The 72,089-nt window shown below is 40.8% G+C and overlaps 2 protein-coding genes and 1 non-coding gene across 4 annotated transcripts; 1 reads left to right on the forward strand and 2 right to left on the reverse strand.

The window, feature by feature from the left end:
• Nucleotides 1-3,612: 3,612 nt before the first annotated feature.
• Nucleotides 3,613-38,635, reverse strand: LOC131237268 (E3 ubiquitin-protein ligase UPL3-like). Of its 2 annotated transcripts, XM_058234958.1 has the most exons (17): nt 37,355-38,634; nt 36,937-37,047; nt 36,723-36,839; nt 36,424-36,591; nt 36,182-36,343; nt 20,421-20,669; nt 20,196-20,317; nt 18,667-20,083; nt 10,279-10,377; nt 8,347-9,930; nt 8,010-8,240; nt 7,809-7,913; nt 4,942-5,022; nt 4,775-4,843; nt 4,509-4,637; nt 4,257-4,379; nt 3,613-4,178 (listed from the first exon to the last, which is right to left on the reverse strand). In XM_058234958.1, exons 1-17 carry the CDS (start codon nt 38,225-38,227, stop codon nt 4,113-4,115), a joined length of 5,706 nt encoding a protein of 1,901 aa, XP_058090941.1. In that variant the 5' UTR covers nt 38,228-38,634; the 3' UTR covers nt 3,613-4,112. The 2 variants fall into 2 exon arrangements, with proteins under 2 accessions (XP_058090941.1, XP_058090942.1); XM_058234959.1 differs by lacking the exon at nt 10,279-10,377 and having other exon boundaries at nt 37,355-38,635.
• Nucleotides 38,636-66,072: 27,437 nt separating this feature from the next.
• Nucleotides 66,073-69,794, forward strand: LOC131237269 (cytochrome f). Its single transcript, XM_058234960.1, has one exon. The coding sequence runs from the start codon at nt 67,224-67,226 to the stop codon at nt 68,184-68,186; it is 963 nt and encodes a 320-aa protein (XP_058090943.1). The 5' UTR covers nt 66,073-67,223; the 3' UTR covers nt 68,187-69,794.
• Nucleotides 69,795-71,824: 2,030 nt separating this feature from the next.
• Nucleotides 71,825-71,898, reverse strand: TRNAW-CCA (transfer RNA tryptophan (anticodon CCA)). Its single transcript has one exon. It is a non-coding gene; the product is annotated as a tRNA-Trp (tRNA).
• Between the last annotated feature and the right edge of the window lie 191 nt (nt 71,899-72,089).

Consider the following 72,089-nt stretch of genomic DNA (forward strand, 5'->3'; position numbering starts at 1 on the left):
CGTTAAAACGAATAGTGTAGTCTTTCAGTAGCTCGTCCACCCTTTAGGTAATAGTGAGGAGGTGGGTCCCTGGCTTCCTTCTATCTTTCCCTCCGATAAACTGCGTGATGAAGGTTTTACTGAGATGGGCGAAGGAGATAATTGACTTTGGTTTCAGCTGTTTACCACTTTCACACTGCTCCTAACAAGGTTAGGGAGAATGCCTGACACATCACTGAGCTAGAGGCTCCGTGTAACTCCATTCATACCCTGAAGGATTCCAGGTGCTCAGCCAGATCTCCGGCTCTAGAGTAAGGAATGATTTGAGGCAGGAATCTCGGCAGAAGTTGAGATCTCATGATGTCGTCGATAAATAGTGATTTCGTTTCCTCCAACATGGCCTCAACTAAGGTCGAGCGCAGTACACTTATTGAATGTCGTCAAGTTGTCCTCAGATCTCCTTAAGCTCAGCCTCCCACGGGACCTCGTTCTCTGTTATCACCTTGGGAGCTTTCCCACGCTTTCTTTTTTCCAGCGTATGGCGTAGGTCGGAATCAACGAGCGTGGTGGTTACCACAGTGTGTGTGGGTGCATGGCTATGTTACCTAGGTCACTGCTTGATTATGCGTGAGTCGTTAGGTACTTAAGGGGATCGAGATAGCTTGGTTGTTGCATCCGCTTCTGCTCCATGATCAAGAGGTGGATTCTACCTTTTTAGTACTCTCATTATGCGGTTTATATTGCCGGTTAAGACCTCGACCTGATTTTCCAAGGAGGGGAGTCAACTTCCCCGGCTACAAGGCCTCCGTGCAGGCACTAACATGCTGCTCTTCTTGTGCGGGGGCTTGTGCGGCAATAGCGGCCAAGGCTCTCTTCCTTCCTTTCACTATTATAGAGTAAATGGAGATACAAGAAGTGAATTCAAGGTGTCTTGGTTGTCGATTCTAACAAATGACGTCAAACTATTGATGTTGAAATCTGGTCGTCCTTGCTAGACCATCGTGTACCTACAAAACCAAACAAAAATGGGGGCTCTGATTATAGCCAGGGACCCTCCGATGCCTAAGTTAGAATAAGCACTCTGAGTCTAGTCGTATTAGGGTTATTGTGCATACCTTCTACCGTAGGTGAGGTTCTTATTTATTGTCTCTTGATACATTTAATGTATATGGCAATGCCTCTGTTAAGCATATACGTATTTGAAGAGGGATCATCTTCCGGATATGTAATGATTATCAAGGCGGGATCTTCGGCGAAAATCACGAGAAGGTAATCCTCCTGTACACAGAGGAGTATCTCCCAATGATCGACATCCGAGGAGGTTGAGGTCAACAGCTGATGCTGACCTCTAAGTCGGGTTGGCCGAGATCCTGTAAACCGAGTTTAACTGTTGATCGTGGTCAAGGCCTATCTTTAAGATTGGGTCGGTTCTTATAGTTGTTCCTTGGTCACGATAGTAAAATGTTAAATAACTGACTGAGGCCATCGGTCATGATCGGTGCTCGAACTGATTGCGGAGGTCGTGCTCAGCTTTTCGAGGTCGAGCTCTTATTTGATCCCTCATCCGAGCCATTTGCCTTGTTGTCTTTTATTGGATCTTCGTTACTCGGTCGGTCCAATTTTACCCATAACAATTATCATTCCTCATGAGAGCCAATCAAGGTAAATTACGTATGATAAGTATAAATACGTATGGTGTATTTGAATATTTGAAAGGAATTCTTCGCAAACAATAGCTGGGACATATCAAACAGTGTCGCGTCAATATTTAGAGCGACCGATGGAGGAGCAATTGTTAAGGAGCTACAAGACAAATTGCAAAAGAAGAAACAGAGGAAGTAATGGTAAGCGGTTATGGCAACCGTCGAAATGTGGGAAGAATCCAGAAAGCCTGATTAAGGTTATAAATAACAAAAGAATTCAATAAAAAGATTCCGTCTCATACCAACCAAATCAAACCAAACATTATCTTTCAATTATCAATCAATTTACATTCCATAGTATAATTATTTACTTTTCATGTCAAGAAAATTACATTTTTTAGTGTAATTCTTTACTTTCCATCTGTTTTTTACATTCCATCATGAAACCCACCTCTGAATGAAGCTGCCTCATCCAGTTTACACATTGAACAAGTGGCTAAATAAACGACCAATTTCATCAAATCTCGATCATAAACATTACATGTCTTGGTACTTGGGGTCATAGCTGTTCAATTTGAATTGCTTGGGGTCATGACTGTTTGGTTGGAATTGAGCCGCAATTTCAATTCTAGTTTCTCGCACACATACAGCCAAAAACTAAGCGCCAATAAAGGGAATATTGTTTACTTCAGTTATTAACGGCTAAGGAAGATTACACGGTATTTTCTTGAAAATGGCTTATTTACAGAGGTAATAAATGAAAGGTAAAAAAGACTAATTGGTCCGAAATTTCCCTCCGTGGCAAACACATGGTGTTCATAATGATTGCGGACGCCCCATTAAATCCGCAAAATGTGGACTAAAACAAGCATGCCCTTACGCAAGTTTTGCACCATTGCATAGAGTGGTGATTCATCCTCTTTCATGTAGCACGAGCGTTGCATATATATCTAAAACCTCCATCATGGGTCCCACTGATGTAGCATATATCTAGAGTAGCTCTCATCAATCAATTCTAACCATTTATTTACGCCCACCAAAGGGATTGTTAAAAAGTAAAATAGCAAATTCTCCAAATTTAAAGAGAGAAATCTGACAGTTGGTCTTCTCAATACATTTTTTCTGTTATGCTCTTAACGATTTGGGCATCAGTTGAGGTTACTCTATAATCATGCCTAGCATGCGACTGAAGACTCGCACGCACCACTTTTTTCTTTAACAAAAAATTTATAAAAAAATAATTAAAAAAAAAAAAAATGATGCAAAAATAACAGGGCAGACTTACTGGAAGGTACGCCCACCACCAAACCTACAACTTAGGGTAGCATTTTCATTTTTAATGAGGCCACCATATTTGATGGCCCAGATCGATGGACAAGTCAACATAGTTCCCAAGAACGTTGACATGGGTGAACAACCAATCAGTGCTTTGATGTCCCCACCACATGGGTGATGTATAGTGTCCCAAATATTTTAGACGATATGCAGGACGGCGAATTGTTATTTCCTGATACTCCATTTGTTCGAAATGACAGTGATCAGACGGTCAACATCTTGATGAATTTAAAATGAAAATGGGGCAGTCAAGATACATCAATGAAAAAACAAATGTCAAATCATCATCAAAGATCTATCAAATAGGCTCCACCCTGGATAGCTTATGATTTTAATGCATTTGGTCAGATTCTACGCACTGCAGTAATAGCTTCTAAAAGGCTTGCAGTTGTGACAAAATAACCAACATTCAATGCGCAGCCCCAATTGATGGTTGAGAAGAAGAATTGCCTATGACCGAAAAAATAAATAAATATCACAAAGTAGTTTCGAAATTCAGTGAGCTGTGGTGAGTGTGTTCGTTCTTTCAATTTTGTTTTCAATGTTGGCTGTGCGCATTACCACCCACAACCACATCATCAAAGTCAGAAAAATAATTACATGTTCTAAAGGTTCTGTAGAGTTATAACAAAAGAAATGTTGCACAATTCCAAAATTCATGTCAAAAACCTATTCTTCTTCCATCCTGATCAGTCCATACAGTATAAGCTATTGCAAAAGTCAGAAAATGAAAAACAAGAAGGGAAGTTTTGCTTATTTACAATCATTAGCAGAAACAAGCTCTGCATCCTCCTCTTTGAGGCATCTTGTGACATGTAACCGGTCGAAACTGAACCGACAGTGAGAAAATATTTATTGAAGAATAAAAAAGGAAAGTAAACAAAAAGATGAGGAATATGTGATGAACCGTTGTGCTAGATGAATGAGAATTTACAGGAAGGCAATAAATCAGAGGGCGGCATGAGACCCCCAAAATCCAAGAAGATAAGCATCAGATATGGCCTCGAAAAGAAACAAACTGACCTCCATCTGATGGTTTGGGGGAATTCAAGGAACTGTTCAATCAGCAAAATAGGGCATACAACATCAAAACCAGTAGGTGAGAAATTTCCGACCTAAAACACCAGAATGGGTACTGAACAGGTAGCCTCATCCTTACGACAGGTCAAATGATCCTTGTCCTTCACTGATGGCGTAAAGTAGTTTCTTGTACATAAGTTCCTGAAAAGGGAGAATAGGAATCAGTAAATAGCAGGAAGAAAGAAATTAAAAATATACAATGTGTAGATGAAATAGGACCTTGGTTGAATAGGGGGGAAGCTTGAGGTAATTCGCACAAGTCATAACACTGGGCAAATCATCATCAGCTGTTTCAGAAGGCCCGGTTCCATTTGCCATTGTGTTTGTTGTAGTTGAAGAATGCTGTAATTAGACAGACATACAAGTATTAACACAGAAATACATAACCACAACATGGAAACTAGTATCTAGTAGTGAAGGAAACAAAGGAAAAAAAAATGGAGCGTTAGATACACCCATTGGTTTCAATACCTTTCTCACAATGGTCAGCTTTGGATTTAACACAGCCAGACCACCTGGTGGAAGCCTAGGAGCACCAGTAACAAATTGGCAGAATGCACGCTGCTGCTCTGGGGTGAATTCTCCCATGATCTCAAGTAACTAAAACAAAACAAAAACAAATAAATTATAAATATATAAATAACAAAAAAGCAAGCCATTTGAGTCGCAAATTGGTGAGAAGTGAGTAAAATTACATTGAAATCAGCTTCCCTAAATCTGGAAAGAAGGGAGCTTACATTAACAATTGGAGGGCTCTTAGCAGTGTATCCATGATCAAATTTTATATGATCCGCCAGCGTCTCAGCCTGAAATAATAGGGATTATTTCTTAAATACACCAAGCTGTGCAATCTTCAAAAATTGCAAACATTTATAAAGATCTGAAAAGAGAATGAGCAAATTACCGCCCACAATTCTCTACGGCCACAGAGTAAGTAATCTAGTTCGTGTGGAGAAAAGATTTGAAGAGATGTCATGTCAAAGACCTGAAATGATAGAAATAATCTCAACACAGAGCCAAGAAATAGAACCCTACGAAAATATCATATCTGCATCCACAAGAGAACTGACAAACCGCAGAAAGACCACACATATTTCTATCCATTGACTATATTTATTTGATCCATTTATAACCATCAATCACCATGCTGATGAAGTCAAAATACCAAAAGAGAACAAACCAGATACAAGAGTCAAATCCATGATGTGGATCCTCATATCCCAATTGAGTACCCATGTCGAATAAGTCAAAACCGGTCCGATATTTGATCCGTGTAGAATATGGATCAGCCATACCTGAATACTTTAACAATTGTGGAAGTATGAGAGGAAAAAATTGTAAACAAAATACTAATATAAAATAAATAAATTACTTAGATTTGGAGGTCAAGTAAGATAGACAGCTAGATACATAATGACACCCAACACCTGGACAATCTTCAACACCAAGAGAATGGAGGGAAGTACGAGGGCGAGGATCCTTTGGCTTGACATAAGAAATTTATATATAGCAAAAAAATTAAACAGACCAAATGGCCAACCCAGTGTGTAGTCTATTGGTAGGCTTTAGATCCAAGTGAATTAACGGAAAGATGTGCAATTGTTTCCTTTCAAATTCCGACTATTGCCCCAAACCATGAATTTTCCATTGAAATGCCAAATCAAGCCTAAGTTCATGGTCCAACCTGAACAAACCTTTCAGTTTGGTTCAAACCTACAAATTCTGAGATTTAAAGGATCTCCTTATACTGACAGTATCCACTAAATTTCCAAAACAGTTACTAAATCAGCGGAGACTTCTGAGTGGGGTTCTTAGATAATTTCTGTAATCAGGGATTTTACCTTGTGTTCTTCTCAATGTTTGAAAACTTTTTCTCTCACTAGTTACCTCCTCGCAGTTTTAGTTATCATAATCATTCATCCAATCTACAATAAAATTGAAGTTCTAACTTGGGAAATCTACATATTTTAGAAAACCTGTCAAGCTTTTTTCTTTTTTACTATTTTCTCCACTACGTTTTAAATGTGGAAGATTGTTATTTGGCTAAAACTTGGAAGAACAGAACACCAGCCAAACCAGATCATCAAAATTATCTTCAGCTCCTGCCAAAAATTTGAGGTTGGCTTTTAAAAGGTAGATCAGCAAAAGTTTCATGATTGGCAACCCATAGGGCATCAATCTTCATCTTTTAACTGATGTCAAAGACAGACCAGAAATTTCAAGGAGGCTATTCCACGAAACTAGGCATTTTATACGTGTGTAGAAAATTCTGGAGTGGTAGAAGAATGTATTGTAGAGATTTCTAGCATGTTCTGGAGTTCTCTAGTGGGGTCTTGTAGAGACTGTAGAATTATCTAGATGGTTTCTAAAGTTTTCCTAGCCGCAGGATGACCACCACAAGCCTCATCTTAGCCATCCATGTAAAGTAGCTAAAAGGATCTTATGTCTATATAAGGAAGACGGGTCCTCATTTGTAACTAACCTCAAAAACCTCATTCTTGAGTTCTAGTGCAACAAGTTCTCTTACCTTGAAGGCTCTCTTGTGTACTCTACTCTTCAAATAGCTTGACTACACCATGGTGGTAGGCTGACTCGTTCACAAAAAGGTTGTGTGCGAGTGCTGCATAGTATGCACTTGGGGAAGCACTCGAGATATGACACTAGGATCTAGGAACCGGCCATGGCGGAGCCTCACATTGACTACACTCGCATGTTAACATGGTCCCATCCAGTACTAAACCCAACACAACTATTACACGCACACCTCAAATGGTGAAGCCAAGCAAGCAAACTAGGCCATAGAGCCACACAAGCCATATCAAATATTCTTGTTTATTCCTTTTCTTTCTTTTTTCTCTTTTTTTGAAGATTGAACAAGCCATATCAAATATTCCAGCATCCAAAAAATTTCAAATTCTCTATGTTGGTTTTGACACTTCAAATGCCTTGCTAACATTCAGTGTCAAACCGCCAACCATTACTGCTAAAGCTACTGTTTGATTATTGGGTTTGAGCTGGAGAGGATCAAAGACTTCCGGTTTCGTGAACGTGTCCATAACTTTATCATGGATCTGATTTGGATGAATACACAGGAAGCTAGATTCCTCATTGGGCATTGTGCGGCTTCCTTAATTGCACTAGCATACTCAGGTGAGCAGCAAGCCGTTGGTTGAACCAATAGGGGCTCTGGCAAAAGGTACCACCAGACACCCAATCCCAGCAGAAGACATGTTAGTAGGACGAATCAGCTGTCTTTGACGTAGGCGAAGGCCATTGCCTCTGGTAAGCCGAATGTCCTTGTACGACTACTTTGTCTTGTGGCGTCCGCTAATCCAATAACACGATCCAGGGATCAAAGTAGGGTGGCATTCCCTATTTAAACATCTTCGAAAAAAAAACAAACATCTCCACATAGCAAACAAGGCATTATGATTCTCACTTGGTAAGACTATTAACAAAATAGTTGGTAAACAAATAGCATCAAACACAATGCACATATTCAATTAAAATTGTATGACAGACTCCTTGAAGAACATAGTACACAGAGGTGCCACTAATCAAGCAACTCTAGTTACAAGTGATGACACAGTTACAACTTATAACGCAACCTAGCATATCTTGTGTACTCTTGACTAGTTTAGCCAATTGGGCGCATGTCATGTCACACACACACACACACACACACACACACACAAAAGACATGACAGATGAACCCAAAAGAAGCCTCAATAATTGGATAAAATATTTATTTTAGAACATAAAAACAGTTACCTGATTGAACCCTGCCCTAAATGCTTCCATTTGTTGCATAATACCAGTCTTCACAGTTGCATCAACTACCAAGGAAATGTATTCTTCCAAATTAATAATATCAACCTGTATAATATAAGACAACCACAATAAATTTCAGTAAGTCCTAACTTGAAATCACTGAAGCACACAGGATGTTAAAGGCTCATTCATGAGGAATACCAGTGTGTTTTCCTCCCCAGGTTTTAGGATGTAATCTGGGTAACCAGGAAGAGTAAAATCTAGACACAGATCTTCAATAGGAGCACCACGGAAACGCAAATCCGCAATTGCCTTCTGATCATTACTGACTCTTGCCTCTAGATATTGTTTGCGATAAACAAGGACTTGCATTTCTCGCAAAATCTTCCCAAACTCAACATCAAAAGAAAGAATATCATGCAAATCAAGCTCCTGGAGAGAATAAGATGATTACTAATTGTTAATCCAAAACCTTCAAAGAAAGATGGTAAACAGTAAATGTTGGCAAAAATAAAAAAGAATCTGCAGTCAAGCTCACCTGTCCCAGCACAAGTTTATAAAATGCTGTTGACAACGGCAGGTCCAACATTCTTCCATCTTGAAGAGCTTTTGCCATCACTCGGCCAACCAGACGAAAATATTCAATGACTTTGGAAAATTGACTACCATCAGAAGTATCTGCATTTGGAGGCCAAGGACGAGGAAACAGCCCAAGAGGAGCTTGTATGAGATGTCTGGCCCCAACAGCCAAATCTAGGTCAATTTTCTTTCCATCAGAAGTATCCTTGTTTTTCTGTTTCTCTTCATCACCATCAATTTCCATTGCGGACTTCCCCAATGAGGAATTAGATCTCCACATTTCCAGTCCAACCTTTTGTAGGTCATGACTTAAAAGGGTATAAAACTCCAGTGTCGGCCCCAATCCTGTGCCAACCTCACCAAAATACTCCACTTCAAGAACGGCCTTCTGGCTGGAATACATCTCCATAACTTTTACAGCAGAATCCAATATACGATTTCTGGAAACACGAACTTTTTGACGCTGTAATCTGCCAACACGGACCTCCCTCTCATTCGTTGAGTTATGAGTATCAGCGCCCTGCTGCTGCTGAAGTCGATGCAATGCACGGGATAATCCAAAAGCTGTTGAATAGAAGTACTGTCTCCTTGTTTCGAAAGGAAAGAGGAAAGGGCATGCTTTGGTGAGCTGGTAACACCAAGAAGGGAGACTTCCACTGCACAATGCAAGAGCATCCTGGATTTGCCGAGCTAATTTGGGAGTTAGTTTGCTATTAATAAACTCTTCTGGCGGAACCTTGGCACCAGTTGTACTCAGATCGACCAGACTAGAAATCCTCCCTTCCGAAAATTCATCAGAAACCGCCTGAACTCTTAACCGAGGTGCGAGCTGATTCAAACCCTCCAATACACGCAACAAAGCCAAGATGTTGTAAGTAGGGTTAGATTTCTCCATATCACAAGGAAGCTCCCCCTGCAAGATGCTATCCAGAAGAGAAGTTTGTTGCCATTGAGTATCCGAGCCAGAATTTAAAGCAGGGCCAGCTTTGGCAGACTTTGGCAGAGGAGAAGTTAAACCTCCAGCTGAAGCCCTGTCAATTTGGCTGTCTGCCTTCTGATATGTGATGTTATAAACATCACCCCATAGCCTACTTCCATCACTAGACAGAAAATCAGTACCAGTGTACCTTTCATCATCATCCTCATCCAGCACAAGCTGACGTTGGATAGCCTGATAAATAGTTAACTGCCTGTTAAGCTGCTTCCCACCCGCTGAAAAAAATAATTTTGGAGGCTCATTTGAACCACCAAGAATAAGTCCACGACGATCTCTACCACCCCTGATACCTCTACCACTCACAGATGCTAACCCAGCCATGGCAGCTGCAGCAAATGACATTGCACCCTTGGAACCAAATGAGCTCCCAGTTTTGAGCTCAGCAGACTCCCTAACTGAGGATGTCCTGTTGCTAGAACCAGAAGACGGATTTGTCTGGCTATCACTTGTAGCGGGAACAGATGAACCGTCATCAGCTGCATCTCCTAGTTTCACATCATGTACCTTTTCTGGCACACAAACAGGAACAGAGTCGTCTCTTAGCACCTGGAAGAGAATGAAAAATACTGAATTCATCAGCACAAGATTCACATAATGCACCACTTACATTTAATAAATAAATAAATAAAATCCAAACGCATACATGGTTCCTTGGGGCATCAGATAATTCCCATCAATATTTGAGGCAAATATTTAGTCTCCAGTAAAATGCTGGTTTGCACCAAATATTGAGACTGAGGAAGTCATGGGGCAAGTGAAAATAAGAATTTTAATTTTACAGTCTACATTTACATGTTAATCAATATCAAGAAGATTCTAAAGAGATTGTGTAGCAACAAAAACTCTCATACAAATAATACACTACCAAAGGAAAACAAATGCTAAACTGCATACATCGCCATGGTCATCATCATCTTCATCTTCTGAGACATCGTCCTCTTCAATCACCAATGCATCATCAATCTCAAAGGGAGAGGTATCCAACTCCTCATCCTGCAAAACATAAATGCACCGTAATTTTGTATGATGGTTAGGACAACAGCCTGATGGCATCAACATTGTAACAAAAAGTGCTAACTGATGAAAGGGGAAAAGAGTAAAGAAAGAAGAGAGAACAGTTAAGTCCAAAAACCTCAACAATAATTGTCCACATACTTAACACTTAAAATAATATGGAAGGCCATGATGGACCTAACCAAATGGAAAAGGGAGTCTCAATTCAGATAATTTTTTCTTGAACAAGAACCCACAAAATTTCTTCACATATAATTTTCATCATTATCATCATCATCACCATCATCATCATCATCATCTAAGCTTATCCCATCATCACATGCAACAGAGAAATAGAACTGGTAATCAAAATGTTACCCCACTCTTCTACAATACGCAATACATGCCAAGCAACTAATTGTGATATCCTCTGGAGAAATCTTCTTCTTTTTTAATTAATCAACATCATAATTCCTCACAAGGCCATAGGTATGGCTCAGTGTTATAAATAGCTATGGCTTTTTAGAGCCTTACAATAAATATAGACTCCTCTCAACCAAAGAAACCAAAACTAAGCTCCCATTCCTTAAAACACATCACCATAACTAATGACAACCATACAAGCTCACAGTAAATTACCCATAATTCACTCAAACGTGCATGAATTGTGTGATCTTGGGATTGCTTGAAAGCTAACATAGTAGGCTTTCAAACAGGCCAATTTGATGTTATTCTGACATCATTTGATACCAAAAGCGTGGACCATCCATCATCAGATCCTTGAGTTGACCCAGATCCACAATAAAGCCAATATGGATCGTTGGATGGTCCAGATCTGTGATCGACCAGCTCGTGTGGCCTAGAAGCATCCTTTGATTGATCATGTATGGTCCTCATAGCATCAAGTCCCCGTGACTTCAAAAGAATCTCTCGTGTTTGAAACTGGCATCAGCCTCTGTAACTCTGATGCACCTCCAACCAAGTTCCCCATCACTTTTGTGGAAGCTGATTGTGAATGCCCCCGAGTCAGCTTTGGCTACATTTATCAGATTGCTCTCTTCTTTCTCATGTCCATGAATACGTCTCACCTAGTACGTCTCCTTCTACATCAGCTGCAATGCCCATTCTACTCATCGTTGCACATATACCCTCTCACCTTCACATGGTCCAGGTACACTCACTACCATCTTTGATTATTATATTTTGTCACAGCAACAAACTTTATTGTCTTTTGTGATGATCAACCATCACCTTTTCTGACAATTTGAGTCGATCCTTCATATAGTCCTTTTGTTGATCCATTGGCAGGTACCTCAATTGATACATCCACGAATTTATCAGATAATACAACAATGGAATTTTGGAATGCATCGTCCTGGATCGCATCAATTTTGTCAAACATGCCATCCCTTGGATGACCAAGAATGCAGGTGGGACATGGAAGGAGGTAGTAAGAAAAAACTAAATGACATATGGTCTAACTGAAGTTTTGGCCCCTGATAGAGTGGAATGGCGCAACAGGATTCATGTAGCCGACCCCAATTAATTCAGATAAGGCTTAGATGATGATGATGATGACATCATCCTTGGATCTTTATATACACAAATTAAGATGCATTGAGTTTTTGTTGCCTCTCCGAGTGATCCATGCAAGCCTGGGCAAACTTCTTCAACAAAGTTCTAATTTCATTGAAGTCCTTGATTGCAGCCTGGGAAAACTTCTTCAACAAAGTTCTAATTTCATTGAAGTCCTGGATTGCTCTTATCACCTCCACCCACGTCTTCTCAACCTTCTTCGGTCCCGAATATAGTTTTCTCACAACGGAGCATTTCTAAATAGCCATTGTATGGCAGGTTCCTCTATAACGATGAGAATGGTATGGATAGGGATTGCCATGATGATAACAGGAAGATGGGTAAGGATTGAGGCAATGGGAAGCTTGCTTGTGATAGGCATGGATATCCAAATAGATGGAAGATGGGTAATGATAAACGTAACATGTACAAGAATCTAAGTAAGAATAATTGCATGAAGTCTACAAGCAATCTTCCTCCAACCACATCACAAAGTTAAGGAATATGTTGGTTCACTGCAGTAGAATTCAAGGAAAAAGGGTTTAGGGTTCTGGAAAGATTGGAGATTTTAGGGCTCGTTTGGGAGCTTGTAAATGGAGGTAAATGGGAAATGGAATTGGAGGTAAATGAATTGGGAGTAAATGACTTGCTCGGTGGTGTTTGGATGGGAGTAAATGCATGGAAATCAAATGAATTGAGAGTAAATGTAAATGAAATCTTCTCTTAAAGGAGAGATTTGGAAGTAAATGGGGTGAAATGCATTTTTGGGTTCCCTTGGAGAGTCGCATGAGTAAACAAAGGCGTTGATACACAAATGTCCACACCTCGGAAGCGATTTACTCTCAATTCCTCCCGTTCACCTCCATTTACTCCCATCCAAACGACCCCTTAAGACAGGAAATTTTAGCACTTTGTGTTTTAAGTAGAGAATTTAAGGATATTAGGGTGTAAAGATGGGGAAAAGTGGTCATTATCATCATCTAAGCCCTATCCCAACAAATTGGCGACGGCTACAAAAATCATGTTTCAACATTCCATTCTATCAAAGGATCATATCCTCAATTAAACCATAGGTCATCCAATCCTTTGTTACTAGCTCCACCTACATCTTGTTGGGCCTTCCCCTTCTCCTTTTTGAGCCTTCAACTTGAACCAACTCAATCCTAAGTAGTTCAACTCTTAGTCTTTGTTGCACATAGACAAACCATCTAAGTCTACTTTCCCTCATTGTATACATTTTTTGTGTGACTCCCAAATTCCCTCAAATGCGCATTCATTTCTAATTCTCCTTCCTCGTTTTTCCATTCATGCATCTCAAGATTCTCAGCATCCTCATTTCAGCTACACTCATCCTATGAACATGTTTCTCAACTACACATGTATGTTGGCCCTACACTTGCCCTATAAAATCTCCCCTTCAATTTGATCAGTTGTAGTGATTGCGTAAACTCCTGAGGCACATCTCCACTTGACCCACTGAGCTATAACTGTAAGAGCCACATCCATCTCAATATACCTGTTCTCATGAACTATCGATGTGTTGTGCCAAATTAGAGCTTTTTGTGAAGAAATTTGGAGAAATTTGTCAATTTAGGGTTGAGGAATGAGGGGATATTGGGTGTTTAAGAATTTAGGCTTTCATGATGGGGAAGAAGTGGAAAATAAAACAAAGAAACAAAATTCCAAGGAAACTTGCTCGGACGCCGAAATTGATGCAACCAAATTGAAAAGGGAGTCTCACCTTCAATACATACCAATTATCTTCAAGATCGAACCACAATTTTTCAAGGATGCAATAGAAGAATAAAAATAAAAGACCTATGCCCAACATTTTACTAGTCGTTATGTTAGGAATCACTATACTCCCACTCTTCTTCTACTGTAGGCAATAAATGTCAAGCAACCATTTCTGAAATCCCTAAAGGAATTATTCTTCTTTTTTACTCGTCAAAATCATAATTCATCACAATTCCATATTCTCGAGAGAGGGCAAGACAATTTATGATTTGACCAAGAGATGTATCTCCGAGACCAAGAGAGGGCAAGATCTATCTCGTGAGAGAGAATCGATTATCAAGGAAAAGGGTTCTTCGAAGGGAAGAACAACGGCGCTCAGTAAAAGATGGCCATTGATCTTGTTCCCTATTGTGAAGTCCCTCAAGATCTTCATGTTCAAGCCCGCTACAATCAGAGAAGGCCCCTCAGCATCAACTTCACAACAGCAACAGATCTAGAGGAGGCGAGCTCCATTACACAATTAGAAGTTCGGACTTAAAGCTTGCTTTCTCTCACATGGGTTCAAAAACGCGGCGGACTCTGCCATCTCTACCCTTCATCATCACTCCGGAGGATCTCAGTTCAGTTCGCTTGCTTCAGTCCTCATCCTAAGACCCTCAGCAAGGAGCCACTAAAGGCTCCCATCGGTCACTTGGCAGACCTGTGGAGATGGCTCTTCCTGCACAAAAGTGACCTATAGGGTTGAGGGTCTATCATTCTAAGATATCGTAGTTGGAGGAGGCATCACTCTGAAGGATCTCAGTTCAGATCGCTTGCTTCAGTCTTCAACCTAAGGCCCTCAGCAAGGAGCCACCGAGGGCTCCCATTGGTCATCCACTTGGCAGACTTGTGGATCTGGCTCTTCCTGCGCGAAGGCGACCCCCAATGGTCAAGAAAATTCTCGCCTCGTTCTGGCCAGAGCTGATAGTAGACAAATTGATAGTTTCAGAAGCTGATGCTCAATACAATCACAGCGTCATCTTACTCAGTAGGAAGGGGGAAACCCCTACCACCATCAAGGAGTGGATCGAGGCTAAAGGCATCCTCAAGAGCAGAATTTTTGATATTAAGCCTCTGAGAGATCGAGACGTCCTCAACCTCAGACTCAACACCAATTTAACTGTATCTTCCCGGCAGGTGGTCTCTATCCAGACAACGTTGTGATCTCTATTCGCAAATGGGAGGACTACTCCATTTTTTGTTCAGCAGATGTTTGGTTTCAATTCTTAGGCATCCCCCTTGATTTTTGGAACCTTGAGTTCATGCATTCCTTGGGTACTTATTTTGGGGAAGTATTACAATTCAATCCAGCCACAGAATCGGGATGGGATCTCTGGATGGCTCCTATTCTAATTTGGAAGAAGAATTTGGACCCCTTAATCAATTTCATTCCATTCATAGTCGATAAGAATTGCTTGTTCATTTCAGTTTGGTTGGAAGTCCCTTCATCTCTCTTGGTTGGAATCTATGGTGATTCTGCTAAGACCAAGGTGTTCCGTAACGATAACGGTGGCCGTAACGGCCACCACTATTACCTTTACAATACGGGGCATAACGGCTGTTACGGTCGTAACGGTCTCTCTTTTTTATTATTTTTTTTATTGAAAAAACTCCCAAAAAACTTGTATATGCCTCGTAATGTTGATTTAAAAATATGCAAAACTTATAGATGTCCCGTAATAGACCATTACGGGGCTATTATGGCCTTTATAAGGGATGTAACGTGCCGTTAATGGCAATTACGGGTCATTTTTTCCATAACGGTTGTTACGACCATTACAACCTCGTAACATGTAACGGTTGCCACCATTACCTTTATGTAACAACCTTTACGGCACACCATGGCTAGGACAGGGTTCTCGGTAGATGGAGCACAGAAAGCTCTATGGTCCGACGAAGAGAAGAATTAAGTACGGTCGACAGCCCACAAGCCTGCCTCCACACGTGCATCTGAGCATGCCTCAAGGGACGATCAGTCCAATTCTGTTGAATCGGCTTTTGGTGACATTTGTTTGGTTCATCATTCCTCTTCTTATCATGCTTCTTAATGTGGCGGACGGAGAAAGGAAGTTGAGAAGCCCGAGGCTACCAACGCCCCCGTATGTATCAGGCCTTTGTCACCTTTAGCCCATCTCGAAACGACGCATCTCGAAGAAAGTTGTTGGTGGGCTCAAGGATCACCTTCTTTCTCTTCTCCTCTTGAAAATGCCCTAGCTGTGACACGTGGAGTTGTCTGACGTTTGAACCACCTCATAATCTCCCCCCGTCAGAATCAAACTCCTTTGCCAACGAAGAAGACGACACGCCTAAACCAAAGCTTTTCTCCCTGGATATCGTCGATTCGGAGGACCCTCTCCCCTCTCAATCGGATGACCACATTCTAAGCCAAAGACACATGTCGCCTTATCTTGGCCACCCCCCTCTTGATCTCTCCAACTCTAGTAAGGGGACGGTCGAGATCTCCCCAAAGATCGCTTAAATCATGAGGTCAAAAAACAGTAGTCTTCCCCCATCTTTATGGGAAACATCCCCCCTTCAATCTGAGCCTACCCTCCTAGTTCGTTTCTTCTAAGGAATGATCTCAACCCTTCCCCCTCACTGTTCTTCTCCTTCTCTTCTTCGGACTTCAGCTCCCCTTTTCTCCCATCTCCTCAGCTAGCAATCTTGCAAGCTTAGCTCCTTCGACCCTTTCTTCATCTCACCATTCCCTCTTCATCAGACTCAAACCCTTCCTCACTCTCTTACTTCGCTTCGCTGCCTCCCCTCATTTTGGAAGTTGTCTCTCCATATTATCCAGGACAATAATCCTCCTTTGGAATACCACAAAACACCTCTTCTCGTAACTGAAAGGAACCCCTCTTCCATCCTTTCTAAATGTAAGGATCCCAAAAAAAAATCAGGGAGGCGTTCAGCCCATTTGAGCCTTTCTTCTCCCTCTCTTACTTCGCTTCGCTTCGCCTACTCCCCTTATTTTGGAAGTTGCCCCTCTCCAGAGTATCCAAGATGGTAATCCTCCTTTCGAATACCACGAACCACATCCCCTCATAACTGAAAGGAACCCCTCTTCCATCCTTTCCAAATGTAAAGATCCCCAAAAAATTAGGGAGTTGTTCATGGATTTCAGAACTTCTATGGGACTATTGTTCGGGGACAAGGAGGAGGATTACATAGCCCTTTTCCAATTCATCGAAGACTAGGGAGCCCAAGCTACTCTCGCAACCAAACTCAACTCCCAAGTCTTCGAAAGGCTAGAGGGAGCTTGTTAGGCTTCAATCTTTGATGAATTATGAGTCAGGCTCCAACTCCAGATTGGCCTCGAAAGGCAAAATAGGTAAGATTGTTTCCCCATGAAGATTATCTCCTAGAATGTTAGGGGCCTTGGTAGCAATAGCAAGAAAACCATGGTCAAAGACCTTCCCCGCAAGTTCAAAGCTCAAATTATTGCCATTGAGACAAAGCTCCAACCAGTAAATAGCTTCGACCTTGATCCTATTTGGGGTTCTCATAATAAACGTTGGATTTCTCTTGATGCGGTCAAATCCTCTAGGGTAATCTTATTGGCTTGGGGCTCTAATCATTGGATCAAGGAAGACTCCCTCTTAGGATCTTACTCATCCTCAATTGTTCTTAAGCATTCCTCCTCTAACTTTAAGTGGATCCTTTCTTCGGTTTATGGCCCCTCATCTACCCCTTCTTAAGCCCAAAACCTTTATAAATAAATAAATAAAAAGAAAATTAAAATTCCAACAGAGGGGGACCAAATATACCTTCAGCATCGTTCCTCAAGAGATAAATACTACCGAGAGTTGCCAGAAAGTCTTGGATAATTGGGATATCATGATCCCACACATTCCCTCTGAAATTGAAATGTCATGTAACCTTCCCTCTTCTCCCTGCCGTTTGCAAACCTGAGGGATAACAAATTTGGAAATCTCTGTGCAAGAGGCTCCTCCCCCATCGCTAATGTACAGCATCATGTTTCCTTACCAAAAACTATCAAACTACTAACTTTTATGAAAACCTAATTTTTAGCCCAGGAATCAGGTTTTTCAAAACTGGATGGATATTTTGATGTAGAATGATGCAAATCCAGCTATGGATGTCTGCATCATATTGGGTAAACAATCTGATTGTCCAATTGTAACCTAAGACAGTTAGAGGAATAAAGATGCACAAAAAATATTATTTCAAGGCTTCAAACAAATACTCCAAGCCTTAGAGGCTGTCCTTTGTATTTCATAAGCTCTAAGAGTTGCCTAATGGACTTCCTTTCCAAAAACTCACAAACTGCTAACTTTTATGAAAACCTAATTTTTAGCCCAGGAATCAGGTTTTTCAAAAGTGGATGGATATTGGGTAAACAGTCTGATTATCCAATCGTAACCTAAAATGGTTAGAGGAACAAAGATCCACAAAGGAATATTATTTCAGGGCTTCAAACAAATACCCCAAGCCTTAGAGGTTGTCCTTTGTATTTCATGAGCTCTGAGAGTTGCATAATGGACCAAGTCCATTTGCACATGTTGAGATTGGTGTGAAGAAGATTGCCAATTCCTACACTGATGACAGAATCAGGCAATTCTCTTTGTACTGGGATTCTTTCTTATTGATGTATTTGCATCTTTCGGACAAATAAATTTGAGATCAAAGAAATATGAAGTTCTAAAAAATACAATTGTCATGGCATGAAGAGAAGCAGTTTTCTACAGTAAGACAAAGATCACGGATTTTCTCCTCATAGAAACCCCGCTCGAAATATCAATGAACTTCAAGAAGCAGTTTTCGACAAAGGAAGCAGATAAGAGGGTGTTTATGAAACAAGATCATACTTGCATCTCCTTCACTTCACTTGACTAAATTCATGAAAGATAAAAATAAATAAATACCATGCTTGAGCTAGCATTTAACAAGAAAAATTATGTTATTAAAGAAGTATACCTCAGAGCTAGTGTCCCCATGTGCAGGTTTCATTTTTGTGTCTTTATCTGAAGCTGCTCTTCTCCGTGCAGCATTTCTTGTTTGAGGTCCTCTCGCCTCATCAGGAGCAGATTTCAGAACAGCTTTACCCTTTCCTTTAGATGAGCTTGCAAGTCCGCTGTGAGGTTCCTTTCTAGTTGCACCTCCTATTGCCACTGATGACCTAGACCTAACTGAATGACGGCGACCAGACGATGCAGGAACAGATGTAGATGGTGATGAAGCACAAGCAGCAGGAGTTGACCCAGGCTCAGAATTTTTCAGCTTCTGCCCAGAGTCCCCTCGTTGAACTCTTGGCCAAAGGAATTCTTCAACGGCAGCTAAACTTGCCAAAGGATCAATGAGTACAACATTTGAAGAATAGTCACGGAGAGATTTCTCACCTTGTGCTCTACATAGGCGCAGCTTGAATGGCTGAGATAATGCACTTAACCCTGAGGAGAGACGTGCATTTCCACAAGACGATCTAGATGAATGGCTCAATACAACTGGAAACCGTTCCAAGGAGGATAAAGCATTTTGAAGCTTCTGCACTAACACAGACATAGGAGCTCCATTCCCTTCCTCAGTGCCAGCAGGAAGGCCAACTGCAATGAATGACTTAAATCTTTTAAGTGCCTGTTGACGAAGCTTGGGCAAGTTAGCTTCTGAGGTTCTCTCCTTGGAAAAGGTTCCACAAGAAAAATAATTCAGCAAAGCTGCAACAACTCCACTACCAATGAACTCAAATGTGGATACACCATCCCCTTTGCTTAGTTCTGCTAGCAGCTCAGATATAACACCAACTGAGTGCTCCTCGGTAATAGCCGAAATATCAATTACACGAAGAAGTCCAGAAGCTTTAGATTTACCCTTTGCTTTAATCTTGAGATCCTCAGCACAGGCATTCAACTTCATGCAGAGATTTTTCAAGTGTAGAAGATCATCTGTCGCTCCAACTTCAGTTACTGTGGGATCTGCAGGAAAATACTTATCTTTGAAAGCTTTGGCACAGGCACTAACTGCAGCACGAAGGCTAGAATTAACAGATGGAACTTCAACTGATGTAGGTGGTGAACCAACACTTCCAGGAACAGAAACTTTTGATTCTTCCAAAGAACTGCCATCAGTGTTTGAGCTACCACTACGACGTCGATAACGTCGAGAACGTGAAGATGTTCCAGCTAAAGCATCATTGTCCTTTTCAGCAGTTGATGCTTGGGCTGAAACTGAACTAGAAGAATCTGACAACATAAGCATATCAACTGCATGAACCACCCCTTCTCTCACAAACATCTTGGAGAAAGTTTCAGGTAGCTTTTCCATGAGAATGTCTGCAATCTGAAGAGCAGGAATCAAGACTTGCGGATCTTTCCATGCTAAAACACCTGCTAAGAAGCTGAAAAGAACAGGGACAATCAATTCATTCATACTTCTTACTAAGCATTTTTGGACACTTGAAAATCAGCATAGCACCAAAAGACATGTCAAGAGGAACATGATAAGGATACCTTGATATGTTGGTCACACCAAGTAAAGACTGAATCATATCAGCTGTACTGAAATACATCAACTTTCCAATAACAGACAGACATTTGTGGCGAACTGGACCATTAACACTGGATCCATAGATCTGTTTCCCCAAGGAAAAACAAAAAACAAAAAACGAAAGGCGTATGATTAAACAATTTGAGCAAAAACAAGGATGAGGCAACCACGTCTATCCAAGCACAAACCTGTATTAGAACAGGAAGAAGGTCCATTCCAAATTGCTGCAGAAGTTCAGGTTGCTCACGCAATAATTTCTCACGAGCTGAAATCTCAGGCATAGTTCCATTAGCATCATCTTGCTTCACAGAGCTGCTGGCAGGAGACTTCTTTGCAGCAGATCCTCTAATTAGATAATTAGAGCAGGCTGGGAGGGAAATCATTCCTTGTGGCAGTGGGGGTAGAAGCTCATCCGCAAGGTTCACAATCTCAAAAATCTATATAAAAGATTTCAGACAATTCAAAGTTCAACAAAAAAGTTGATGGGATTGAGAAACATAAACGTTCATTAAAGGCCACATACATCTAACAAAAAACCAGTCAAGGGAACATAGTAATGAAGCAGAAAACCTGAATTTTAGTGCAATCAGTGCTAACTATATTTCTATCTTCAAGTCAACAAAGGAAAATGGATCAACTCTTGTTTGCATGAAAATGGATGGGCTCTATGCTAATATCAAATTAGAGAATGACTAGTACAAAGAACAAAGAGAAGAATGATTGTGCTTTTTCTTGCAATCTAGGATCCATCATTGCCAGCCACATAATGGAATCTTTCCTCCCAAAATAGTTTTGTTCCACATTAGATAAGATCCATTTGGCTTCTTGATGAATGCCATTGAAACAAATAAGATGTAGATGTAACAGCATCAAACTTAAGTTTCAAACTTTCAACACTGGTGAGAGCAGTGTTCGAAATATCGGTATTGCGGAAAGTATCGCGACCTTGGGATACAGATACGTATCGGTTATCGCTGGGGATTATATCGTTTGTATCGCGTAATTTATTGCCCTTTTTGGGAAACATTGGGGAAACATTGGGAAAATAGTTGAATTTTTCAATGAAACTTCAGGGATTATTAAAAAAGATCTTAATACACACTTTTAAATCATAAAATCTCAAAAAAGAAGTGCACATAATAGGTTTCCTTTGTATAGGATCCTAAGCAATGCGTCGTTGATTGAACTAAGGCATCTATATTCAAATATAATGCATAACATTTATAAATATATCAAGACATGTATGAAAACACAACCAATGCATTCAAAATGAAATGATATACAAGAATTTAAAAAACATACCAATCAATGATATGACTGGCTATGGCCTAGACCCACAGAGAGTGTATGTGATGCTCAATTCATTATACACCACTAAATACGTGGTAATTAGTCTCAATTCACAGCTGAATGAAGGTAAATTAAAAATATATTTTTTTTTTAAATAATTTTTTCAGGTGGACAATAATGCAGGAAATAGTGGTAATTGACCATTATAAACTTTTTTATGGGCCACAAAAGCTTTGGATCAAGCTGATATTTGTGTGGTCTCTCCGTCTACGTCTTTGTGACCTTACCAACAGGTTGGATGGCGAATAAAAATTCCGGTGGACCCCATGTAGTTTTAATGGTGGGGATTCAATCACTATTGTTAAGTGTTAACTGTACTATGGTCCACCTAAGACTTGGACCTGCTTCATTTTTAGGATCATGCCCAGAAATGAGCTTTCAGAATGAATGGCCAATGTGGATGTAAGGCACATACATTACAGTGGGCCCCATAGTTAGGGCCGAGTGGATCCGAGGATCCACCGAAATAGGGACGCGGATTGCCTACTCACAGCGTGAGTAGCAAGGTGGCTACTGACATTGCACACCCCACCATAATGTATGTGTACTATCCACGCCATCCATCCATTTTTCTAGAATGTTTTATGGCATGAGCCAAAAAATGAGGCAGATCCAAATCTCATATGGACCACACCACAGGAAAGAGTGGTGATTGAACACTCACCATTAAAAACTTCTTAAGGCCACAAAAGTTTTGGATTAAGCTAATATTTGTGTTTTATGTTTCATCCAGGTGTGCATGACCTAATGAACAAGTTGGATGACAAATAAAAATTATAGTGAGCCCTAGGAAGTTTTTAATGGTGGACCTTCAATCACCATTGTTTTCTTGTGATGTGGTCCACTCGAGATTTGAATCTCCCTCATTTTTGAGCTCATGCTCTATACTAATTTGGAAAAATAGATGGACGGCTTGTATAAAACACATATCATATGGGCCCACATAGCACCCTCAATAGCCACTTCGCTATTAGTACACAATCCGCATCCCAAAACAGGAAGTTCCTGCATTAAGAACCTAGAATCCACCCCATCCATACATTTAGCCTGATCATTTTAGGACATGCGGCCAAAATTGAGCTAAATATAAGAGCCAAGTGGGCCAAACGAGAAGAAACCATGGGGATTGAGCAAACTACCGTTGAGCCATTCATTATCCACCAAAGTTTTATATCAAACAACGGGGATCTTCTTAGGGTTTGGTATCACGTCCTAAAATGAGATGGAAAAACAGATGGACGATATGGATATATAAAAAATACATCAGATGGGTCCCACACATTGGGGACCTTACGGTAACACCCACTAAGTTGTTCCTGGGTAACAATTAATTTGCTCTCAGTCCGCGCAGATGAGGGATGTAAGTGGGACCCTGACTGTCGGCCCCACCATGATGTATTTGTTGTATCCACACCATCCATTCATTTAGAGAGATCATTTTAGGGCATCAGCCAAAGAATGAGGTTGATCTAAAGCTCAAGTGGAACCCACCATAGAAAACAACGGGGACAGTGACGCCCATCGTTAAAACTTGAAATGTTCCTCAGGCCCATCATAATGTTTATTTGTGATCCAACCTGTTCATAAGTCCATGAAAATATGGACTAAGGAAAACACAAATATCAGTGCGATCAAAAAGTTTTGTGGCCCTCAAGAAGTTTTGTCATGGTAAGCATTCAATCCCCATTGGTTTCTGTGATGGGTCCCCTTGAGCGTTGGATTTGCCCCATTCTTTGTCTCATGACCTAAATGGATATGTAAAAATGTATGGATGGAATGGATACAAAATATATACATTAAGGTGGGCCCCACCGTAAGGGCCGCACCATCTTAAATAGACCAAAGTGCACCGAATCTACTCCTTAGATAAGGAGGGAGTCGACGAAACCCTTCTGGATTCGTCTTCTTCTTCGTAGGCTCCGGAGGCTGTGCGATTTCGAATCAGTTCAAAATCCCCAAAATCTCACCCAAATTCCATTATTCTTCCAAATCCCTACCAAAATCCCCAAAACCTCGGTAGAAATCTTGTTTTTTCTAGAGAATTTCTCTTCGAAAGGGAAAAAAAAAGGTTTATAAGGTTTTCTTACCCGATTCGACATGCTCGACGTTTGGCCCACAAAATCCAGTCCAAGGTGCACCTGATGCGGACCTTGAGGATATATATATATATATATATATATATAGATATATATATCAAATTTGTGGGGTAGTAGAGAGGATTTTGCCTCATATCGCCGAAAACGATGTGAAATATAGTCGATATCGTCGATATTGCACGATATTTTGTGATATCATAGGATATATCGTACGATACAAAGAATTCCCCCCCTTTTTTCATTTCCGATTGAATTCTACAAAGTTTTGTATCGGCAGCCAGCGATAACGATAATATAGGCCAATATTATCGATATTACAAACACTGGGTGAGTCACAGGTTTTAGCATTTGTACAAGTGTATGGGTCGTGTACTAACTATAATATTTAGATAACATTTATACCTCAATAACTTTTTTATCAGTCCATCAATAGGAAAATATTCAATTCTAAATTGTTATTTTCTTTTCTATCCCGATTTGTTTAAAAGAAAAAAGAAATATGGAAACTGAACAAAAAATTATAAGTCAATATAAATCAACGAAAAACTATCAAAGAAAAGCGAGGCTGCATTCATTCATCATGCAGGAACATTACTATATATTAATTACATTACTGGAGGAGGTATGGAGGATAGCAGGATGTTACCAGGCCATTCCACAATTAGTATAACTCTAGTACATCTACAACCCACAATGATTAGGAAAAAGAACCAAGTGAGGCTGGACTTGCATTCCAGCATAAACAATTCAGTGGTGTAAGTAACCAGATAAGGTTAAAACTATAATTTCTGAGTTGGCAGTGCCCTCACAATCAAATACATGGTGAACTAAGAATGAATGACAGAAGCTCACATGATGTTGCTAAAAACTGGTACAACAATATGCAGCTCTAAAGCGAATGAGACAACAACAAATTCTGATGTCAACAACCTAGAAAAGATGTTTATAGACACCAAGATACTTATATTACACAAGGATGGAAGACAGCATTGCAAGGGCAATGAAGGCATGGTTCTGAATACACGCTCTATATCTGGGGAATCAGCCGACTATTTCCCTCTATTAAATTGTGATTTAAAATAAAAATAAACACATGCATTTTTTAAAACTAATTATCTAATCTCTTTTGAAGGGATTATCAGTCAATCTTCTTTTGAAGGCTTGGCATTACGTAGGGCTTGGGAAATCAAAGAAATTGCTTTGGAGAATGACTCTTCTTGCTATTTGGTGGGCTGTTTGGGAAGAATGGAATGAAATGTGTTTTAACAACACCACAAAGTCAGTGGACCGAATTTCCCACAGGGTTAGAACCTTGGTTATCAAATGGGCCTCTTGCGCTTCAAAGTCGAAGGGATGTAATTTTGATTTTCTTGGGATGTAGTTCGGCCACCTTCTCGGCGCCCCGGCTTTGTTGTTGCTTTTGTTTTCCTTCTGATTTTTAATAAAATCATTATCACCTTTCAAAAAAAAAATCTCATCCAAGATGGAAGAGAGCATCCATTGCTCGAGATGATCTGAAGATGCCCGATTGCATTTTGAGTTCCCTCAACTATCAAAAGTTCCTCAAAAGAAGAGGGAACTCCCAAACAGTTCTAATTTCTGCCTCATTTGAATGGGCCGTGCCCGAGAGGCTAGAGAACACTAATCACCCACTCCAATGTCTTTCAAGTTCAGCAACCAACACCTCTGATGTTCTTTAGTAGAACTCAATGGCCAAAGAGTTTTCTATAGAATACCTAATCTTTTTCATCCTCACATCACATTGTCAAAGATACAACTGACCACTTTCCATATACCAATATGAGATCCGGCGGGGTTTGGGCGAGCGGCCAGCACCTTGGGTTTGCTCCCTACTGGTGTGGGTTCGTCTCCCCTCCCCGGTATTACCCAATGCATGTGGTTGTGGGTGATTGCGTGCATCCGCAGGGAATAGTCTCCTCTCAAAAAATGGGGCGGGGACACTTTGTGTTGTCAAATATAAATAAATAAATATATATATATATATATATGTAGACACACACACCCACCCATATGAGGGTAAAAAGTAGCACACACAATAAAGATTTCCCTCTTACAAGGACAGGATAACACATCCAGCCACTTGAGACATGTTCTTTTGGAATACAAAGTGCATATACAAGAGATTGAGAAGGAAGCGACAAATAGTCCTCACCTTGTAGTAAGAAAAGAGATGATCCACCATCACCAAACCATCCCTAGGGATTTTTTCAAAATTATGTTAATAGATAAATTGATGAAGATTGCAAAAGTGATCCAACAATAGGAACTTATCTGCTGGCACTGTCCAACAAAAAAAAAAAAAAAAAATGCTATCCTAGTGACAGGAAAGATAGCTCTAGTCAAGAAAACATCTGGAGTTGAGATTTTCTACATGCCCCATCATTGTTGTTACAAGAAATGAACCATAGCCATCATCATAGCCTTTTTAAAAGCCATCTCTAACCCAGTTTGAAACAAAACAAAATGGACATTTGCAGGAACACAACCATCAAATTGGATCCCAATTGGCTAAAATTTTGGCTCCTGAAACACCACAGATTTATTTATTTTTTCAGTCACCTATGCAACACATTCTCCTTGCCCTTGAAGGTGTGAACATTTCTTTCCAGATCCCCCACATAATAGCACAAAGGAGCATCTGCCAGAAAATATTACCTCTCCTTCAACAGGCCTTCCACTCCAGCCTTAAAAGATCTCAGCCTTTATCTTGAAGAATTCACTGCTTCCTAAAATGCAGATAGAGGCCCACCAAACTTTGATAACCCACTCATATTTCATGGAAAGATGGTCGAATGTTTCTGCCGGAGTACCAATATTCCTCTAAACCACAGAGCCCTGGGCCCTCCCTCTCCCCTCCCCTTTGGTTCAACCTTTCTGCCAAACACCATATTTATTTCCACCGATTCTCCTACAGTCATCCTCATCACAGAAATGCCACCAACACTTTGCGAGAAGGGCCCCACTCCTCTCTTGGGCTTCCAATCTCCAATCCTCCTTTTTTCAACTTTTGGACATCAACCCAATTAATCAAATGAGAACAAAATTCTTTTCATTTACCTTGACAAAGAAAAACCCTTTGGATCTTTTCTTAAAGAGTGATAAATAGCAGATCAGACGGTTTTCTAGAGCGGATTTGATCAATATGACCCCCAAAAGACAAAAAATAAAGAAATTTCTCCACAATAGGGTCCCAAAAGGATCGAAGGTCAGCTCCGAACAGAAGATCCAAATCAATAAGAGACCACAAGGCACGCTTAAAGATCCAAGAAAATGCCCACCCCAGTCATCGCACTTCCCAAGATTCACTCTAAGCTCTAATATCATTTCAAACCACCCCAAAATCAAATTGGGATTTGCCACTTGGTGTTCAGACGCTTCATCAGATGAAACCACAGTTGGATTGAGTAATGGATCCACAGAGGATGGATCTGCTTATGGATTGACTGGTAATATAAAATTGATGGATCTGCTGATGGATTGACTGGTACATGTAAAAAGGAATCTGAAGGTGACACAATGTTATGTATCATGGAGAAGGCAATGGAAAGGTAGATGGTCATTATTGAGATGGATTGAAATGAAGAAAGAGGAAATGAAGCTTCCTCCATGATTGAAAGGAACAAAGAGGAAAACCAAGGGAAAAATTGGTAGTAGTTTTCACAAGAAAGACTTTATGGCCATATCAGCTACAACACTCTTAGGGGGTGTTTGGTAATAGTTTTCAAAAGATAAGATACTTATGCCTTAAGTAGCTTATCATAGTTTCTACTTATTAAGCAGATAAGTATGTTTGGTAAACAACATACTTATCTACTTCTTCTCTCTTTCACCTCTCTTGTTCTCTCTTCAACAACTTAAGAAAAGTAGAAAAGCTAAAATAATTAGATGAAGTGATTAAGTAACTTTAAGCAAAAAAGTTACTTATAATTAATCATAAACCAAACTTACTTATCTGAAATAAGTCATTTATCAACTGCTGTAAGTAGAAAAAGTAACTTGTTTGGTAGCATCCAAATGGGCCCTGAGAGAGAGAGAGAGAGAGAGAGAGAGAGAGAGAGAGAGAGAGAGCCTGATTTCACCCCTTAGTGCATCAATGGGAGTTCTACAGTTAGAATACGGCATTTCGCAACCATTTCTTAAAACCATGATCGGTACATATGTATCATTCAATCACAAAGTTCATATTCTTTTCAATTTTGATGCATCAGCATGCTATCAAAATTATTTTTCTTGTGTGTGTGTGTGTTTGTGTGTGTGAAAGATGATAAAATTCAATATCCAAGAAGAGAAACAAAAAAAAAAAAAAAAAACAAAGCAAGAAGTACCCCTCCAATCACCATCTCAGAAAATCAGAAAATGACAATAAAACGATAAATAACCAGAGCAGGACATCACACTACTGCACACAAAAGCATACACTGGGGAGCTCCAAAATCTACACAGCAGTCCTCCAGTTTTTGCATCCCACCTATGCAATACGAAATGCACAAGTAGTGGGATATATCCCACATGTTCGATTCAGTGAGCATTTTTTATTTTCGATCTTTTTTTCTATAAAGCATGTTAAATCAGTGTCAAATTGTTACAGAACTGGGAGCTTCAATTTTTGAGATTTGGAGGAGATGAGCCGAGTTGCAGAATTTAAAAAAAAAAAAAAAAAAAAAAAAGGTTCAAAATTTCTCAAGTTCTCGCAAATCGGTTGCAATCTTAGTGTCCAAACATAAAATCAAACATGTGTGTATCTTGATCTAGTGATTCTTCTTTTGGTTTTGAATGTATTGCTTGTGTTTCCACACGTCTTCTTACATTTATACATTATATGAATAGACTTTGAATATAGTTGCATCAATTCAGTTAGACAGATCATATATTAAGACCCCATACATAGAAAACCTATTATGTGCATTTGTTTTTTATAATGTTTTGATTTATAAGTGTGTATTGATGCCTTTTTTTAACAATCATTGAAGTTTCATTGAAAAATTCGACCAATTTCCCAATGTTTCCCCATGCTTCCAACAACAGCGATAAATTACGCGATACAACTGATATATCCCATGAGATAACTGATACATATCCGTATTCCAAGGGTGTGATACATAACGCAATACCAATATTTCGAACACTGGTCCCAGGTAAGGCCATGGAAATCTCACTACTTTGTAACTAATCCTCATAGCCAAAACATCCAAAACATCATCCTTAACAACCACCTGTCAGGGCACTTTTTCTTAGATTAACCAGCAAACCTACACTTATTCAAAACATATAATGATTATGTTCACATTGGTCACTTCAGCCGCATTAGCATCATAGAAGAAAACAGTATCATCTACAAATTGAAGGTGCGAAAAGGACATCTCAAGAGTACCAACTTGAAAACTCCTCACAATGCCACTAGCCAAAGTCTTCTCCATTAGGAGACTCAAGCTTTCAACCACAACTAAAAACTAGAGAGGAGATGAAGGATCGCGGTAACATATCCCTCTTAAAATCGCAAACAATCCAATAGGCAAACCATTCACAAGAACAAAGAAGGACACCATAGAGATGCACTCCTTGCCATTCTCGATGAAAAACTCTTTCATGTTAATGAAAATGATGAAATATTCCTTCAAGTTAATAAAAATGATGACAGGATATAGGTCATATCCTAGGAATTTTTCAACTAAAGAATTCTTCAAGTCATTACCTACCACAAATTAGTACAAACCACTACCATGTGCTCAAGTATGGAGTCAAGGGTTCCCCCAGGGTCAAACATTTTGTTAAACAACAACCTTTAAAATGATTATCCTGGTAGGTGTAGAATTATAGATTAAAGAGAGAATAAGACGAGTAGAAATGAGAGAGAAGAAAGTTGGGGGTAAAAAAGAAAAGGGTTAGAGGCCCACCCTCTCCCCTTTATATTAATAATAAAAAGTCGATAGGACAAAAATATGCTTAATAACAAAAATACCCTATACTTCCCTGATTAAAATAAACAGCTAATAACCAAGAAGAAATAACTAAAAACAAAATCTAGGTTAGTCTTACAATAGTACAGCCCACATCTCCACATCCGCTAACACTTTCCCTCAAGCTGAAGCATAGATCCTGGTGACGTCAAGCTTGGAGTATATGCATGGGCTGAATGTCACTAAGGGCAATGGACGAATACATCAACAAGTTGATCTTGAGACCAGACATATGGGGTAGAGATTTCTCCACTTGCGACCTTCTTATATAAGTGGCAGTCGACTTCAATATGTTTAGTTCCCTCCTGATAGACCGTCTTGTTTAAAATGTGAGATGTTGTTTGATTCTTACAAAACAATTATATAGATAGATTCACCACAAACCCCATTTCCTACAACAATTTCTTGATCCACACTAACTCACAAGTAGTATGAGCCATTGCTCTATATTGTGCTTCAATGCTTGATCGAGCCACACACTCTACTTCTTAACCTTCCACGTGACTAGACTTTTTACTACAAATGTGCAATACGCAAAATGCCTATCTATTAACAATTATGCCCAGTATACATCAAAGTAACCTATGATCTAAAGATAATAGTTTCTTCTGTACAAAATTGTCCTGCCTTTTAAGATACCGTAGAATCCGAACAACTGCATCCATGCAAAATACCCTCGGAGAGCTCATAAACTGGCCCACCACAATCACATATTCACAACATAAGATATGTCCAATTGAGTAATAGTTAAGTAGATAGGTTTCCCAATCAATCTTTTACATCTCCTTGGGTCTTCAAATATATCTCTGTAATCACCAACCAGTTTAAAATTCGGATCCATTGGAGTATCAGTTGGCCTAGTACTAAGAAGACCTATCTCCATGAGCAAATCCAAAACATATTTCCGTTGAGGCAGATTAAATCCTTCCTTAGATATGGCAATTTTTATACCAAAGTATCAAAGATGACTAAGATCTTTTATGAGAAAATGCCTCTGAAGATACTTCTTAAGCTCTTCAACCCCCCTATTGTCACTTCTTGTATCAACAATATCATCAACGTACATCATTAACACAATAAGACCCCAAGTGCCCTTCCATAGAAAGACAAAATGATCAACATGACTTTGAAGAAAGCTATAGTTCAACACAACCTCACTGAATTTGTCAAACCATGAACGTGGTAACTGCTTTAGCCCATAAATCACCATGTTCAATTTACACTCCTTGTCTAAGTCCCCCAAGCAACAAAACTAGGTGGTTGCTCCACATCTCCTCTGCAAAATCACCTTGGAGAAAGGCATTTTTTTTACGTCTAGTTGGAAGAGGGGTAAGCCATGATTAATGGTCATGGAGAGGATAACACAAGTAGAGTTCAACTTGGCAGCAGGAGCGAAAGCTTTAGTATTATCAACATGTAGGGTCTGAATTTATTCCTTTGCAACCAAGTGAGACTTCAGAAGGGCCATATAGACCCTAGGTGGTCGCTCTATATAGATCTCCTTCGCGATTCACCATGAAGATAGCCAGTTTTTTACGTCCAGTTTGAAGAAGGGTTGGCCATGATTATCAACCATGGAGAGGATAACACGAATAGAGTTCAACTTAGCAACATAAGAGAAGGTTTCAGTATAATAAGCACCTAGAGTCTGAGTATACTCCTTCACAACCAAGTGATCCTTCAGACATTCAACCATACCATCACAGTGAAACTTAATGGTGTACACCCACCTACAACCAATAGCATGTTTACCAACAAGTAGAATGGTGAGTTCTCAAGTCTTGTTCTAATAAAGAGAAGACATTTCCTCTTACATTGCCTACTTCCACCCATTATGTAACACTGCTTCCTAGCATAACTTAGGAATAGAACGAACGAACAAAGATAGCACAGATCTATGGAAAGTGGGAAATCAACATTGAAATGTCACATATTTGGTAATAGTGTGATCAGTACAAGCACGGTCACATTTTCTCAACATTAGACCTATCCGAAGAAGTCACTAGATTACTAGGCTCAGAAGAGGATATGGTGGATGGCACATCATGATTGGTCGCCCCATCTGTCTGTTTTCATCGTGAGCTAACTTTCAATTGAGGCATAGAGGGAATGGATGAGTTAGTAGAGGGAGGAGATTGATTATCTTCTTCAACCCCAATAGGAACTGGCACAGCTCCCCCATCAAGAGACTTATTGTCCTTTGAGAAGAACAGAGTGAACTCGAAAAAAGTAACATGTGCACACACATATTGTCTTCGAAGACAAGGACTATAATGACTTCGCTTAAATTTTGACTTTTACTTTAACACACATTGCACGCACGCACATGATCGACCGACCGGTCATTCATCTAACCATTTACCTTATCATTCATTTAACTATCTCCCTCATCAATTGACTGTTGATCATGTTTCTTGTTTTGGTAAAAAGACGAATCATAATTTGAAAACATTTTTTTATCAACCTTCAATGTTTTAGCATTATTTTGATATAACAAAAATTAAGAGGTATTAGGATTTAAGAAAAACCTTGTCAATTTAAAAGTTCAATTTTTTTTTTTTTAAATGGCAGAATGTCGCGTTTTTTTCTTAATCTAGAAATTTGAATTTTTAATTAATAGTATTTTTATTGAATTCAATGGGGGGGTATTTTCTTGCTTACAAAAAATAACTTAAATGGACAATTACTTAGACGTTATTTTGATGTAAATAAGTGTCTCACATCATGCACGCTCCACACACTACACGTGCACTGTGAGAAACAAAGGAGGCAGCATGTGAAGGCCTGGACGTTGGAGTCCTAACGTATATAGGAAAGAGAGAGATGCGTTGGAGGGTTTCTAGAAGGAGGAAGAGAGTGTGTTTGGCAGTTTGGGGGTGAGAGGTGGTGCCTCTTGGGCGGTGACGTGTCAGGGTGTTGAGGGACAATGTGAGGAGGAAGTGATGTGTTAGGGTGTTAAGGACCAATGGGAGAAGGTAATGATGTGACAATGGTGTTTTGAGCCAATGGGAGGAGTGTCTTGCACACATGTGAAGCCTTGGGCGGCGATGGAGCCCTCTAGCACAAATAGGATGCATGAGGAGGGACTATAGCATCAAACGTATGAGAGAGGGAGGGAAAGGAAGAAAGGTAGGAAAGCTTGGGTTTTGAGTTGATTCTTCCAGGTGAGTTCTCTCTCACATGTACCCTTTTCTTTCGAGTAAATTATTCTTCCCCTATATCTTCAAATTATCTTCTTTTTCCTCTTACATGCAACCCCTTCCCTTTCCTTTTGGATAGATTAGTTCTTATATCCTAAAATCATTTTCCTCTTTCCTCTAACATGCATTGCAGGATTTTCCCAAAGGTTTGACCCTTTTGATTCCTTGCATCTTTATTTATTTTCCTTAAAAGTTAGATTCCCATCTTATGTTTGTCCTTTTCTTTCTTGGGAATTAAAGATATATTTTCTATCTTCTTGAATTCTTGCCCCTTTTCTTTATTTTCATAAAAATCAAGATCCTAAATGAATAATGAGATCCTAAGTGTTTCTACAATTCTTATGGAACTCACACACTAGTAACAATACTTTTGAATATTTCAGGTTCTGATGAAATTTTGATTATCCATGAAATTCCAGCAACATTGTGCAAATGTCCAGAGACCTCCGCGTAATTTCTGCAGTGGCTTTTCTATTCAGATTTACAGTTACAAGGTTGACTGCACAGTTTGTTACACTTATCTGAACCTCTCCAGAAATTTAACTATTGGGATATTCTAATGATGAAAGGAAGGTTCGTGATGCTTGAAAGTATGCAGAGAAAGGCTATAAATCACTTATGTGTTTATGATATTTTGGAAATTTTGAATAATGTATCGTGTGCATTATTACCATAAAATATATGGTGTGTGTGCCGAGGGGGGGATTGGAACTAGGGCTGAAAGTTGGGCGGGTTCAACCCGACCGACCCGACATTGGGTTGGGATTGGGCAAGATGTACTGGGTTTGGTCTCGGGCGTGAGCCATACAAACACCAACCCGATAAAACTTGGGTTGGGCTCAGGTTGAGGTCTCGGATTGCCCGACCCAACTCGAACCCAATCAATATATAAGTTCCTTATAAATTAATTATAATTGAGTGTGGATTGTCTGTGTTGAAGGCACATGAAATTCCAATGTTGTCGGGTTTCATTGGTCCACGTCATTTTCGATGACTCGCGAGCTAACAAGATACGCCAGATTTCTCTCTCCCAAATAGATTGCTTGATACACAATATGACTTTTAAAGGAGTAATTTTCCTATATATTAGCTTGTTTGTTTAGAAAAAATGAACTTTTTTATATATAAATAACTACATATATAATCAATAAAATTATAAGTACAAAAACTAAGACGTGTATTGAAAATATAGTAGACTAATGTAATAATGAAAATATTAGCATATATCTACCTGGCCAACCCGACCAAGCCCGCTTGGGTTGGGCTTGGGTTGAGAATTCCCAACCCAAGGTTGGGTTGGGTTGGGTTAGGGTTGAGGTATAGGAACCTTGGGTTGGGCTAGGGTTGAGCACCAACCTGACCCAACCTGCCGACTTTCAGCCCTAATTGGAACCCCAGATATATAGGTGGGGCAATTTAGTCCTCTGGGTTGAAAATCCCTAAAACCATAACTAGGTGGGGCAATCGAGAGTCGAGACCCTTTGGTTTAAAGTCCCTAAAATAAATTGATTGCATATATGGATCATGGAATTGAAAATATTTCAAGACCCTTGTGGCTTTGGGCTATGAAGAATTGAATGGCATTGACTTTGATTATTAAAAAAAAAAAAATTATATGTTGAAATAATTACTGATTAATATTTTATTATATAAACTTAAAATTTGTGCCTAGAATCTCTAGGCGTGCGCCTAGGCACACCTAGATGTTTTGGGTTCTATAAGGGCAGGTGCACCTAGAGTGGACCTAGCACTTTTAACTATATTGCATAACACCAAAAGCTATAACTCCATATTACAAATCGAAGTTAGTGATGCACTTCTAGCACATCTTAAGGAAGCATCTAGAAACTAAGCTTTAGTTCTCCAATGCATGATCTTGGTAACCTTTTAGGGAGTCTCTTAAGCGACATATCTTAATGGAACTTAGTTTTACCACAAGTCAAGTTTGCCTACAACAACTCAGTAAATCATACCAGCAAAAATCTTCATTTGATATTGTAAGTAAAAGAAGTCCACAACATTTACTTTGACTTAATACCCTTATCAATGTAAGATAGAGTGATAGATAACGCTAATGCTTTTGTTAAAGACATCTAGCCTAAATAAAGAAGAAGATTGATGAAAGCAATAAAAAAAAAAAGTTGCCAACGAACACCCTCGCGAGAAGATATATAAGGTGATTTGATTATGGTTTATCTCTGCAAAGAATGATTCCCAGAGGAATTTAAAATAGCCCCAAGTCCATTAAAAAAATTGGGCTTTGCCAAGTCAAAAGAAAGTTGGATAACATCGCCTTTGAGATCGAGTTAGTAGATGTCATAGATATATCGCCTACTTTCAATGTTGTTGATTTGTTTGAGAAGCATCACAAATTGAGACAAAGCTGTTGCTAATATGGATAAACAACTCTTAAAGAAAAAGATGGGAGAAGTTGAACAAGTGTCACACAAGACGACTACCGACACTTGATGAGGTCAATACAAGCATTACTTTTTGAAATGGAATAATAAGGCCCATTATGAATGCACATGGATCACGGGTGATGCTTGAAAAGATTGGATCCAGACCTCTACTACTTGTATGAAGCATCTAACCCACTAGCGCAAGTTCTTTCTAACCTGAGGGAATGATACATGGCCGAGGCCCGAGATGTGTTGAATTTGTGGGTTGCTTCTTGCTAATTTTTGGGCCAAAATTCAAGTGTCTACAATTGCTTTATTTTAAAGGGATCTAGTTTAAGATTTTTTTTGTACTTGGGCTTGTTTCTATGTTTTTGCATAATTTATATTGATGCCATTACATTTAGGCAATTTTTTTCTAGATTCATTTGTTGATATTTTTGGTAGACTATAAAATCAATCTAGTAGTTCAAAAATCTTGTTCAAGATTTAACAATGACTTTAGAATGTCTCTTTAGGGTCAATAAACTTGGGTTTTTCTAGGAGACAGAGGCATAACACCTCTTTGTGTGTGGTGAAGTTGTTCTTCAAGTAGTTGTAACTAGTGCAAGACTTTGATGCTAGTAAGTTGTTTCTCTCTACTCAAATACTTTTATGTGGTGCGTGTTCTCATTCCATTCTAGCAATTGAGGTGTCAAAAAATCTCATTCGTACCTTTCCAAAAAAAAAAAATCTCATTCGTACCTTTCAAAAAAAATCTCATTCATACAATAAACAGATTGCATCACCAGAAATTGTGTAACTGACTCACTTGAGCACCCATATTCCATGCATACTATGACGTATGACAGCATCCATGCAACAGTCAATCATGTTATGTAGCAGAAACATAAAAAACTAATAATAATAGAACCACCACTATGTACCTGCTCTGCGGGTCTTGTTAATGCAGGTGAAATAGAAATGTTTGAAACTAGACCTGAACCCGATAGAATATCTTTGAGAATTCTGCTGATTCCAAGGAGGAGGAGAGTTTTGGCTCCCAAAGGGGAGCCACTAGCACATGTCGAAAGAAGACGAATTAAACCCTGCATGGCTAAAGCAGAGTCATAAGAGGCCTACAAAATGGAATCCACGTATTTAATCTGAATCATGCATGTGTATCTACCGTATATGTTGGTGTGCTGAGGGATGCCTGGCCTCCTGAATTATTAATGGAAATAAGTTCGGCAGCTTGTGCAACCAACCCATGATTACATAGTTCATCTAATTTCTCAGGAGATGACGTGAATGCCTCCGCAATACGAGTCAAGCACACAGAAGCATGATCTAACACCTGATAATGAATTCAGTTTATGATGGGATGAATGCAAACAAATCAGGTAGAAGATATTGAAGAAACTGCATTAGGATGTAAATAACAAGTGGTGTTTCTACAGCTTCCACTGTAAAAAGGTAGCACTTTACCTTTGCATCATGATAATGAAGAAGGTTTGTAAGCAAAGGAACAGCTTCCATAACAAAGTCAGCCGCATCAGATGGGAGTTTCTTACACATATTTGCAGCAGTGGATAATGCCACCCTCTGAAACGTAGTATTTAAGGGGAAAAAAGCAACCCAATGCATTAACCTCCGAAAGGTAAAGAAGCAATTCTCCATGATGTTAAGAGCAAGGCATTACCTGAACTCCAGTGGAAAAGAAGTCAAGGTAAGATAGCACTGCCATAAGTGCCCCAGCACGCAGACAGGCAGTCGGGTGTTCTTGGGATATCTTCTTGAGAGCTTGGAGAGACTGCATATTTTTTTATTTATAAGATAAATAGAATGACAATATGGATTTTGTATGAACTGTTCCCAACCAAATAAGCCCTAAAAAAGAGAGGAAACAAAAAAGATAAATGGAAATGATGAATTTTCATAAAGTCCAGAACTTTGTGAAGGCAATCAAGACGGAATCTCTTAAAGAGGAAGAACTCCTGGAAGCTGCTACTAATGCATACTTAAGTAACACAAATCTCACACAATAAATATCAAATTTGCATTTCTTGATGACAAGTAACATGAAATCAGCCTTAAGGAAGAAGTGAAAAAGGGCCCACCTGTTCTGCCAAATCCATGTACTCGATTGTGAGCAGCCGGGCACAGAAGCACGAAACAGCACCATAATGCACGACAGCAGCACAGGACGACGGCAACACATCGCACAAGTGTGTCAGTGCCCTTGCAGCAAGTAGCATTATATCTGCATTGCTCTCGTGGTTGAGCAGCCCAACAAGAACCGGGACAAATGAGTCCACCGAAAATGTGCTGAGAGAATCCTCTGTCCCAATGGACAGCAACTCGCATAACTGAGTAAGAGCCTCAACCTGACGCCCTTCTTCCCCATCCGACCGCAACCCAGATAAGATCTTCTTCAACCTTCCATTCTGATGCAACGATGATGTAGCCCCTACAGCAGACGATGGAAGCAGATCATCCAGCCCGGCCCCAAGCTTCCTCAGCAGCCCTTGGAGAGCACTGCTAGCTGATGTCAGATTCTGGTGGAGAATCCCGACACCTCCCTCGCTGTCAATATCATCATCGTGGGCCCCACCATCTATACTCAGCCCTAAGTTTCTATCACTATCTCTATCTCTAACTCTAACATCCGACTCTTTCTCTTTCCCTTTATCAGACTCTTTCTCCTGGTTCTTTCCAGAGCTACGGCGGCCACTGGATTCACGGCGGGAACCAGACGATTCATCCATGGCAGCAGCAGCAGGGGCGGCAATCACGGAGTCTTGGGAGCGGGAATTGTTCTGTCGGGACCGGGTAGCTATCGTGGACGTGGCGGATGGGACGGCTGGAGACAAGACTGATAGGCGGACACGTTTGCTGGAACGAGTAGTGGGATTCGTCGATGGCAGGGAACGAGAGGAGGAAGAAGGGGCTGCTGAGGAAGCCTCCGCCCGCTTCCGGCTCCGCGTTTCCATACAAAATCCAAAGCCGCCCGCAATCAAGCGTATCCCGATTTGTAGGGTTCCGGCATTCCTGACTGTCTATTTCGATAAAGAAGACCTAGATTGAACGAAACGACAAAGAAATATATGAAACCCTAGAAACCCTAGGAGCCCCTGAGAGGTGATCTTTTCCTAGGGTTTGTGGGAATTGAAGGGAAGGAGATGACAAATCAGAGGTTCTCCGTTTTTCTATCTGCGCTCTTACGTTCGGCGTATTTCTGATTTCTGCCCTTCTTCTAGAGAGAGGAAGAGGAGAGATGATGAAACCCTTGGAAGTGGAAGAAGGAGATTCTATCGTTCGAAGTCGCCGTAAGCTTCCATGGCGGTGAGCACTCTCTCTTTTGGCCGTCTTTTTCGGCGTGCGCTTTTATGTTATGCTTACACTACACGAATTCGCTTCGCCTGTCAAGCGACAAATGTGCATTGTACCGCGGACGCGGATTTCCTGTGCTGGAGACTTAGGTGGGGCCTACCGTGATGTTTGCGAGAAATCCACCCCGTCCATCCGTTTTTTGAGATCATCTCAGGACTTAAGATCAAAATTGATCAGGATCCAAGATTCAAGTGGGCCGCACTAAAGAAAATGTGTGTAAGGAAATTTCTGCTGTTAAAACGTTCCTCCGACAGTGATGTTTATACGCCATCAATACCATCTATAACGTCGTGCTGAGATGAACTGAAAACACAAATATTATCCTGATTCAAAGCTTACGTGGCCACACAAATATTTCATATTTAATACTCACATTTTTTACCCACCTACGGCTCATTTTTTTTTTTATGTCCTAAAATAAGCTCATAGAGTGGATTTCTTAAAAACATCACCCCAGGCCCCACCTAAGATCCCAGCGCAAGAACTTCCTGTGAAAGGCTTTCGCAGGGAATCCCCATCCTGGTACCATGAAGATGAAATCGGATTGCGTACTGAGTAACTCAATACGCTCTTATCGTACTGAGTAAACTCTGTTGAGCCCACTGTGAAATCATGTGGTTTATCCATATCGTCCATAAGTTTTTTCGTATCTTTTTAGGGGTTGAGCCCAAAATTGAATTATATCGAAATCTTAAGTAGACCATACTAAAGGAAACAGTGGAAGTATTGATTTCCACCGTTGAAACCTTTCTAAGGCCCCTAGTGATGTTTATTTGTCATTCAAACTGTTAATAAGATCACACAGACATAAATGAAGGGAAAAACAAATATCATCTTGATCTAAAACTTCTGTGGGCCCTAAGAAATTTTCAATGATAGACTTTCAATTCATGCTGTTTCAAGTGGTGTGGTCCACTTGAGCTTTGGATATAATTAATTTTTGGTTTAAATCCCTAAAATTACATGATAAAATAGATTAATGAAGTTAATACAATGCAGGAATGACAGTGGGCCCCACAGAGCGTACTGAGTTACTCAGTACGCAATCTGCTTCTTGTAAAGATGCAAATTGCATATGCCCCGGCAACAGAAAGTTGTTGCGGTCAGAAGCCAAGTGAGGCGCAATGAGACTCCCGTGATGAATCCACTCCGTCCTTCAGTTTTTAGGACCACAATAGGATAGGACTCCTAAGAATCAGCTCAAGTGGGCCATGTCACATGAACAGTAAAAATGGAAACATACACCTTTGAAATCCACTTGGAGCTATACATAAGTCAAGCTAGCTCGAGAAGCTCGCTCGCCTTGAGGTGAGTCAAGATTTATATGACTCAACTTGTTTTAAAAACGAGCTGAGTTCGTATATAGTGGAATTTGACTCGACTCGAACTCGGCTCGTGAGGTCGAGCGCATAATACCTTTTATATATATATATATATATTATATATATATATATATATATATATATATATATATATATATATATATATATAAGGTATTTGGGTGGGCCACTCATAAGCTCCCATGAGGTCGAGCTGTGTGGGCCCCACCGTGATGCGTGTCGACCATCAACACCATGCATTTGATAGGTACCCTCTAAATTATGGGATATCCCAAAAATCAGCCGTATACGGAAGTCAAGTGGGCCATACCATCTAAAATCATGTGAAACACCGTTAAAACATATAAAAGTACTTGGTGGGGCCCACCTGAGTATCGATGTGGGACACACATAATGGATGGGCTGGATTTGCAAACCACATCTCGTTGGGCCCAAAAGATGATTATGAATATTTTAATGGTGCACGGTCCCTCCCTACTTCTGTATGTGGTGTGGCCCACACAAGTCACAGATTGACTTTATTTTTGAGACCTAGGCCCACGATGGAATGGTGCATCTGACTGATGGGTTAGATGTTCAAAAAGCATCACGGTGGGGCCCACACAGTTGACCTCATGGGACAGACTCGTGAGGTCGAGCGCATAGTACCTTTTCCCATATATATATATATATATTATATTTAAAAATAAAAAAGTTAAAAATTAAACTCTACTTTATCCATCCATCCCTTTCTTACCATTTCCCTTCCTTACCCAACCCGCCACGCCCGAGCCTCTCTCTCTCTCTCTCTCTCTCTCTCTCTCTCTCTCTCTCTCTCTCTCTAGTACCAATAACAAGGTACCTCTATGGATCTATCTAATATTATATATAAATATATATATATATTGAAAATTTGATTTGGGGATTGAGTCAAGTGCAGGTTGGGTCAGTTAAGTCGGGTGGCTGGGTTGAGCTGGGTGCCACTTGGGTCAGGTTGCTAGGTTGAGTCAGGTGTGGGTTGGGTGTTGGGTTAAATTGGGTTGAGAACAGGCTCGACTCGACTCGAGGTAAGCTCGCCTTGACTTGATCCACTAGCTCGCCTCGAGCTCGACTTGAAAAGTTTGGCAAACAAGCCAAGCTCCAATGGTAAGCTCGAGGTCGAGCTCAAACTCGAGAACAGCAAGGACGAGTTAAGCAAAGCATGGCCCACCTCGACTCGACTCAGCTTGATATACAACCCTACTTGGAAGACCCCGTCTATTCCATACCATCTTTTATGCCTATGTCCACAACGATCGACGCCCTTAGCCATACCTGGACTAGTCGTGCATAGTGCACACCTGATGACCAGAACCCCAAGACCTTGAAACCTATTTCATATCAACCGCCCCATCGCCGCGATCGCAAAGGTAGCACCCATGCATCTGTACGACGCTTCGTTAGTGAGATACACAGCGAAGAATCGTTGGTATATCATGTGTGCATGGCGCCATATACTCCATTTCACACATATGCACAACACATGTTATGCACACATGCACCATACCACACATGGGTGAGAGAATCTCTACCCATGTGTGTGATGTCACACACCCATACCATCCCTCTCTTATATGCACCCCAAAGTTAACTCTTCTCCATACCATATCCTATCCATGACATCATCACACCATAACATCCTATGTCCCTTTAATATACCATTAATCCTAATGATGCACAAATCTCCATAATTCTAACCTAAGCTAACCATAATCACATAATCTACCTAATCACATTTTTATCCATTTCTCTACAAATACTCCTCCATCCCTTAACATTTCCACCATTTTCCTACATTACGGGGGGGGGGGGGGGGAGAGAGAGAGAGAGAGAGAGAGAGAGAGAGAGATGTGATCTTGGTGGGCCATCATCAACTCCATCAATCACATCCCTTCTATTCATCTAGTCCATCAAGGTGAGTACACCCCCTTCACTTATGTTATTGATTTATTTTCCCATTTGAAATTGATGATGATTATGATATGGGACCCACTGATAGTGAGCTCCATTATGATGATGTTTGCCATCTAACCCATTGGTTGTAGCCCCACCATGATGATCACTAGCCATCCAACCTGTCCTTGAGGTCACAAAGACCTGGATGAGGAGAAAATGTAGATATTAGCCTGATCAGTAGACCATGGCCCTACCGGGGGCCCATGTGACGTTGCATGTGGTTTGAACCATCCAAGTTGTGAACCCCACTTGATTGTTTAATCACTGCACACACTACACGTATAAATAATAATAATAATAATAATAAGATAAAATAATAAATAGAGAGAGGATGCGGATTGCTGCTAACGTCCAGGGGACGCTGTAGCAAGCATCGTCCCAACTGCTAAAACCAAAACGGGCAAGGGCTGTGGGACCACAACAGGCCCCACCCATGATGTATGCATTTGATCCACACCGTCCATCCAATTTCCCAGCTCATTTTAGGCCTCGAGCCGAAAAATGAAGCCAATCCAAATCTCTGGTAGGCCACACCATAAAAAAAATTGTATTAATAGTGATATTTACTATCAAACTTGTTAGGGCCCACTGTGATGTTTCTGTACGCCCAAAAACACTGAATATTAGGCTTGTTTGATCTGGCATAAGCCGGAGAACCCAGCAGACAGACTGGATCATCCTTATGTGGGCCCCACCTATGAAAAACCTTGAGAAAAAAAAAACATAACAGCAAAGATGTTGGAAGCTGTTGCTGTCAGTGTCCAGAGGATGCTGTAGCAAGCAACGTCCTGTTGCTTGGAATGAGGTAGGACAGTGGGCCCCACCACAGGGCCCACTGTGATGTATGTCGAGCATCAATGCCATGCATTTGATGGGTCCCTTTTTGAAAATGGGTTTCCCCAAAAATCAGTCGTACATGGAATTCAAGTGGCCCACACCACCTAAAATCATTTGAAGACTAGCTTAAACATAGAAAAGCACTTGCTGGGGTCCACCTGAAATTTGGATGCATTTGAAACTTGGTCTAACCCCTCAACCAAGTGGGACACACAAAATGGATGGGCTGGATTTATGAACTACGTCTTGGTGGGCCTAACAAATAATTATGAATGTTTTAATGGAGGGTAACCTTCTCAACTTTTATGTGTTGTGTGGCCCACACAAGCCTCAGATTGACTTGATTTTAAGCCCCAGGCCCACCATGGATTGGTGTATCTGACTGATGGTGTCGAGGGTCGACACTAATCATAGTGGGCCCCACGCAACACGACCTCATGGGAGGTCCCCATGGGCTCCTCCATAATATATATATGTTCTATCCCAACCGTTCATTCATTTCTCCATACCAATTTAGAGTGGATTCCAAGATCTGGAGGCCTAATGTGATTATGGGATCCATCCACCATCCATCCATCTTGGTGGGCCCCACCATTGTAAGTAGTGGGTTGTACCCACTATTAAAACCTTCTTACTGCTCATCATGATGTTGATTTGATATTCTACCTGAGTGGTGGACCCACTAGACCGTGTGACCCACCTGACATACGTTTTTAACCACAACGTTTATCTCGACAGGTTTAAAGTCTTTAAATAGGCCCAAAAGTGATGTCAGTGGCCCCAGGGCCATGGTATACTTAGGTTATAGCCAAAGCCTGCCTGTTTCTGATAAACGGGGCCCATTTGGAGGTCCATTACCTCTCTATGTCATGGAGTAAGTTCCCTGACAATGGATCTAAGCCAGGACTAGGTTTTCAGCACGATTGGAAAGGCAGATCAACCATGACGGACCTGTATCAGATCGACGGTCGTCGTCACTCGATCAGGACCATAAGTATACGGATATGAGTAGCAAAATTTCCCTAACCCATAGGTGTATTTGGGTCAGAATCTAATGGTCTGAAGCCTTCAATTTCTCCCACAAGTGAACAGTCCAATTCACTTAAGTTTGGGTTCGTTTTCTAAAGATATTCGCATTTCTCACACACTTCGCTCAAGGCTCAAGTTGTGCATTCCTGGATACTATTTGGGCTCGATTCCCGTAGTGGTTGTCAAGCCTAGTAAGCTGGTCATAACCTTATAGTTTCGCAGTCATCGGACTTTCGATGTACGGTCCAGGTCCAATACGAAGTTTTGATGTGCTCCCGAGAGCAACTGGGTTTTGAGATTTCCCCGAGGTTTTTAAGTAATGTTGAGTTAACGATTTTAATGGTTTTGGGTCTTGCAGTTCGCATAGATATTGGTTCAAGCTAATCCACCGATTAATTTAGTTTAGTTCTTAATTAATTTTTGTCTAATTTTCATAGTATATGATCTTTAGGGATTTCTGCTTGAGGTGGTACTCAGGTCTTAGTACGGATTTTTTCGAGACGTTACATAGAGTAATGCGAAAATAAACTAGCAAGTCCATGAATGCTATCAGCCATACCAGGGCTATGCGATGCAAGGCATAAATGATATCAGCCATAACAAGGTTATGTGATGCAAGACCTACATGGCCAATGTCATATGCGAGATGCTACTCAAGCATACCAATCCTTATAATAATACAACTCATCTCTAAGATATTACTGGGGTCTATTACACTACACCCTGGCTGCTGCCTCCATAGCCGCGCAACCAAGTGAGTGAAAGAGACCTCACTACCCACCTACCAATATCGGCCTGATTTGTCGGTAGCGGACCTACTTATGAGCTGGTCAAACTTAACCTAGTTATGCCCCCTCACTCAGGAGGATAAGGCCACACTCCATCCCAACCGACCACGACACAGTGGGAGACGCGACCTACTGGTATACGGCCCTCATGCGCTCATGTATCCACTTGGTATAAACATTGGAGTCATCCTCTGGTACTATCGGGTTTAGATATTTTCACTCAGGGACATCTATGGTGCCACGATGCTAGTAACAGTATTTTTGATGTTTAATCCTACCATCCATGATATGCTTGTGGAGGCTATGGCCCTGATGTCACTAGGGCATATAGTAATCATAACACACAATGCAAGGTGCATGAGTCATACAATCCAGTCATGCATCAATCTTACGCATACCATGTGCTAATGTGGGACAACTCCACCTATCAGGGAGTCCCATAAACAACCTGCCTAATAGCATAATGCTATGATCAGTCACTCCTCGTAACAAGCATGCAGATGATGCGTATAGGCATGTATCATGATGCTATGCTATCACATACTTATAATCGGTATCGATAACCAGCCTATATACAAGGCGGGGTCCATAGATGGACAACCGATCTAAACCATAACATAAAGATCGGCCCTCAACTGTGGATATACCAAATCCGATAGCACGGATCCCTCTGTCTACGATGATGATGAACTCTCCTCAAATCAAGGTTGGGCCTAGGTGGCCTACCTATAATCCTAAGGATCCGGAACGGGCTTCCTTCACCATACTATCATATAGCCCACTAGATGCCTTAGGGGGCCCAAATAAGTCCTAGATGGACTCCAAGATTAAAATAACCTCATTAGAAACCAATGGGGGCCCAACATTATGGGTTAGCCCAATACGAATAGATGGATCATGAACATATTAATGGGTCCTAATGATTAGGGTCAACCCACTTAGAGAAGGATGAGAATGGGCCTAACAAAGACCTAAGAGAAGGTCATAATGTGGACATTTAACCAACATTGCTCCCAAGGAGTTGCCCACATAGAGCCTAACATATAGTGAGCTCATGGCCTCACACAAGGGCCTCAGACACACATAATGGGCCTCACACAAAGGGCCTACTATACATCATGATGGGCCTCACTTATGGGCCACATATGCATCACATTGGGCCTCACTCACGGGCCACATATACATCATAATGGGCCTCACTCATGGGCCACATATACATCATAATGGGCCATGAGTACATCACATTAAGGTGGGCCCTGCACATTCTAAATGGGCCACAAATACATTACATTGTGCCTCATCAAATGGGCCACAAATACATCACATTGGGCCTCATCAAATGGGCCACAAATACATCATAATGGGCCTCATTAAATGGGCCACAAATACATCAAATTGGGCCTCATCAAATGGGCAAAAAATACATCATAATGGGCCTCATCACATGGGCCATATATACATCACGATGGGCCATAAATACATCACATTAAGGTGGGCCTTGCACATTCTAAATGGGCCCCACTAGACGGACAGCTTGGATCAAACACGTACATTACGTGGGGGCCACGTGGATGGACGGTGTGAATATACAACACATCACAAGGTGGGCCACACGTCCAAGGGATGAACGGCAAGGGTATAGAGTACATACATCATGAAGGGGTCCCCCACCGTCCCAACCCGATGGATGGTGTGGATAAACAATACATCAAGGTGGCCCCACATGGCACACCATCTCGAGATTGACGGTGTGAAAATACAATACATACATCAACGGTGGGGTCCCATGTCCAGCTGGAATGGACGGTCAGGATATAAGGCACATACATTACCTAGGTCCCACGTGGACAGCAAGGATGAAACACATACATTAAAGGTGGGTCCCACATCCCATCCCTGGACAGATGGACAACTGAGATCAAACACATATATCATGGTGTGTCCCACAGCACCATCCAGAGATGGACGGTGGGGATACAAAATACATACATCAAGGTGGGCCCCGCCCCCACACGTGCAGCACGTGTGGGGTGGGCTCCACGTCCAAGGAAAAATGGACGAATGGTATGAATATAACACATACCTCATGATTGGACCATAGAACTTGTTAACGTCAGTACAGCAGCTATAGCTGCTTACCATCCAGCAGATGGATGACCTAGATACAAAAGTAAATATATTAAGGTGGGTCCAAACGTGGGGGACCCACCAGCTTCTGATAAAGCTGATATTTGTGTTTTTCACTCGTCTAGGCTATTGGATGGTGCCAGCAACGCTGGACTATTTAGCCACCTGTTGGACTGTAATGACCCGGAAAATTTCGCGTAAAGACCCGAGTACTGCCTCAAATTCTTTAGAAGTTAATTGTGGGTTAACTAGCGCTAAACTCGATTGCTTGTGAAATTAGCACCAATCAGTTTAAATTTGATCTGTAAGACTCAAAACCTGTAGAATTGTTAGCGCTATGTTACCCTGAAATATAGGATTCAACGTTAAATCCAGTTGCTCTCGGGAGTACTTGGAAACTTTGTATCGGACCTGGACCGCGCGTCGAAAGTCCGATAGCGATGACTTTAGACAATTATGATCACCTTGTTGGGCTTGACATTCATCTCAAAAATCAAGTCCAGATGATGTCCTGAGACGATTTGCTTGAGTCCGGAGTAAAAAGTATGAGAAATGTGATAAATTAAATATGAATTTATGAAATCTGAGTCGTGTCACTTGCACGCTGATTTTAAGCAATCTGACCGTTGGATTCTGACCCAAATTTACCCTCGGATCAGGGAAGATGGCCCAGACATGTCATAGTGCCGGTGAACCTGATCGAGTTTCGGTGACCATTAAATTGAGATTAGTCCGCCACGGCTGATCTGTAAATCCGATCGGTACAAAAACTCAGCCTGACCTAGATCCATGGTCAGTGAACTTAAGTCCGACCACACATGGAAAAGGGACCACCAAAAGTGCTCCGTTGGACCAAAATAGACCCGAATTGGTTATAACCTAAGTATACCTTGGCCCTGGGGCTATTTTCATCAATATTAGGCCTATATAAAGACCTTAAACCCTCACTCTCAATTCCATACGAATTTTCTAAACCCTAGCTAAGAGAGAGAGAGAGGAAAAGAGAGAAAGTGAGAGAGAAGTTGGTGAATCATCTTGAGATTCTTCTTTGTTATTCTGCGTACCTAAACCATCACATCTGAATCGTTATTCCGGCGATTCTAAGTTCATTCTTGGGTAAGTCAATCAAACCCTAACCTGTTTGGAGCTTAGAATAGAGTAAGTGTTGATGTAGCTCGTTTTATTCATGCCTTAGGTTATCTGGTCGCCGTTGACGAAGACTTATCGTCTGAATCAGATCTGTTGCGCACTTTCTGGTTTAAGGTGCGGACTATATTCGTATAGGTTATGGTTTTCAAGGCTTTCAATGTTGGTTAATGGTTTATTAATGTTGTGGGTGCGATTTCACATGCCAAATGCGATGTTTGTATTGCGTTCCTGATATATATGAGCTATATTGAGATTTGTGTATTCCTTGTATATGTAGAAAGTATTGTATACGTATGAAATACGAACATGTGTTTACCATGATTAATTGTCGTGTATTCGTGTTAGTTGTACGTGTGTCAACTCCTTGCGAAAGGAATTGTCTAAATGTGTGTAATCACCAACATATGTCATGTATGTTGGAATATGTAGTCTAAGTGTTTGTAGAAATGTCTGAATGATCAAGTGTGTAATATATTATCCTATTTATGGGCATTGAGAAGAGATTCTCAACTATCTTATTGATGTGTATGATTTCCTACATGCAATTTACATTCTTTGTTGTTTAAATTCAGGCACTGCTTATGCGTAAATCCATGTTAAGTTGATGTTCATCAAATGCTCACATACTGTATGATTAGAATTGTTGATCTATTACTGTTCTGAATTGTTGGTATGAATATCTGTTATACTTGAATGTGTTTGGGACTATGGAATAGTCCAGGGAATCGGTAATAAAGCTTGACTTCGCGGCCGAGGTTGTTTTCGCCACGAAGGACGTGTTTGATGAACCCGAGTCGTATTAGGGTTGTCGGCAGTGGTTTGGCCACACGGAGTGTTTGCGCACTCTATGTCGTTCAACTCAATGTGCGCTCGTGCTAGTCGAGCTCGTCAAGTAACCCGATTGTCCCGGTGGATGTGCACCATGTATGGACGCTATTATTTGAATCCAGGGTACTAAACTTACCAATGCAATCCCGTTAACCATTGTACCTTGATCCGCTAAGACTCATGAGCCGGGCATGGTGGTATGGGACACCGTAGTCAAGTTGTTGGCCTATGCTGGGGCGACGAGCCTCCCCGTAGTGACCAGTGAGCACACCAGACTCATGAGCCGATTATGGTGGTATGTGACACTATATTCGCGCTGTCGGCCTACATTGATTGGTGACGAGCCCTTTGTAGTGACCTTGAGCATACCATGATACTGCATTGAGGCGACGAGCTTTAGGGTAGTAACTAAGGTATGAAAGGCATGCATTGATTGATGACGAGTCCTTTGCAGCAACCTAGAACCATAATATCGTATGAGATTGTCTAGGACTGACGACCCTAGAATGGATCACCGTTTGGAAATTGATATGAGGAAGGTACCTTAGCTTCCCAATCCTGCTGTATGAAAAGGACTAATAACAACTTAGTAATCATGTTCATGCACCGCATTGCATGTGCTTGGGCGTCGTGGGCACTGCGGGAGGTTGCCATGCGTACTGTAAGATGAAGACGCTGAGAGAGTGTAGGCGAGAGCATGCATCATTTCTACATACATCCTTGCATTAACAAGAGTAATTAGGACGTGTTTGATTGTATTGCTTTATCATTACTGCTTGATTGATTTGATAACATGTTAACTTTTACTGTATAGTTGCACTGAGTTGATCACTCACTCCCACATTCTGGGATGGTGTTTTAACACCAACCAGACTCTGTCTTAGATGCAGATGATGATGTGACCCCCGAGGCAGAGCAGGAGTATGAGGATGACGAGGACGCATTTTCCTTTATGCAGTTCTTAGGGGGGTTCATGTGAGCTTTGCCCTGAGCTACGGGGATTCTGGGTTTCTTTTGTAATGGATGATTTCATTTTGATACTTATATTTTGAAAACAAACACTTGTAATTATGACCTGGCAGAGCATACATATCTTAGAGACTTATATAGATATACATATATGTTTCTTCAGTCTTCCGCTTGCAGATTTCACCTATCCCTGGATTATGTTTGCAGTTTGGCTTAATCTACTCTATGTTTTATGCACTCATACAAACAATATACATTCATCATTGCATATGTTGCATAAGTGATGTTTTAAAACTCGGGAGCTGAGTTATACTCGACCCCTGAATTTCAGGGCGTTACATGGACGTTAGCAAGGTGGGCCCCACGAGTGGGTTGGCATGGATAAAATACATACATTACAATGGGGTCCATGTGGGTGGGCCATACATCTAGAAAGTGAGGTTGTCCTATGTGTTTTTCTTCATCCGGATTGGCCCGAAAATGGGTAGCAAGGTGTCCCAAAAATCTGGATGTGTGGATGCCCCTAGTTGGACAACAACATACATCATCAAGTGGGCTATCATGCAAGGATCAAGAGAGAGAGAGAGAGAGAGAGAGAGAGAGAGATAGAGAGAGAGACGTGATGGAGGGTCCCTACCACTATAGGCCCCTCAACACATGTATTATACACCATACATTAATCAAGATGGGTCCCATGCATTGCATGGCCCTATATAGAAAAATTCTGAGGTGAGGATGCCATCCCCACCATGGATCAAGGGTTTAGATGACCCATCAATAACATGAATTCAATAAAAATGTCATGATGGGGTCCATGAAGAATGGCCCCATCATGGATCATGCATACATTAAGGATGGGTCATCGGCCACATCCAAAGGGTTAAGTAGGATCTCCACCATTGATTGGTGGGTCCTACATGATCCCATGCAATGAAAACTAAAAATCAATGAGAGTGTAACGCCCTGAAATTCGGGGATCGAGCATAACTCAGCTCCCGAGTTCCAAAACATCACTTATGCAACATATTTAATGATGGATGTATGTTGTCTGTATTAGTGCATAAAACATGGAATAGATTAAGCCACATAGCAAATATAATTCAGGAATAAGTGAAGAAAGCAAGCGGAAGACTTATAGAAACATGTGAGTACATGTGCAAATCCCTGAAGTACATATACATACCAGGTCGTATTTCAAGTGTTGCTATCAAAATTATAAGTATCAAATTACATCATTTAATTCCCAAAAGAAATCCCAGCATCCCGTGCATTAGAACAAGACTCACTAGAACCTGTCTGAAAACTGCATAAAAGAGAAAGCAGCCTCATCATCATCAATCTCTCGCTTTGCCTCAGAGGTCGCCTCAACATCTGCAACATCAGCAACTAAGACAGAGTCTGGTGGGTGTTTAACACCGCCTCAGAACGTGGGAGTGAGTGATCAACTCAGTGGAACAATAAAGCAAAGGTTAACATGTTATCAGTTCAATCAAGCAGTAATGATAAAGCAGAACAATTAAACATGTCCTAAGTACTCTTGTTAATGTAAAGATGTATGCAGAATGATGCGTGCCCTCACATGTACACCCTCAGCATCTTCATCTTACGTTACGCATGACATCACCTCAAAGTGCGCCACGTCTACAAAGCACATGCAAATGCGGTGCATGAACATGATTACAAAGTTGTTATTAGTCCTTTTCATACAGCAGGATTGGGAAGCTAAGGTACCTTCCTCATATCACCATCCAAACAGTGATCCATTCTAGGGTCGTCAGTTCTAGACATCTCATACGATCATATGATTGTAGGCCGTTGCAAAGGGCTCATCACCAATCAATGCACGCCTATCATACCCTCGTTACTACACTAAGGCTCGTCACCTCAATGCGGTATTCAGGCATGCTCGAGGTCACTACAAAGGGCTCGTCACCAATCAATGTAGGCCGACAACACGAATATAGTGTCCCATACCACCATAATCGGCTAACGAATTTGGTTGCTCACTGGTCACTACGGGGAGGCTCGTCACTCCAGTGTAGGCCGACAGCTCGACCACGGTGTCCCATACCACCATGTCCGGCTCATGAGTCTTAGCGGATCAAGGTACCATGGTTAATAGGATTTCATTGGTAAGTTTGGTACCCTAGATTCAAACAGTAGCGTCCGTACATGGTGAACATACATCGGACAATCGGGTTACTTGACGAACTCGACTAGCACGAGTGCACGTTGGGTTGAACGACATAGAGTGCGCAAACAACTCTAATACGACTCGGGTTCGTCTAATCACGTCCTATGTGGCGAAAGCAACCTCAGCCACGTAACCGGGAACTCACTCTCCTTCTCATGTCGGTACGTAACCGGAAAATACTTATCGTGGAAGCGTGCCTCAAACGCCTGCCACGACCACTCAAATCCTTCCTCGACAGTGCGAAGAACACTGTCCCACCATTGACTGGCCTCCTTCTCAAACATGAAGGAGGCAAGCTCAACCTGCTCAACCTCTGAACAATGCAGCGGTCTTAGCATCTTAGAGATGCGATCGATCCAATACTCGGCCTCCTCGGGTCTATGAGAACCCGTAAATGTGGGAGGTCGTAAGCGCTGGAATCGCTCAGAAGTGCCGCTCGCACTGGCTCTCCCAGATGGAGGCATAGGTGAAGCAGGAGGAGTCGCCCCCACTGACTGAGCAAAGATGCCAGCCATGGAAGATAGGAACTGCTGCTGCTACTGCTGCATCAACAGCATCATTTGCTCAAACCTATCAGACGGTGGAGCAGACGAAGATGCATGGCTCAGCTCAGGAACCGAAGGCGTGACTGGAGGAGCCATAGGTGTCGGCCCAACACCGGCATGAGACAGGCTCGTCTGTGGATCCGTCTGGCTATCGCTCAAGGGAGGAACCCCAGCAAGCGACTCAACCAAGGAGAGACGGGCCGAAGTCTTCGAACCCTTAGGAGGCATTCTCTACATTCAACAGAGGATGCAACCTGTAAGATTCTACGTCCACATAATCCATCCACACAGCATTCACAGCACAACTCCAAAGACAAACAACATGCATTCCATTAAACAAAATTGTCGCAATACAAGTAGTGCAACATTACATGAATCACGACTAGGAAAGCATGAGAACCATAACATCTAACACTTCAAACAACTACAAATAACTCCAACTACAAAGCTAACAACGGCTACACACAGAAAGAAACAACAAACAAAGCAAATGACGACTACAACGACAACTACTCATCGGAATCAGGAGATGGAGGCGGGGCACCCTTATTCTACAAGCAACACAGGATAGACTTCAGAGTTCGAGTCACCTTCTTAAACTTATGCTTCATAAGGCCTCGAAGATCCATAATATCCTGGCGTAGAACAGCCTGCCCTTCTTCAAGTCGAGCAATACGAGCATCCCTGACAGCCTGATCTGTGCTCTACTTTGGTGCCACAGGAGGAGAACTCTCACTCGTATCCTGTGCCTCAACCTCCTCCTCGTCCTGCTCTATTTCTTCCTCAATCTCAGCACCACCTTTAGCATAACTCTCATCCTCATCACTCTCTGACTCATCCTCACTCTCTGAGGCCTGCTGATGAGGACCAATCTCCATCTGCTTAAGGGTTGTCAGATTAAGATGACGAACAGGAACCGGCTTCTCTGCTCCAAGCCTATAGCCAAACTCATGTGCAAGCTTACAAATGAGTCGGCCAAAAGGAAGCGATTCGGTCCTCCTAGTCGAATGAGCGATAAGGATAATCTGACGTAAGATGTACGTCAGAACACACAACTTCACTTTTTGCCCCACCCGATACAGAAAATCTACCATCAGGCGCGTACACTCGCTGCGATTGCTCCACCTAGGATATACATTGAACGTACACATGTGGTGAAGCAAGCAAAAGTCGTCCGTCATGTTGGTAGCCAAAAGACTCCTCTTAGGCTGTCATTCGACCAGACGACCATACAAGGATCGAATGCGACGATCCTTCTCGCGCATACTATTCAAATTCTTCTCATTGGCATGCACCTCACCAAGTGGCACATTCAGGTGTCGGGATATCAAAGCGACATTAATCGTGGCCTCCCGACCGCTACCATAAGGAATCTTGAACTGCTGAGGCTCCAGTGAAGGATTATGAATATTGGCATAAAAAGCTCGAACAGTACTTGCATTCGAGCAATACTCGACTTCAAACAAGGGACACCAACCAGCCCCTTCCAGATGCTCCAACAACAAAAACTCACCAAACAGCCGCGGATCAACATGAGCTTTAAAAAGGACCCTACGGCCTTCATAGACTCCATGCGATAACTCCGCCAACAGGGTTCTACCAATGGGAGCTTGAGGATCAAGGTCCCGCTTGGTCTGGAACTCACGAGTGGCGGTCGTGCTCGTGGCGGCACCTCTCGGCCTCCGTGCACGAGTTGGGCGGCTAGGCCTGACTTTATCCACGGGCGCTCTCTTCTTCCCCATCAAAGAAAGAAGGGAGGAAATGGAAAAGATGGCCGTGATAAACTCAAAGAGGGCCATTAGAAATGAGAGAAAGAGAGAAATGGGAAGAAAAGGGGAAGCTCCCACACACCAGAGGTCCCAAAGGAGGATGTGAGAGCTCAAATGAGAAGAAAAGGAAAGGTAAACAACAATGGGAGGTGAGGTTTTGAGATGGGCAGGTAGGGTTTGCATAAAAATGGAAGAAGAAGAAGATTTGGAAGAGATTTGGAGAAGTTGGGAGAAGAACTTGAAGGAAAAGAGAGCTAGGGAGGGAGGTTTGTGAAGGAAGTAGGGTATAGAAAGGGTTTAAACCAGCAAACCATGGAGGGGTGGGCCACACTAGGCCACACATTCGTCGGCCCGAGCCGGCCCGCTGATCGGCAAGCCCTCGCCGGTCTCTGGACCAACCGGCGATAACTCACCATTTGGGCGAGGTCCTCTTGGTCCCTTATGCTCAAAAAGATGTGGGTCCCCCCTGGGCCCCACTGGAAATGCCCCGATCGGCCCCTTTGCATGATTCAATGCCTATCGGGCCATTCAGGCAGAAATCTGATACAAACAGAGATTTCTTGAAGATTTAATGGTTGAGATGGGAAGATAGACCATCTATACTCATTAATAGATGGTTTAGGAGAGGTTTTGGGTCGCTGTGTGTGATCAGGAGAGAGCACAGACTCGATCTCGCCCATCGTTTTCAGTAAACTTTTGCCGATAGAAGCAACGGAACACAAACACACAATCTACGATAAACTCGCACCCAAATACACTAAAGTGGCGATAGCATGCGATGTGTGACCATAACCCAGGTCCGGTTTAATCCAAATCATTCTCTGATACCAACTTGTAACGCCCTGAAATTCGGGGGTCGAGCATAACTCAGCTCCCGAGTTCCAAAATATCACTTATGCAACATATTTAATGATGGATGTATGTTGTCTGTATTAGTGCATAAAATATGGAATAGATTAAGCCACATAACAAATATAATTCAGAGATAAGTGAAGAAAGCAAGTGGAAGACTTATAGAAATATGTGAGTACATGTGCAAATCCCTGAAGTACATATACATACCAGGTCGTATTTCAAGTGTTGCTATCAAAATTATAAGTATCAAATTATATCATTTAATTCCCAAAAGAAATCCCAGCATCCCGCGCATCAGAACAAGACTCACTAGAACCCGTTTGAAAACTGCATAAAAGAGAAAGCAGCCTCATCATCATCAATCTCCCACTCTGCCTCAGAGGTCACCTCAACATCTGCAACATCAGCAACTAAGACAGAGTCTGGTGGGTGTTTAACACCACCCCAGAACTTGGGAGTAAGTGATCAACTCAGTGGAACAATAAAGCAAAGGTTAACATGTTATCAGTTCAATCAAGTAGTAATGATAAAGCAGAACAATTAAACATGTCCTAAGTACTCTTGTTAATGCAAAGATGTATGCAGAATGATGCGTGCCCTCACGCATACACCCTCAGCGTCTTCATCTTACGTTATGCATGACGTCGCCTCAAAGTGCGCCACGTCTACAAAGCACATGCAAATGCGGTGCATGAACATGATTACCAAGTTGTTATTAGTCCTTTTCATACAGCAGGATTGGGAAGCTAAGGTACCTTCCTCATATCACCATCCAAACAGTGATCCATTCTATGGTCGTCAGTCCTAGACATCTCATACGATCATATGGTTGTAGGTCATTGCAAAGGACTCGTCACCAATCAATGCACGCCTATCATACCCTCGTTACTACACTAAGGCTCGTCACCTCAATGCGGTATCCAGGCATGCTCGAGTCACTACAAAGGGCTCGTCACCAATCAATGTAGGCCGACAGCACGAATATAGTGTCCCATACCACCATAATTGGCCTACGAGTTTGGTTGCTCACTGGTCATTACGGGGAGGCTCGTCACCCCAGCGTAGGCCGACAGCTCGACCACGGTGTCCCATACTACCATGTCCGGCTCATGAGTCTTAGCGGATCAAGGTACCATGGTTAATAGGATTTCATTGATAAGTTCAATACCCTAGATTCAAACAGTAGCGTCTATACATGGTGAACATACATCGGACAATCGGGTTACTTGACGAACTCGACTAGCACGAGCGCACGTTGGGTTGAACGACATAGAGTGCACAAATACTCCGCGTGGCCAAACCACTGCCGACAACTCTAATACGACTCAGGTTCGTCTAATCACGTCCTACATGGCGAAAGCAACCTCAGCCACGAACTAAAGGCCGATTACCGATTTCCTGGACTAACTCATAGTCCCACACACATTCCACTACAACAAATATTCATATCTACAATTTAGAATAGTAATGGAACAACAACCGAAATCATACGGCATGTAAGCATTTGAAGAATATCAACTTGACTTGGATTTAAGCATAAGTAATACTTGAATTTAAACAACAAGGAATGTAACTTGCATGAAGGAAATCATACACACTAGTGGGAGAGTTGAGAATCGCTTCTTAACGCCCGCTAATAGTATACTATATTACACTTTAGATCATTCAGGCATTTCTACAAACACTTAGAATACATAGTTCAACATACATGACATATGTTGAAATACACGCATTTGGACAATTCCTTTTACCAAGGAGTTGCCGCACATACAATAAGCATAAGCACACGATAAATAATCATGGCAACCACATGTTCATATTTTATACGTATACGGTACTTTATACATACACATAGAATACATAAATCTCAATGTAACACATGCATATCAGGAACGCAAAATAAACATAACATTTGACATGTGAAATCTCATCCATAGCAAGAATAAACCATTCACTAACATTGAAAGCCTTGAAAACCATAACCTATACGATTAAAGTCCGCACCTTAATCCAGAAAAGAACAGCGAACTGATTTCAGATGATATGTCTTCGTCAACGGCGACAGGATAACCTAAGGCAAGAATAGAAATGAGCTACAACAACACAAAGACTATTCTAAGCTCTAACACAGATTAGGGTTAGGTTAACTTACCTAAAGATGAACTCAGAATCACCGGAATAACGATTCTAAAGTGACGGCTTAAGGATGAAGAAGAACAGGAAAGAATCTAAGATGATTCACCAACTTCTCTCTCACTTTCTCTCTCTTTTCCTTTCTCTTTCTAAGCTAGGGTTAGGAAATTCGTATGGAAAAGAGAGCTAGGGTTTTAAGGTCTATAAATAGGCCTAACATTGATGAAAATAACCCCAGGGCCAAGGTATACTTAGGGTATAACCAAAACAAGTCTCTCTCGATCCAACGAAGCACTTCCGGTAGGCCTATTACCACGAAAGGTCGGACTTAACCTCACTGACCATGGATTTAGGTCAAGCTGAGTTTTCGTACCAACCGGATCTTCAGATCAGCCATGGCGGATCACAGTCAAATCAACGGTCACCGAATCTCGATCAAGTCCACAAGCACAAGGACATGCCTGGGCCACCTTCCCTGATCAGAGGGTGAAATTGGGTCAGAATCCAATGGTCAGATTGCTGAAAATTATCGCGCAAGCGACACGACTCAGATTTCATAAAATCTTAATTAATTTCCAACCGTTCTCACACTCTTCACTCCGAACTCAATCAAATCGACCTAGGACATCATCTGGACTTGATTTTTGAGGTGATGGTCAAGCCCAACATGGTGACCGCAACAGCCTAAGATCATCGCTATCGGACTTTCGACGCGCGGTGCAGGTCCGATCCAGAACTTCCAAAAATTTCCAAGAACAACTGGCTTTAGCGATGAATCCCAGATTTTAGAGTAACCTAGCACTAATGATTCTACAGGTTTTGAGTCATGCAGATCCAATTTAAAGTGATTGATGCAAATTTCACAAGCAATCGAGTATAGCGCTAATTACCCCAAAAAGCTTCTAAGGAAAATAGAGGTAGTACTCGGGTCTTGTCACAAAATTTTTCGGGTCATTACAGAGAGGATGGAAAGATCTAATCCTAAACATGCACCCACCTTAGATCTTGGACTTTTTCTTCCGCCAATGTGTTCTAGAGCTCCAAAGGATGAGATTTAATGGTTAGGATTGCTTTTGGAGGGTTGGATTTGGGGATGGAGAGCTTGTAAAGGGTTGGAAATTGAGAGCTCTCATGGACATTGGGAGCTCTTTCTTGCTAGGAAATGAGAAAGAAAGAGGGAGGGAGAGAGAAAGGAGAAATGATTGCTTTTCTAGTTAGGCAATCATGAGTTGTAAGGGAGGCTTGGGGCTAGGGTCATTATGAGTTGTAAGAGCATGCCTAGGGCTATGGGCTAGGGGCTATAGTTAGGGTGATGTCACCCCTAGGGTGACATCATCCTCATGATGATGGTTGTTAGGGAAATGTGAAATCTGGATAGGTGGGTCCCGCAACGTGCGGTCCACGACCATTATCATATGCGGTCCACATCTTATGATCTAAGCGTCGCATTGGCACACGAGAGACGGCGCCAGAACCGTGGCGACGGCACGGTCACAATGGCATAAGTCTCAGGTTGAGTTTACTCGGGATTATAGGATGTGACTTACGGTCACGTGCAAATGCAATCTATGGGTCGCGGGTTGCCGAAATTCGACCGGGAGGACTGTGGGACCCTACGGAATGGAATGGTCACTAGGATACGAGCTTGACAGTACATGACTCAACATACAACATTACAACATCTTATAAACTCATCATACTGAAACATGCTTTTGTTCAAAAGATCATATGTACACCACTTGTAGTATTATATCTTGAAGTTCTTACTTGATTCTCCCCCTTAGAATATGCATCAGAAGCTCCCCCTGAGTACTTGATCTATGAGAAATATATATATCCATTTTTTTCATCACATGCAATCCAATGCAAACAAATATAATCTCATATCATATCATTCATCTCCATATCATGCATTAAATATGATATCATGCATCATTTTTTAAAAAAAAAAACTATATAACTATATCCCTTGATCATAATTTCTTCCCTTTTTTGTCAGAAGTTGACAAAGGAAGAAATAAATCAAAATATGCATAATATAATGCATAAATATCAAAGATAATGTCATAATAATAAGATTATTCAAATGTACAAAGATAATTATATAAGAAATCTAGAGATAAATCCAGTACAAGTGCAGCAAATCGAAAGAGTAATAAAGAGTTATTACAAACCATAAGTATTTAATTATTCTGATTTAAAGGAGGACGGTGTAGGCATCTCAGGATCATTAATCCTCAAACTCCTATTGAAGCGATGAAAGTACTTTTTGACGTACTTCATGTGTTGTTTTTGAGTTTGATGGAGTGAGTCTTAGGATACTTGTAAAGCGTCCACCTTCTTCTCTAAACTCTCCAACCTATTACTAAATTGAGAAGGCTGGACATCAGAATAATTTGTGTCTCCTAACTCTTCCAAATCAGCGAAAATATCATCTATGTTAACGTCAGCTTCAGGATTCTCTTTCTGATCACCTTACTACTCAGGCGTCAGATCTAACTTCATCATGTTTAAGTTCGTATTACAAAAGGAAGTTCAGATTTCAGTGCTTCAATCGTAGGAATTTGGACATTAAAGTGCAAAGTAAGGGAAGTCATGAGGAATGCAAAAAAAATAGAGCCATGACCTGGATGGAGGCGATATTGAATAATCATGAAGGAAATCATAGATGGAAGACAAATACAAATACCGGATGCAACAACATACATAACACACATCATGAAGGGAGTAAGATCGGTCTTATTCCTTACCTTGGGATAAACATTAGACATAAAGATGCGATAAAGAACGCGGTATTTTGGAAATAAATTATAAGTGGTAGAGAGAGTTACCAGATCGCCATTGGGCGTCAAAGCAACATAACACCTGAGTAAGTGACTTTCTTTCCTAATTGTTCATATCTTTAGAAAGACTAGGAATTGGTATCCCATCATCCGCTATCTCAATGTCCATAATGGACAATATGATAGAGGGTGTTACTATGATAGTTTCTTCCATAAATTGACTATTAAAAGTTAAGTTATCGGAAGAAATTTCAGTAATAGATGCATACATCCCTTGTGTGATGGACCGGTAAGTCACTCTGCCCCATTTCAAAATCTTCTCCCATCCTACCTTGGAGAGTAGTTCAACTAGACCATATTGAGCGACGTAATCAATATTAACTGATACTCAATATAATGCTCCGAGAGCGGAATTCCCGTACATTCTTCGGATCATCCTCCGGCACGTGAATGATCCGCACAACCTGAGGAATAGAGCAGAAAGAGGAACTGGAATGAGGTCTACGAATGGTGTGTTTGTATCTTGGTTCCATGGAAGAAAACATGTAAGGAATAGAAAAATTAGGGATGGGTTTGAGTAGATCAGATTTTAGAGTAAACCCACTAAAAAGAAAGGACCTATATTCAAGACAAATGCAAAATACTTGAATAAAATGCAACAAAGAACTTAAATCTATAAGGAAAATGCAAATAAACCACTTATAAGGAAGTTAGGGTGATGAGTTAGCCGAAGGAAGCACTGGCTAGCTGAGGAGGAAGAAGTGGAAATGAGGTAATTTGGGATTTTTCCCCACTTTAACCCATTCCACGCGCAATTCGGTTAGCCCAAGCACGTGATCGGCTGGCCGAATTGGTCGGTCAGCTATGGGCTCGCCGAACAACCTAAAAATTTTATAAATTTGCATATCTCTTATATGCAAATTTTAATAAAAATAAAAATGCAATAAAGAAAGATTATTTAAAGACGACATAATTAATTAATGCAACATAATCCAATGTCATGTTTTAAATCAGTGAACCTAACACTGTTTAAGGGTTTTGTCAAAATATCTGCAAATTGTTTCTTTGTGTGAATGTATTCAAGCATAACAGTCATGTCTTCAAGTAATTTTCGAATATAATGATATCGAATGTCTACGTGTTTTGTGTGAGAATGTTGAATATGATTTTTAGAAATTGTTATTGCACTGGTATTATAACAGTATAAATTCATAGTGTCCTGATGTTGAGTGTCAAATATTGCATATTCTCCCCTATTTATATCTTGGTTTTATGAACATGATAATGCGTAATGGTATATTTTATGCATGTTTGTACTACAAAGTGAATCTGAGAGCTTAGATTAAAAAGAATGTTAAAAGCATGAATTTAATGATCAAGAATCACCAAGGCAAAGGATGGATCTTAGGAGACCAAGAATGAAGAATTCACATGCCAAAGATCCAAAGAAATCAAGTACAAAGGATGGAAAAAGGACTTGAAAGAATGTAGAATCTGCAGCAGAAAATAGACAGGTTCAGTCCGACCGAAATCGCACAAAATAGTCCAGTGACCAACAATGAAATTCAGAGCTAATTCGGTTCAACCGAAAGTTAATTCGGTCCGACCGAGATCCAGTTCAGTGCAACCGACTGGAAGTGCACAAAAAGCTATTGCGAAGAACAATGAATTTTGAAATTAATTTGGTTCGACCAAGGATTAATTCTGTCTGACCAGCAACTTAAGTTTTGTTCGACTGAACCCAAGCTTAGTCCGACTAAAATCGGGCAACTGATGAAACAGGATCCTGTCCAGGCTTGGACTCGACTTCGGTCCGACCGATGTGTAACGCGGCTACGTAAATTTAAGTGGTTTCAAGATCAGATTACAGAAATTCCAAGGCGGTGCATAAGATGGAGCTTCACAACTATAAATAGGAGTCCCTATGTAACGCCCCGAAAATCGAGGGTCGAGCAGAAGCTCAACTCCTGAGTTCCAACACATCACTTATGCAACATAGATAATGTTGATTAAATGTTGTTCATATTAATGCATTAAACATGAGTGAGATTATACCAAATCAGCATACCATACTCCAGAGATGATTAAATTAAGCAAGCGAAAGACTGTAATAGATGTATAAAGTATATAAGTGGTTATGAACCCCCAGAGTATGATCATGTCACTAGGCTGAATATATACATGTTTATTCCAAAACATACAAAATGACAAAGTGTAATGTCCAGCTAATTCGTATCCTTGTAATCCCATCAATCAGTACATGGTCCACATAGACCCACCTGATAGCTGCATATAGGAGCTCATTGTCGTAAAAGTCAGGCTCTGCTTCATAAGCATCGCCATCGTCTGCAGCTAAAACAGAGTCTGGTTGGTGTTTTAAAACACCGTCCCAGAGTGGGAGTGAGTGATCAACTCAGTGGTACTATAAGGCAAAGGTTAACATGTTATTAATTCAGTCAAGCAGTAATGATAAAGTAGCACAACACTCATATCCTAAGTACTCTTGTTAATATAGGAATGATATGCTATAATGATGCATTCCCTCGCCTGTACTCTCTCAGTGACACTATCTCATGGTCGCGCATGCTACTCCCATTATGCTCTTTCACGCCAAAGGCACATGCAATGCGGTGCATGGTCATGTTAGCCGAGTTCTTGGTTAGGCTTATTCATACAGCAGATTCGGGAAGCTAAGATACCTTCCTTTTTATCATATACCCAAACAATGATCCATCTAGGGTCGTCAATCCTAGTTAATCACATACGATAAGCAAGTTATAGGGCAACATCACCCCTGATTTAAAAGCAGTGGATAGGCAAGTTCAGGTCACTACGGGAGGCTCAACACCTCAGTGTAGGCCTAGTTTATACTCGAGGTCACTACGGGAAGGCTCGTCACCTTAGCGCAGGCCGACAGCTCGAATACAGTGTCTCGTACCATCATATTCGGCTCACAAGTTTGGGTTACTCATTGGACACTACGGGGAGGCTCGTCACCCCAGCGTAGGCCGACAACTCGACCATGGTGTCCCATACTACCATGCCCGGCTCATGAGTCTTAGCGGATCATGGTACCAAGGTTGAAACGGATTTTACATTGGTAAGTGGTACCTTAGATTCAAACAGTAGCGTCAGTACATGGTGAACACATAATAGGCCAATTGAATTATTTGACAAGTTCGATTGGTACGAGTGCACGTTAAGTTAATCGACATGGAGCGCATACGCACTCCTCGTGGCCTAACCACTGTTGATAATCACCGTGCGACTTGGATTCATCGAACGTATCTATTGTGGTGAGGTTAGTTCGACCACTCGATCGGAAACCGTTACCGATTGCTTGGACTACGTAGTAGTCCCAATCACACTCAATTATCATAGGTAATCACATGTGATAGTTAAAACAACATTTAACAATAAATTCAAATACAATACTCATTTAGGCATTTTAACAGTCACATTGCACATGTTATCATACATAGACATTCCATCCATAAATCACGTAGTAGCAAGATAGGTTTTATGAAGCAAAACTGTAACTATAGATATGGTAATTGAGAATCCTATCTCAATGCCCTTATTAAATACATTTCAACAAGTAACTTCTCATTCAAATATTTTATCAAACACTTAGACTACACATATCAACATACATGTAATAATTTAGTTATAACATATATTATAACAAATCCTTTCACAAAGGAGTTGTCACACATACAACAATCATGTATTCTAAATCCATAATCATGGCAAGCACAAATCATAATTCCATATTCATTCAAACATTTTAACAAACACATGGAATGCATTTTAGTATACAACCTGGTTTACACATACTTGATATATCGAAAACGTCGTAACTAAGATCATATGGCAGCAATCAAGTCAGACATAAATCATAACTGACATTGAAAGCCTTGAAAACCATAACCTAAATGTTTATAGTCCACACCTTTCATCGGTTTACTTGTTACGAACCTGGTTTGTACATTACGTCTTCGTCTACAGCACAACGACTACCTAAATCATGAAATAGGTTAGCTATTCCACCGATTTCTTTGTTTAGATTCCTAAAATAGATTAGGGTTAGGATTTCTTACCTAAAAATGGATTTAGATTTGACGGTGTAACGACATGGGAGAGATGATTCGGCACGTGGAGTGGTGGGAGTGAATCCCAGCAATAAACCATAGATCTCTCACACTTCTCCTCACTCTTCTCTCCTCTTTTCTCTTTTCTCTCTCATAGGGTTTTAGGAAATTCGTATAGAATGAGAGAGGGGTGGGTTTAGGGCATTAAATAGGCCCAGAAGTGATGTCAATGGCCCCAGGGCCATGGTATACTTAAGTTATAGCTGAAAGTCTACTGTTTCGGGCCAACGAAGCTCATCTGGAGGTCCATTACCTGTATACCGTATGGGGGAAGTTCCCTTACAATGACTCCATGCTAGGTTAAGATTTTGGTCTGATTGGATTAGTGGATCGATCGTGGAGGACCCGTTTCAATTCAACGGTCATCGTCACTCGATCAGGGCCATAAGTATACAATGGGTGCAGGAAAATTTTCCTGATCCAAGAGTGTAGTTGGGTCAGAATTTGACGGTCTGAAACCTTAAATTTAGCTTGCAAGCGAACAACTCAATTCACTTAAGTTTGAGTTTATTTTTTAAAGATATTCGCGTTTCTCACACACTTTGCTACAAGCTCAAGTTGTACGTTTCTGGATACTATTTGGACTTGATTCCCGCAATGGTTGTTAAGCCCAGTAAGGCGGTCATAACCGTATAGTTTCGCGGTAATCGGACTTTCGATGCCCGGTCCAGGTTTGATACGGAGTTTCAATGTGCTCCCGAGAGCAACTAGGTTTTGAAATTGATCCTAGGTTTTTAGGTAATGTTGGGTTAGCGATTCTAATGGTTTTGGGTCTTACAGTTCGTATAGAAAGTGGTTCGAGCTAATTCTCTATTTTATTTAGTTTAGTACTTAATTAATTTTTGTTTAATTTCTACAGAATTCGACCCTTAGTAATTTCTGCCTGAGGTGATACTCGGGTCTTTGTACGAATTTTTTCGAGACATTACACTACTCCCCTTAAAGAAAAATTTTATCCTCAAAATTAGTACCTTTTCGTACTCCTTAAGAAGCTGACGGTAGTTCTTACGGACCTTGGCTTCTGTTTCTGAGGTAGCCTCTTCCTCCGTGTGATGTGTCCACAGTACCTTCACAAGTGGAATAACTTTACTGTGCAGCACCTGTTCCTTCCTATCTAGGATACGCGTCGGTTGCAGTACATAAGTAGCATCTTCACTCAACTGTACTTGCTCCCATTTGATAATGTGGGACGGATCAGGAACGTATTTCTTCAGCATCGATACGTGAAATACATTGTGCACGCCTACGAGTGGTGTAGGCAGAGCAAAGCGGTACACTACCACACCCACTCAGTCTAGAATCTGGAACGGACCAATAAATCGTGGCATTAGTTTTCCCTTTTTGCCAAATCGAAGGACTCCTTTCATGGTGGAAACCTTAAGAAACACATGGTCCCCAACCTCAAACTCTAGTGGTCACCGTCTCGTATCGGCGTAGCTCTTCTGTTTGCTCTGTGCTGCAAGAAGTCGATGCCTGATAATATCAACCTTCTTTGAGGTCGCCTACACTAACTCTGGGTCAATCAAACTCTTCTCACCAACATCTGCCCAGCAATGCGGCACTTTACATGGGCGCCCATACAATGCTTCATAGGGGGCCATGCCAATGCTCGCTTGAAAGCTATTGTTATAAGTGAACTCAGCATAGGGAAGATAATCATCCCAACTGTCTTAGAAATTGAGCACATATGCTTGTAACATATCCTCCAACACCTGATTCACCCGTTCCGTTTGCTCATCCGTTTGTGGGTGGAACGCGGTACTGAACTTCAGTTTCACACCCATTACTTCCTGGATGTGAGTCTAAAAGATAGATGTGAATCATGTGTCTCAATCTGACACAATCTCCATAGGCACTCCATGCAGATGCACTATCTCCTTGATGTATAGATCCAGGGGGAGTTCTTTCGTCTCGAAATCCGAATAATATTCATTACTTCAAGTGGATTTTCGGGCATTCATCGAAAGGAACAAATGAAGATACAATTGGTTCGAATTTAAACAATTGAGATATCTGGGAACTTGATTATTTCTTCATTCGAAACGGACCTTTATTCTATTTCTATATTCTTTCTAGATCCAAGGACTAAACAATTCAAAAAAAAAAAGAAGGAATAGATCCGATCCATAGGTTCCATACCTTGTTATAGAACTCATGCTTCATAGAAATATCGGATCAGATAGAGTCGGCGAATGAGGCAGTTTCATTAACAATTTACAGAACAGATTAAAAGTGCCAAAAAAGAAAGCATTGACTCCCCTCCCATATCTTGCATCTATAGTCTTTTTGCCCTGGTGGATCTCTCTCTCATTTAATAAAAGTCTGGAACCTTTAGTTACTAATTGGTGGAATACAAGGCAATCCGAAACTTTTTTGAATGATATTCAAGAGAAGAACGTTCTAGAAAGATTCATAGAATTAGAACAACTATTCCTGTTGGACGAAATGATAAAGGAGTACCCGGAGACACAGATACAAAAGCTTCGTATAGGAATCCACAAAGAAACAATACAATTGGTCAAAATGCACAATGAAGATCATATCCATATAATTTTGCATTTCTCGACAAATATAATCTGTTTTGCTATTCTAAGTGGTTATTCTATTCTGGGTAATGAAGAACTTGTCATTCTTAATTCTTGGGTTCAGGAATTCCTCTATAACTTAAGCGACACAATAAAAGCTTTTTCTATTCTTTTATTAACTGATTTATGTATCGGATTCCACTCGCCCCATGGTTGGGAACTAATGATTGGTTCGGTCTACAAAGATTTTGGATTTGCTCATAACAATCAAATTATATCTGGTCTTGTTTCCACTTTTCCAGTCATTCTAGATACAATTTTGAAATATTGGATCTTCCATTATTTAAATCGTGTATCTCCTTCACTTGTAGTGGTTTATCATTCAATGAATGAATGAAGAACTCATTTGATCTGCCGATATCAATCAAATCCGAATGTTACTTCGTACATAAACAAACCATTTTTAATCTGACTCACTCTTTATACTTCTACCCGTCTAAGGGATTCCCCCTCCAGTACAATGGCAGAATCGTGGATAGGGAACTATACTAGCTACCTACCTAATTTATTGTAGAAATTTCCGGGATCAATAATTGGACCATGCAAAATAGAAATACCTTTTCTTGGGTAAAGGAACAGATGACTCGATTCATTTCCGTATCGATCATGATATATGTCATAACTCGGACATCTATTTCAAATGCATATCCCATTTTTGCGCAGCAGGGTTATGAAAATCCACGAGAAGCAACTGGGCGTATTGTATGCGCCAATTGCCATTTAGCTAATAAGCCCGTGGATATTGAGGTTCCACAAGCTGTGCTTCCTGATACTGTATTTGAAGCAGTTGTTAGAATCCCTTATGATATGCAACTGAAACAAGTTCTTGCTAATGGGAAAAAGGGGGCTTTGAATGTGGGGGCTGTTCTTATTTTACCCGAGGGATTCGAATTAGCTCCCCCCGATCGTATTTCTCCCGAGATGAAAGAAAAGATAGGCAATCTGTCTTTTCAGAGTTATCGCCCCACTAAAAGAAATATTCTTGTGGTAGGTCCTGTTCCTGGTCAGAAATATAGTGAAATCGTCTTTCCCATTCTTTCCCCGGACCCTGCTACTAAGAAAGACGTTCACTTCTTAAAGTATCCCATATATGTAGGTGGGAACAGGGGAAGAGGTCAGATTTATCCCGATGGGAACAAGAGTAACAATACAGTCTATAATGCTACAGCAGCAGGTATAGTAAGCAGAATAGTACGTAAAGAAAAAGGGGGGTATGAAATAACCATAGCTGACGCATCGGATGGACACCAAGTGGTTGATATTATACCTCCAGGACCAGAACTTCTTGTTTCAGAGGGTGAATCTATCAAGCTTGATCAACCATTAACGAGTAATCCCAATGTGGGTGGATTTGGTCAGGGAGATGCAGAAATAGTACTTCAAGATCCATTACGTGTCCAAGGTTTGTTGTTCTTCTTGGCATCTGTTATTCTGGCACAAATCTTTTTGGTTCTAAAAAAGAAACAGTTTGAGAAGGTTCAATTGTCCGAAATGAATTTCTAGATCCACGGATTCATCAAGCTGGTAAAAAGAGCCGAATTGTTGTGATCGATGCAATTATGTATGATTCAAAAAAATCATGGAAAATGTTTTGCTTGCTTTGTTTATACTGTTTTTCTGCGAGATGCCGGAAATTGCTTGTATCCCATTCCTAGCAATAGTATGTATATTGCGAAGAAGACTACTTGATACCCCCTTCTTTTTTTCAATCAAAATGGGAGTGTTGTGACTATGCTAGGCCTCCCATTGGCAGATTGTAAATGCCATGTAATGCATCAATAGTTTTTTTGTACCTAATAGAATCGAATTCTAATAGATAATAGGCATAAGTAGGAAGAGAATACACGCGGATAAATGAAAGGAACAAATGATTCTAGGAGGGATTACTCGTCTTCCTAATCTTCCACACAAGAAAAGGGTGGAAAATTCCTTTTCTTGTGTGGAAATAATAATGATTATTGATCCTGTTCGTCAAAGATTACTATTTATTTGATTTTCCAGTTCTATCGGAACTCGTTTGTTTCGATTCATAAGAAGTAGTGGACAAACAAAAAAAGGGCTGGGAGTAACTTACTGAGCAAATAAAACTTCTTCAATGAACTTATAAAAAAAAGTAAAAAAAAGAAAATTTTAACTGTGATGAGATAATCAATAAGGATTGGGATATGCGCAAAAATCCAAGATTTCATCTTTTCGCCCGGAGCATTAAGAGTCTTTTTTTTGCTTGAAATTTTCTTTTTTCTTTTTCTAGAGTAAGATTAGTATCGAAATGATTTGCAGGATGTCTCATCTATAGAAATCCATATTGTGTCATCCAGAAAATCAATTGATTCCTTCTTTCTTCTTGCTTCGGGGGAGTCCCTCCATACTATGGAGGAACAGATACTATGAATCAATCAATGGATTCAATTCTTCAAAAACATCATCAGAAACAAAGGAATGGAGTGGTTTGAAACATCGGAGCAAAGGATCCGTTTTGTTATTTCTACGAATATAATATGATTATTGTGTTGACTGGATGAATTTCCAAATTTTTTTATGTTATGGAATGGGTCAAACAAAGTTTCGCCCGAAGAGTAAGAACTCAACAGGACCTTACCCCTCTTTGTCTGATTCGAGGGGTAAGGTCCTGTTGAGTTCTTACTTTTTCATGTCGACAATCCGGTTCATCCGATTACTATAGGGATGATCCCAATCCGGAATATGAACCGTAAAAGAAAATACCCATTGAACCGATCACAGGAATACCAGTTACAGTACCTATCAGCCAAAGAGGAATCCTTCCAGTAGTATCGGCCATTTACCCCACTTCCCTCCACATTTCATCAAGTGGTCGTGCTAGAGACATAAACAGTCATGGATAATTATGAGGATGATATCCTTCCGAATGGGATAAGAGAATTCCTACTATTCTCTTTCTTTCTCTCAATTAAAGAAATAATTGGAAAATAAAACAGCAAGTACAAAAATGAGTAATAACCCCCAGTAGAGACTGGTACGATTCAATTCAACATTTTGTTCGTTCGGGTTTGATTGTGTCGTAGCTCTATAATTCGGATTAAGTTTATCGTTGGATGAACTGCATTGCTGATATTGACCCCAAAAAAGAAACGGTAGGTACAGCTAGTCCGTGAACAGCCAACCATCGCACTGTAAAAATTGGATAGGTTCGATCTATGGTCATTGAGGCCTCCTAAAAGGATCTACTAAATTCATCAAGTTGTGCCAAAGGATCAAAACGGCCAGTTATTAATGGAATCCCTTGCCGGCTCTCTGTGAAATACTCGTTTGGCCGAGGGCTTCCAAACACATCGTAAGCTAAACCCGTGCTAACGAATAACCAACCTGCAATGAATAGGGAAGGTATAGTAATACTATGAATGACCCAGTATCGAATACTGGTAATAATATCAGCAAAAGAACGTTCTCCCGTGCTTCCAGACATGCTGAGCTCCACATATTCTTGTACAGTCAAAAAGGGGATCGATTCCGTGAAAGATGGGATCAGTAAATGGAAAACTACTGATATTTCATCTTTGTGAGATCGTCAATATTGTACCGAAGGTGTATTTAGAGTATACCGAATCAGTATAGCTATCCTTCCTCTGACACAGCAACGCAGTTTCAATCAGTATCGAAAAGAAATGGTACATAATTCCTTTCTTCTTCCTTGTCTATGAAGAACCATGTGTCATTCAATAGAAAATTCCTCAAATTCCTGTAGTATAAGGTTTCCCATTACTGGCTTCGGAATAGAAACTGAAGATCTTGGTAAAGTGTGAGTCGATGGGTTCTAATAATTCATGAAAGGGATTATCATATTCCCACAATTCAATTAGATGCAAAACCTAGAAACCCCATTTTCATGGTTGTAGAAAGTTTCTTTTTTTGTTCGAATCCTTTCATTTCAAGTAATTGGTTGGTCGTACAGTAGTAGATAGTATTCGATGAAAGAAACAGAACAAGCAATAGTTGTAACAATCAATATTCGTTATGTAACCATTGCTGCATTAGATCCAAAGGTTCCTTCTTGACCTAGCTACAAGGATGGGACTGAACTCTATGATATGGAAAGACAGAATGTAGAACCTAAAGGGAGAACGGAAATTGCTAGTTCTAAAATCGAGTTAGACTCGAAATAAAGGTTTTATTTCTTTGAGAGATCATGGGATACTTTTTTTCTTCTCATTCGAGATATTATGTGCAATTAACTAACTTACTACTGAATCCAGTTAAAGTAAAGTAAAAGGTGTTATCAGGTCGTTTGTTCCAAAATGGATTAGATCCAATTAAAAAAGAAATGATCAAAATGGAAATGATTTTCAAATCCAAAATCATTTCATTTTTGAATGAAGTTACGCAACACAGTTCTTATTACTATTACTTTACTCACGGGTTGCTCACTGAATCTGTTGATTCGAAATCACGGGATCAGTAGATGTCACAGATGATGAATCTATTTTTTTTATACTTCTGTTACTCTATCTTTGTTTGTGCCGTCTATAATGACTGATGAATCAAGAACTTTCAATTGGTATTTTTTCTTATCCTTGTATCTCGCAAAAATGGAAACTTAGGTAAGTGCTTTATAAATATATGTATAAAAAAAAAGAACGTATCTCATTTAGTTCCTTCATGCCTACTATAACTAGTTATTTCGGTTTTCTACTGGCTGCTTCAACTATAACCCCAGCTCTATTGATTGGTCTGAGCAAGATACGACTTATTTGAAATTAATTGAATGAACAATTCATTCATAAAAATGAATATTTCTGCGAGATTCCAGGTATTCTATAGTTCCTTCCGCGCCAATTGCCAATTCTTGGTCATTGAGATTCATGAGAGATTGGGATTAATATTTAGGGATAGATATTACCTCTCTTTTTCTCCTCTTTCAAAGAAATTGAAATGATTGAAGTTTTTCTATTTGGAATCGTCTTAGGTCTAATTCCTATTACTTTGGCTGGATTATTCGTAACTGCATATTTACAATACAGACGCGGTGATCAGTTGGACCTTTGATTAAGTAACATCTTTTTTTTTTGATTGACCTCCTCCTTAATCTGCAGGGGGTCAAATTCAGGTTGCAGTTCAAGTTAGTGAAGTTGTTTTATTGTGATTCGACATTACAAGAACAGAATCACGCTCTATAGGATTTGAACCTACGACATCGGGTTTTGGAGACCCACGTTCTACCGAACTGAACTAAGAGCGCTGGCTAAATCATCTATAGAGTTTGAAACTTTAATCGAGAGGAAATGAGCCAATTTCGTCAACCGGTCTACAATCACCCAAATGGAGTCATGTCCCTTCCTCGTCTTTGGTAACCCTGAAGTGAAATCCATAGAGATGAAATCCCATTTCCATTCAGCTATGGGCATGGGCTGAAGTAATCCAAGAGGTCGG

This window comes from Magnolia sinica, chromosome 2, assembly GCF_029962835.1.
Source record: "Magnolia sinica isolate HGM2019 chromosome 2, MsV1, whole genome shotgun sequence".
Taxonomy (NCBI): Eukaryota; Viridiplantae; Streptophyta; class Magnoliopsida; order Magnoliales; family Magnoliaceae; genus Magnolia; species Magnolia sinica.

Excerpts from the sequence above, each read along its gene's own strand:
- LOC131237268 (XM_058234958.1), bottom strand. The coding sequence starts at position 38,227 with ATGGAAACGCGGAGCCGGAAGCGGGCGGAGGCTTCCTCAGCAGCCCCT. Across the intron at positions 37,048-37,354 it reads ACATGGATTTGGCAGAACAG|TCTCTCCAAGCTCTCAAGAA; the intron begins GTGGGCCCTTTT and ends AAAAATATGCAG. Across the intron at positions 8,241-8,346 it reads ATAAACTTGTGCTGGGACAG|GAGCTTGATTTGCATGATAT; the intron begins GTGAGCTTGACT and ends TATTCTCTCCAG.
- LOC131237269 (XM_058234960.1), top strand. The coding sequence starts at position 67,224 with ATGCAAAATAGAAATACCTTTTCTTGGGTAAAGGAACAGATGACTCGA.